General features: G+C 44.9%; 1 protein-coding gene across 1 annotated transcript; it reads right to left on the bottom strand.

Moving 5' to 3' along the window:
- Window positions 1-19,451: 19,451 nt before the first annotated feature.
- Window positions 19,452-70,810, bottom strand: PRIMA1 (proline rich membrane anchor 1; the record flags this gene model as incomplete). The annotated part of the gene is made up of 4 exons (XM_081999934.1): window positions 70,629-70,810; window positions 64,261-64,417; window positions 39,647-39,776; window positions 19,452-19,551 (listed from the first exon to the last, which is right to left on the bottom strand). The coding sequence occupies exons 1-4, from the start codon at window positions 70,722-70,724 to the stop codon at window positions 19,452-19,454; spliced, it is 483 nt and encodes a 160-aa protein (XP_081856060.1). The 5' UTR covers window positions 70,725-70,810.
- Window positions 70,811-72,089: the final 1,279 nt, after the last annotated feature.

Below are 72,089 nucleotides of genomic sequence, written 5' to 3'. Positions count from 1 at the left end.
CCAACATTAAGCCATAAGATGCGGTTTTAGTTTTATGCCAGTTGGGACGGTGGAAGCCTACTAAGCCTTGCTGATTTTGCTGGATAAATTCACATTTTGACCTTTCTCTGCTATGAAACTGATAAATATAGCAAAATGGGTTTTCATGTCTTCAGGGTAGATAATTTTCTGTTTGAAATGTTGCTCTGAGGCATGTTCCTTTTGTTTTATGAACATTCTCCCCAGCTAGAGAGAAAAATATAAACCTTCCAGTCCTAACTGGTTTGGACAAGAAAACCATGAGGGTCTGCAAATGTTTAATGTGCTTACAAGAAAATGCCAGCATACATGAGCTCCTTTTTCTCTTTAGGAAAGTTAAGGAAAGATACCCTGCCTTTGAACTGCTTTCTCCATTGATGATAGAAAAATGCATTTCTGCCAAAAAGAAAAATGCCAAGGAAAAAGCAGCATCAAAAGGCAGTAATTTCCACCACAGACAGTGACAGAATATGGGTTGTTGTGGCTCAGAGTGTAGCTGTCACCAGAGGTAGTCACAGGGGCTGTTGGACCGCGCTGACATGGTTAGCCTCTGAACACAGAGGCAGCTTCTGGGCTCTTGCTGAGACCTCCCAAACTCACTGGATGCTACGGGCATCCCAAGAAGTGTGGGCTTTTGGGCTATTCTTTGTGAGCTTTTTTTTTTGTGCAGGTCAGTGTCCCACAGATTTCCCATTTTCAAAGAGGAATAAAATTTCTCAATTTTTCCTGGTTTTTGCTATCTTTTCAGTTCTTTGGAGACAGAATATTTCTTGTTATGTGTACACAGAGTGCCCAGCATAACTGGACCTCTCTCATGATATGGCCATCTGCAATGAGGCAGAGTCTGTGGTTAGATGGAAATTCATACATGGAGCCAGAAGAACATAATTATCCTTCTGCAACGAACAAAACTTCTTTTCCAATAGATGAGTCATGAAATTGAGACTGACTCTTATAGGTCCTTTTTCCTGTCTTTTGCTCAAAAAGAAGCCATTTTCCATCTTACTTCACTATCTATATTAGATTTGTATATCTTGAAGTCCCTATTTGTTTCAAGTGAAACACGGTGACTTGCCGCATTTTTTAAAGACAATGTCCTTTTCTACTTCTTGACAAGGTTTCTAGATAGAATAAAAAGCATATCTTGTCCTAAGTAACACAGCTAGAGCCCCCAGAAGAAGGCATTCAAAATGCTGTTTGCACATTTGACTACTTTTATAGGATTTTGTTTCTGAGAAGACCTCCTACAATTTGTAAAATTATAGGAAGCCAGAGCATAAGGAAAATACACAGCTTTGTCTTTCTCTGATAGTTTTTTATAATCTGGCATTTAAAAGAAATAAGTGATCCTCAAAAAAACATGTAAAACAAGTATGTCACCCAAAAAGCTCTGTATCGCTTGACTGGTTTGCTACAATATAGCTTCATATAATTACCAGGATAAAAAAAATGCTATGGGCTTCCTCTTTCCATGTGATTACATGGCATCATGCTTAGCTCTGGGACATCCTGACCACTGGCAGCACAGAGACAAAGATAACAGTTATCATTACCATGTCACAGCTTCAGGACATCTTGTCTACCCTTTGCCCCTGACAAGCAAGGTAAATGCGTTAAAGCTGAACTTCTGTGAATGTGTGACACAGGTCCCATTAAACAGATCATGAATGTTCTTCAGCCTGGTTATTTAATGGTAACCATTAAGACAGCAAGTGACCAGGTGACATCAGAAGAGCAAAACAAGAAGCAAAGCAGTGAAACACAGCTGAGCAGGATCAGACGAGGAGGGCAGTACATCTAGTACTGTAGCGTGGAGAACCCCCTATTTACAGAACATTAATCAGGCAGTCATTGGTTTTTAAGGAGAGGCTGGATACTGTGGATAAAGGCTCATTATTATATTAATGCAGATAAACTGGCGCCCTGCAACCTGTCTGGAGAAGTGTTCTGCATTTGTCTAAATAATGGAGATAAGGTAATGAAAAGCTCTGGGAGGCTGGGAGCCATCCTTGAGCTTCAGGCGGAGGGGATAGCACTGCGCAGGGGCAACCACAATCAACATAGATGGGGAGATATCAGCTCACAACAGAACTGCTTTTTTTTCCTGGCATCTTGGTGAAGGGAGCAAAGGGGGTGGTTCTTTGATTTCAAGTTCCTTGTCAAGTTCCTCCAAGTTCCTTGACTCCAGTGGGACTACATGACTATTTACCAGGTGAAGACCTTAACCCACTTCTATAAATGCTCTATTTTGCATGAAATAGTGTAATTCTATGGGAGGGACAGATTACAGCATGCAATTATTAGTGCGGTAAGACTGTGCATTATTTCTGTTCTTGGGTGACTCTTTTTTATCAGAAATTGAGAAGTTACCCGTAAGATAGTTATTTCTTTCAGTACCTTGGTTTTTGTGAAGAAAAAAAATGCTGTAAATCATGGTACTGTCCAGGAGGTTAGGGAAAAAAATGTAATGGGGGGAAAAAAAACCACTCATGAAAACAGAATCAACCTGTAAATAGTTAAAATATTGAACAAAAGAGAGAATAGAGAAAAAAAAGGAGGACAAAATTTTGAAGACTGGTGTCAGTTCTGATACCTCCGTCATTTGAACTTAGTGACTGGGAAATGGGATCTGAGAAAGGACATTTATACCTAGTTTATGTTTTTTCTACAGCACCCACTGCTGGTAAACATAGGTTATAGGTCCCTACTGGGGAGTTGAAAGGAATCACATTTGCCCTCAGGGAGGTGATGGGTGCATATGGAAATGATTACTTCTCGTTCCCCAGGGCATTGGAAAAAAATTCTCCTGACTCCAGCAAATGCTTTTTGCAAGGCCTGCATTGATGTCTCCAAATTGGTTGCCTCAGTTTACCTCAACTTTAAGACTATATTCACTGCTGCTGGCTAAGAGAGAGACCAGTCGCACTCTCTGTGAAACACGAAGGCTGATGAAAACTCAGTGTGAGTTTGCTTGTTGCCTCCTTCATCCACATGGTCCAGGGAGAAAACGAGGCATTGGTTTTTCCCTTGTTCAAAGCTTTAAAGTACAAGCTAAATCCAGAAAGCAGAAAGCATTTATGCTTAAAAAACCCCCGCAAAAAAAACAAAAACCTGCAGCTGTCTACAGCAAAGAAGAGGCAAATGCTTGAACGAGCTGCAGTGCTGTATCTGGAGATGAGCATCTGGGTGCCTGCATCCCATCAGAGGCTGACATGGTCCACAGGCTCTTGTGCCGCCGGGCGGGTACGGGAGAGCGCATCCCCACAGGCTCACACAGGTCCCCCCAGCCTGCCAGCGGCCACGGGGAAAAGCTCCTGCCACAGTCCCGAATTTTGTAAATTCCCTTTCCATACAGCTGGTGATGCTCCCTCAGCCACTGGGCAATCTCCACAGCTGGATTGTGGATGCAAGTGGGGTCCATCAGGGTACAGTTACATTTGTCAAGGTAAACGGGGGAGCTTTCAGTTTGGCCTGAAAATGTGGCTTTTAGCTAAAAATCCATCTTTCTGATGAATTATTTTGAATCAAGAGGATGAAGAACCAGAAAAAACTACTGTCCTTTTCCAGAATAGTTTCAGAGGGTGTTTATAATACCTGTTTCATTTATCATACCGATAAGATTGATTCTCTAAAAGATATCTAAAAAGCGCACAGGCTGATTATCATTTAACATCAATGCAGAGAGGAGGTTGCGATCTGCACCGTGGGTCTCGGCGAAAGGTGACGGCTTTTCCCTTCAGTGCACTTCCAGAGCTGTGACCTTCCCCGAGGATGGCTGCACGCGGCGCGTGGGGCTGCAAGACAGAGCCGGAGCGCTAACTCGGCGAGCGGGGTGGGATGCCCGTTGCTCGGCTCTGCTGAGTCAAATATTCAAATAAAAAAATAAAGGCATCTGCTGAGAAAATCACATTTAATTAGGAGGGAATAAAATTAACATGCTGAATAAAAGAAGACCAGAGCTGTTGCAAAATGGAAGTCGAATTAATCCATTTGGGAATTCTCTGAATAGTGATTATTATTAATAACACTAAGCACTTATGTAGCATTTTTGGGGGTCAAGTTCATTGCTGTGAATCATCACAACAAATGTGAAATGTAGGTTATTCTTTATCATCCAAATGTCACATCAAATTTATATTAGTTTAGTTTGGTTATCACTATCATATGATACATGGGTGAATTCTGTCTTCGTTACTGAAGGTTTTTTTCCCCTCTCCTGCAAATAAGAATCTCATCACTTGTGCATCTCCTTAGTCTGTCTCCTGGCATATTAAGCATCGGATGAAATGTGCAGAACATAGTATGGAATGTGTGTTTTTTTCTCCAGTGTAGTTTTAAAATGTGTTCCTTTATGAAAAAGGGAATTTCAGACAAACTTTTTATACTTTGCTTTCAACAAACATCCTCTTATCTACTTCAAACCCCAGAACGCTGCATGAAATATAACAGCACTCGCTTTGGTCTTGAAAGCCTGGACATGAACCCACCAGCAGCCAGATCCTACACCAGCCAAGTCTATAGGAGTCCAGCACTGAAATCAGCACACGTAGTCTTACTGCCCCGTAAAAAGCATTAACCACACAACTCTGCTTCCCCTCCTCAGTTCTTCAGATCTGGCAACATCATTAGGGAAGTGTTTGTACCCCTGTCCTGGGCACTGGTGAGGCCGCACCTCGAATACTGTGTTCAGTTTTGGGCCCCTCACTACAAGAAGGATGCTGAGGTGCTGGAGCGTGTCCAGAGAAGGGCAAGGAAGCTGGTGAGGGGTCTGGAGCACAAGTCTTATGAGGAGTGGCTGAGGGAACTGGGGTTGTTCAGTCTGGAGAAGAGGAGGCTGAGGGGAGACCTTATCACTCTCTACAACTACCTGAAAGGGGGTTGTGGTGAGGTGGGTGTTGGTCTCTTCTCTCAAGTAACTAGCGATAGGACAAGAGGAAATGGCCTCAAGTTGCACCAGGGGAGGTTTAGATTGGATATTAGGAAAAATTTCTTCACCGAGAGGGTGGTCAGGCATTGGAACAGGCTGCCCAGGGAGGCGGTGGAGTCGCCATCTCTGGAAGTGTTCAAAAAACGTGTGGGTGTGGCACTTCGGGACATGGTTTAGTGGACATGGTGGTGTTGGGTTGATGGTTGGACATGATGATCTTAAAGGTCTTTTCCAACCTTAATGATTCTGTGATCAGCAGATCCTTTATCATTAGCAGCCAGGATCATCCACTGGGTGTCGTACTTTCTGCAACACCTTTGATAGTTGGGATCCCCTTCTCCAATCTAGCATCAAGGCTTTGCAGCCTCAGCTGACGATCTGTCATAATGTTCATACACATTATTTAGAGGTCACCGTCTTAATTCAACTACTGTTGAAAGTTAATACAGATAGAAGAAAAATTTTAAATTATCATAGCTTTCCAGGCATACTCTAGAAGTACTGATGCTTAATGTGACCAAGAGAAATTGATCCCTTTGTGTAGGCAAGTTGTTTGTGTAAACAGGAGAGCAGTGAGCAGGTTTGAAAAACAATTGTGAAACAATTTTAAAAAATTCTCTTCATAATACAACATACATCAGCAGGAACATTCCTGGAATAAAGATGTATGTTCCTGGAGTAAATGGGGCTTGAGACCTTGAAGTATTTGGGAAAGGTGGATTGGTAGCTGGTATATTTTAGATTAGATTTTTTTTTTCTTATTTCTACTGATTGAATGTAAGTCAAGGCAGATGAAAACCCATTTACACAAACTCAGTGCTGATTGTTTTTAAGCTTGCTCAAGCTGATGGAGTGTCATGTTGCTTTCAGCTGCTCGGTTCCCTTGGAGAAAGGGCACGTGCAATGCGTGCTGAATTCAGGCGATGGTGACAGACTGCAGGCATCAGAAGGAATGAGTTGGCTTTTTGGGCACCTCCGGTCGTTCTTGTTGACGGCATGTGACCAGCCAGCTTGGACAGATGATGCAGCCCCTTGCCCTGGAGCTGAGTCAGTTCAAAGGGCATTCGCTTCCTCACTTACGTGTCCGAGTAGTTTTCCCCGATAGGAGAAACTGCTCAAAAATAGGAGGAAAAACAGATTTGAAGGTGTCCTATATCCACTGCATATTTTCTTAACCTAAAAAGAAAATGGGTTGTTGGAGTGGGATGTTTTATATGTTTGTAAACTGCATATCCACATTTACTTCAACACTGTAGAGATGGCCTTGCCAGAAAGCTGTGCTGGGGCCCTGGGCTCCTCTTCCATGTGCTCTCCCGACCCCTGTAAGGTCCCAGTCAAGGTTTCTGTCTCCAGAGAGGGCAGCTGAGCCCCCGAGCAGCCGCGACCCTGCCGTCGCTGTGGCAGCTTGTGCCGCGCGTGCTGCTGCCAACCGGGAGCGAGGACGATGCGCCGCAGGCTTTCCAGTTGTCCTCTTCAGTGGACACCTGACCACATTGCTCATGTGACCTCAAAGGTATTGTCTGCCCAAGAATTATTATTTTCAGAATAACATTCTTCTACGCAGGCTGAACTAAATTGCACACATATGCATACATACACGCACACACACATGCACATATGGTGTTTTTCTTCAAATTTTCTGAAGTCTTGTTTTGTATTAATTATCCACTGTGTTTTCCGGAATGAGGTTGGATTTTCTGCTCAAGTTTGGATGAATATGTCCAGTTTTGGAAGGGCTGTTCCTACTCTGATTATTGGTTATTACTTCATTTTGCATTATTTCCCACTAGGATGGGCATGTCTGACATCATTGGACTGGATGATAACCCCCTGCTGAAATGCCTGCATGCAGCAGCATCTGCCCTCTCACCATCAATAAATCCAGACCCTGGGAGCCACGTCCCATGTTGCAGCAGTTGTCCCTGTGCAACCAAACAGGCTGGGGCTGTTCAGCCCCCCAGGCGTAGGTACTTATTTCAGGGTAAGATGGGTTGCCATCTGGAGGTGCTGTCTTTCTCCTCTGATGGCAAGATTCTAGACAATTTAGATATATTAAACACCAAATTTTTAGTTTGCTTAAAATTAGGTGCAAAGAATCCTGCCTCAGGTATTCAGTGGCTTTGCAAGTCAGGCTTCATAATCATAAGTGTTGAGAACAAACTTATTCCATTTGACAAATGAAACTGCAATAATATTGATATCCCTCAGGGTCCTGACAGCAAAAGTTGAGCCTGTTCAGATTACACGGTACGGTGCAGACAACATCTCTCGTTGTGTTTGTACAGCAGTCAGCACAGTATAAATTTCATCACAAGACTCATTTTCTTAAGTTAAAACTCTTTTAAAGAGAATGTTGAATTTAGATCATCCCTCAAACTTATGATGGATCAGTTTCCTGTTGGTAGAGTAAATAGCATTTCAGAGAAGACTTCTTGTTTTTGCTCAGAAATAAACTCTATGAAGTGCTTGGCCCCATCTCCTGTGGTATTTTAACAACACAATTCCTACATGAAATTACAATTACTAAAATAAACTTCTGGTGCTTTTTTCCCCATACCTATTGCTATGGACTAGTTCTACTGCTTTTAGCAGGGCCTGTGAAGCTGGCAGGTGACCTTTTGGGTACCATACAGTCTGATGCCTCAGCTAGGGAGCTGCTTGCTAAATTTGCCTTTTTTTTTCTTCCTGGACAACCTCCCTGAATACAGCTGTGGGTCAGAAAGATCATAATCTGAAAGTGACGAGTTGCTCAAATGCAGTTGAAAACCCAATCTGGAGACCTGCATTCATATTGCAGGTGATGAGGCATGAGAAAAAAACCCAACAACATAGCTGCTGAATCTGTAATGTCTTCATTCAGGTACATTCCTCCATCCCCATAAAGCCTCAGTAATTCAGATGTGCACCATCAGTACTTTAAAAAGTTAGGAAAAGGATAAACCCAGAGACATCTCCCGCTCCATTTACCCACTGTCATTTTTCAAAGGAGAATCAGATTATAACAATTTTTGTCATAGTGACCGGGGCAGGGAGAAAACCTGGCTTCAGAAGATGCTCTGAAACAGTTTATGCCTCATTGCTATGGGAAATTGCAAACAGTTGATGCCCACTTCTAGACAGGCACCGTGTGTATACATACATATGTGTGCATCTCTGCATGTGTGTGCCGGTGTGCCTGCACCCAGGAGGCATGTTTGAACAGCTGTTAAATTGTAGCCTTGTCTAAGCACAGCCCAAGGTACCAGGAAAGAGGAAGGTGGAGTAAATTCATGTGGTCATTCGTCTGAGGGATTTCTCATGCTGCACATATGATCCGTGTCACCCGTTTCAATGGGGAGATGTTGAAAATATCCTTCATTCCCACTAACACAGTGAATAGGAAGATTCTCCTTTGGTGAGACTCTGCTTATCTCTGCTAAATGGTTTCTCTATTCTACTAACGCCCCTTTCTACCAAAATATCTGAATATGAGAGCATCCTCCTCTAAAAGTTGGGTATTCACTCATTGCTTTAGGCAGAGAGGAGAGGATGAGGAGAACAAATCCAGCCTCTGCTTTGGTAATGAGATAAATATCCAATGTTCAGGGCTCCCTGGTAGAGCTGGGTAAGTACTGAGTTTTTAGCTTGTTGGTAGAATTAGCGGGGGGAAAACATAGAAGGAAATATGTTCAGGTAGGACCAAAACAAAATGTGTGGGTTTTTTTGGCAAAATAAAAAAAAATGTATTTTGGAGCAATCCCAAACATTTTGGAGTCGGAATATTCAACCTTTCTGCTGTGTCTGAATATATGACATATTTTAATGCCCAAAATAAATGTTTTGCCATTTCAGGGTACCCTCTTCTCCATTCCATTTCTAACTGTTGCAAGTATTTTATAAGTAAAATTCACTGCTGATTTTGAACTGAGTTTCCAAATAGTTTTGATCGTCCAAAACTATGGTTTTTAAAACAAATGAGTTGAATTGCTTTTATTCATCTCTACCCTTGACTTTATTCACAGATATTGAGTTGGTTAATTCTTGGACAAGAATTGACTGAAATTCAATGTCTTAATTTTAGTAGGAGTGTCAGAGACGGAGCAACCTCACTGCAGACAGACTTTTCAGAGGATTTACTTGTCCAATTCAAGTGGCCTGGAAAGAAGGGAAACCATGAGTTTCCAGAGGCTTGTAGCTGGCAATAAAAGCTTGTCAAATTTAATCCCTTCTCTAAGGACTGGAGGAATTATTCTCAATAAAACAGTCAGAAGTTACTGTTGGGTTTTGTTTTAATATCTTTTCTCCAAATATCATTCTTGGAAGGAACAGGATTGTTCTTCCACAACTCCTAGACAAATACAAAGGTCAGCTTGCAGCAGACAGTCAATATGGAAAATTTCAGCACAAACTGTTCACACTTGAATAGGTTATAAGCACACTGGGCACTGGGTCTTCAAATAAAAAGGCTCAAGGATAATTACCACTGTATCTGGCATCCACATGTACTTTATGTACCTTCTGGGTTTTCACCATCCAAACTTGATCCTGCATAATGCTTAAAGTGAAGAGAGGATAGGTGTGATACATTCCTGAAAACTTTTGCAGGTGACTTTTCTGCTCTGAAGATTCTCTGAGGAAGTGTTGAAAGGACACCGAAAGCACGTAGCCAGTCAGAAAAGTTTTACTTGACGATTCATGATGCTTTCATCTTCTGCCTCTAAATGTTGTTACCAAAAGAATGACTTTGAGCAGTCCAAATCTGCGTCCATCAAAGCGGTCTTGCCTGCCAGCCAGCCAGTCGATAGGTTAGTGTGACCTTCTGCTTCCAGAGCAGCTCATTGGGGAAAAGACATGTAGCTTTCCTTCCCCTGGGTTCAGACGTCACAAGGGAAAATGCATTTAAAGCAAACAAGGCTCCGAAACACCCTTGTCTGATGCCTTCCGAAGTGTCTCTGTCAAGCTCTGCTGGGAGGGATCCAGCTTTCACAAGCAGTTGCAGGTGCCGTCCATTTTGTTCCTGAACGCCTGGCTTCCAGCTACTGCTGGAGGGGTGCATCAGGCAGGTGATCACAGAATCACAGAATCACTAAGGTTGGAAAGGACCTTCAAGATCATCAAGTCCAACCATTAATCCAGCGCCACCATGTCCACTAAACCATGTCCTGAAGTGCCACATCCACACGTTTTTCGAACACTACCAGAGATGCCGACTCCACCACCTCCCTGGGCAGCCTGTTCCAATGCTTGACCACTCTCTCAGTGAAGAAATTTTTCCTAATATCCAATCTAAACCTCCCCTGGCACAACTTGAGGCCATTTCCTCTTGTCCTATCGCTAGTTACTTGGGAGAATAGACCAACACCCATCTCATCACAACCCGCTTTCAAGTGGTTGTAGGGAGTGATAAGGTCTTCCCTCAGCCTCCTCTTCTCCAGACTAAACAACCCCAGTTCCCTCAGCCGCTCCTCATCAGGCTTGTGCTCCAGACCCCTCACCAGCTTCCTTGCCCTTCTCTGGATACGCTCCAGCACCTCAGCATCCTTCTTGTAGTGAGGGGCCCAAAACTGAACACAGTACTCAAAGTGCGGCCTCACCAGTGCTGAGTACAGGAGCACGATCACTTCCCTACTCCTGATGGCCACACTATTTCTGATACAGGCCAGGATGCTGTTGGCCTTCTTGGCCACCTGGGCACACTGCCGGCTCATGTTCAGCCGGCTGTCAACCTGCACCCCCAGGTCACTTTCTGCCGGGCAGCTCTCCAGCCACTCCTCCCCAAGCCTGTAGCGTTGCATGGGGTTGTTGCAGATCCACACTCCCACCCAACTTGGTGTCATCTGCAAACTTACTGAGGGAGCACTAAATTCCCTCATCCAGATCATCAATAAAGATATTGAGCAAGACTGGCCCCAGAACTGAGCCCTGGGGAACACCGCTTGTGACCGGCCGCCAGCCGGATTTAACGCCATTCACCACAACTCTCTGGGCTCGGCCATCCAGCCAGTTCCTCACTCAGAGAAGACTAAACCTGTCTAAGCCACGAGCCGCCAGTTTCTCCAGGAGAATGCTGTGGGAGATGCTGTCAAAGGCTTTACTAAAGTCCAGGTAGACAACGTCCACAGCCTTTCCCTCATCCACTAGGTGGGTCACCTGGTCATAGAAGGAGATCAGGTTGGTCAAGCAGGACCTGCCTTTCATGAACCCATGCTGGCTGGGCCTGATCCTTTGGTTGTCCTTCACATGCCCTGTGAGCACTCTCAAGACGAACCACTCCATGATCTTCCCCGGTATGGAGGTCAGGCTGACAGGCCTGTAGTTCCCAGGATCCTCCTTCTGGCCTTTCTTGTAGATGGGTGTCACATTGGCAAGCCTCCAGTCTTCTGGGCATTTGTATTTTAATCTCCCTCTAAAAGGAACATACAGTTATTGAATATTGAAATATTCCGTTAAGCAAATGGCTGCAAATGAGGCGTGAAGCCCCCAGCCAGGGTATACACCTCATTCTGCCATTTGTCGTTCTCTCGCTCCCCTTGTCCCCCTTGCATCCCCCCCCTTTTTTTTTTTAATTTTCCGGTAGGCATCAATTAGGTGAGGGCTTTTCATTTTAAACATTGGGATTTTTACTCGGCCTGCTAAGGCTGTCAGGTCTAGTTTGCTGCTGAATAGTTCATGCTTTGGTGCTGGACAATGCATGAAGGTTTAAATTGCTTGAAATGTCTAATTGAATTATCCTCAAATTACAAATCAAAATAGGAACGGCTGTCTCTGGCTCACAGGCTCGTTCACTGGGATGTGTCTGCCATACCACTGCTTTTCTTTATATTTTCTTTTCTGCTTCCGACTACGACTGTGTTAAATGAAACCTTAAATACTGAAAGCATTTCTGTTTGCATGTGCAGGGGGAAGCGATGCCAAACGTAAAGGGAAATTTATTCACGTTCTGCCTCCAAGTTTTTTTTTGCTGCACAAAACGAGTTCATGAAATTTATATCAATGCATAGGAAAATAAAACAGCCAGCTGCTATTTACAAAGAAACTTCCTTTCTCTTTCAACCACAGTGATATATAACATGAAATACTTTCAGGCAGATATAAATAAATGCCATTTGACTGTTTTTTTTTTTTTTATGAGAGCTCACAGATTAAGGAAACCAACAAGCCAGAAAGAAGATTTGATGTATCTAGCCAGCACTCATGATAAAATCAGCTTCTTAAAGCCTTGCCATTTACACAGTGAGGTAGAAATTAAAGCCCGTAGGATTTTCTTTTATAAGTTGTTACGGGAGGCAGAGCTGGGTCTCCATGCACTACAAGCGCCCTGTCCTGCCATCTCCCCAGCAGGACCGGAGGTCGATCAGAAACTCTGGTCAGTGCAACAATGCTTCTTTCACAGGTATAATATTTTTTGTGGCATTTTATAATATATGGCAAAGGGGGTTTGATGGCATACCCTCAGCCTCAACCGTTTTGCTGCTATACCTTAACGTGTTCAGCGACTGTCTGCAGCGGGGGCAGAGAGCGGGTGCCCCCCGTACAGACACCCAAAGCTGCCCCATCCCTTCCTCTCTCTCTCCACCAAATACCCCTTCAGGGGCCGCACACTTCATCCAGGCGTCGGTGCCTCCCTCCGTGGCTGCCAGGACCCCTGGGCGCTGTACGTCAGCCGCTCGGGTGAGGAGCCCCGGCCAGGGCTCGAGCACTGCGTGGGCGCTCATGGTGGGACGGGCTGGGGCTGCAGGACACCGGGATGGCACGGGCGTTGCTCAGACGCTCAGTCTCATCAGGAGAATTGTTAATCCCCATGGGTCTACCAAACCATGCCACGGAGCGAGACAGGAGCAGCAGGACAAGTGTTTAAATGGGGCAGCGAGTGTTTTTGTTTTAACTAGAACCAAAAATAAAACAAGTTCAGAAAATGCCAGGAATCTTGGTATTAATATTCCCAGTATTTTTTCCTGAACCCTAAAAAACCTAATTAGATTCAGGCCACTTTCAAGGGCAACTTTTCTGTTAGCTTGCAATTAGACAGTTTGTTTCTGTGCTATAAAAACAGTTGAAGACATAATAGTTATGAAAGAACCTTAAGGAAATGGCTTAGATAAAATCTTTATTAAATGGAAGTCAGTTCTGAAGGGATATTTTTGATAGAAAAGAAATATCCATTAATATTAAGAATGTTAGCACTTTAGTAACTGAAGACCAATACACATTAAAGCATCAGTTGTGGGGTTTTTTTAAACATCTGATTGTTCTGGGGGCAAAGATTACACCTGCGTGAATCAAGCATGCCCAAATCAGAGCATCTTTCAGAAATGGAGAAAGCTGTAATTTGAAACTAATTGCACTGGACATCTATTATAATGATGTAGACCTTGGCAATGCACGTGTCCAGATGAAACCAGTGAAATGCACTTGATAATGATTGTGTACTACCAAAATCACATAATACACTGCATCTCTCTCATTACAAATCTCTTGCTCCCTCTCCAAATAACATTAAAACCCAGTAATCTAATTTCTCTCTTGGTATCATAACACTGGTTCTCAGTGATGGGGCAGTGGAGGAAGAGTGCACCAGGCAACACCAGGCTCTTCAGCATGGCAAATTGCTGTGTCTCATATTATTTAGCAATGCTCAGTAATTTCAGCTATGCTCAAGACATAACCCTGGTTTTAGGTTTGGAGCTCTTCTGCTGTGCTCTAGTTTAGTCAGATCTGCACCCAGGACTCCTGCTGCTCACTGAAGAGCACCGGTACTTGGATCATTTTTTAAGACACATGTGCATGACCATCTCACCATGACTAAAGCATGACGAAAGCTCAGCCAAGTGGCCGTGAATTCTGGGCTGATATTTTTACTGTCAGTAGGACTTGAGTGGCCTCACCTGAATTTCACCAGGGCTCTGCCCTACCTTTGTCTGCTGACTGGTTTCCCAGCGGTCTCTTCCCAGTCGTGGCAGTTTCCTCTTCAAAGTGATGTCCTTCTGCCCTGTGCTGCAGACTGGAGGGAGGGATGTTGACCTGGCAGCTTTGAGCAGGGGGCCAATGCCTTCCAGAGGCATTTTCTTTCTCAGTGGACACAGGGGAGATTTCAAAGTGGAAGTTTTCTTTTTCAAACTGTGTCTGATATTTAAGTCTGCTGGATATCATAGTATGTGGCATAACGGTTATTGCTGTAATTCATGAAACTGCTGCCTGATCACTTTGCATTAGTGTTGGTCTCTCCCATTTAAGGGATCCTTAATTCCTTCATATCCAGTATGGATATGAAATGTGATATGACCTCATTCCCATGGGACCAACAGAAACTGTTAGGGAATACTGTTTGGGAATTAAAGGCAACCACGATGTCTCCCCATTTAAAAGAAAATCCTCCCACCCCGTGGTTGGCATCCAGCTGGCCCCACTTAGGCACTTGGTGGTCCTTGGGGAGTTACTTTAGCCTCCTTCTGTGGCTGGGGAAGCAAGAGTCCCCCTGTGAAGGAGGATTCAGGTTGTGATGGTCCCTCGGCTTCAGAGGAGCCCACACAGACTTTGCTCTTCACCCCCATCTGGTAAAGGCATGAAACTGTGAGGGGTGAAACCTGGCCAAAGGATCCGAGTTTAGCTGCTCTATGTCAATGTTGGTTGGCTGAAGAACTGGTCCATAACTTGCTTTTGTTCTTTCGTGGAAAAAGGAGGGTGAAGTCCACACAAGGATTTAGAATATAAACTGGTGCACATTATCTCTTGCACCAAAATAAACGAAGTACAGAGTATTATGTGAAAGGCAAAGAAATTGCTCTAAAACTAGAGTATGGTGTTAGGGAAACTTGCAGCACCTTCGGCATAAAGAGACGGGGTTTCTTGGGCTTTGCGGGGCTGCAGGAATGTATGAGTGTAATTAATTCCTTCAGTTATGAAGCATCAGCAGTGCACATGTCTGGGACTAAAACTGCAGGGTTAGGCGAGGCAGAACTGGAACCCAGCTGGACACAGGTTTGAGCAACAGCCACAAGCTTCTCCAAAACCAGAACAGAAAGTGTCCAAGCAAGCAGGGTTAATTTGGGCAGTACGAGCAGTGCCGGAAGAGGCACTGCAGCTGTTCCTCCCTGCAGAATTTCTCTTCAACGAGGAGACTCTGGTCTCAGCTACATAACTGACAGGACACAGGAAACTTTTTACAAGTACATTTTTATTTAAAATAAAAATTAATTATGGTGCCTTTTTAAAATAGGGTACTGCACAATCTGTATATGCAACACAGTTTTTGGTACGGAACATACTTATTGAGCAATATCCTTAAATACTAAATATACATTAATGGCTTGTTTGAGAAACATGACAACATTAATTCTGATATTTTTTCCTCTTTAGTCATTTAACCACTGATACAGATTTCCTATAAACAATATTCATTTTCATCTGTACATGTGGTACACAGTCAAGAAGGCAGATCTTAGAATATTTACATTCATGCATTGATTTAAACACACTATTTTGCAGTTTAAAATAATATATTTTTTTTGTACAGGTGCAGGGAGTATTGTAAATACATATCTACCATAGGCCTGATTCTCCATTGCTTGGCAGCATCTATGGTCATGACCTGGTTGGAGCAGGAGGCCCACACTCGCTTCACATGCTGTGACCATATGGCATGCAAGACTGGACAATTAGGTCTCTGTATAGATACATATCAATATATTTATATCTTATACTTAGTAGAACTCTCCTCTTTCCTTCCATGTCCATTTTTGCAGCATCTATCCAAGGTAGAGATACCTTCCTGGTCACACCGCTGCGTCGGGTCTGAGCCAGGAAGGGCAGCAGGGCTAGGGCTTCAGCTCCACCATCCCGGTGCTGCTGAGGACTGAGGAAACTCAACGCTTTGCAGCTCAGGCCCTTAAAGTGCATTCCCTGCTTGCGTCTGCTAGTGGTGATCCTTGAGAAGAAATTCTGGGTTGATTCTCTCCCTCAGCCTGAACACAGCCGTTTTCTCAGTCTGTCTGGTGGTGGTCAGTGGACTCAGAGCAGAGCAGTTAACTTCTGCATAGAAATCGGCCACGTTTTCATCTGCTGGGGATCTGGCTATTTTGTGAGCGGAGCTATGCAGGACCTTTCTACACCTGACATTTTGGTGGCTAAAAATAAACTCAAAATGCTTGTAAATCTGTGTTTTGGATTTCCAGTTCCCCAGATCCAGGGTCACTGCTTAGTGAAGCCTTTATCCATCAAGCCTATTCCTTTCCCTTTCTATTTAATTCTAGCACAATAAGGAAGCACAGAATCCTCTTTTATAAAAGCTTTGCAAGTACTCTGTAGAGTGTTAAACGCAACCTTAAACCACATCAGCAACCTTCAGGAATCATTCCTCAGTGACACCCCCTTTCCAGCCTCTCTTTTCTGAAGACTTACCTCTGCTTCCAGTACACTTTTCCAAGCACCTTTCTGAAAATCAGCTTAAATTTTGGTGCAACGTAGTCAACTGTACTTGGGCAGGCATCTAAAGGCATGATTTCTACCCCGTGCAGGATTTCCCACCTCTCCCTGCTGTGGAGCTGTGTGCGTGCTGAGAGCGAAGGCTCTGGACAAGCAGAGGAGCATCTCTCAGCCTGTCTGCTGCTGCTCTTCTGTGGCCAACGGATTAAAAAAGCACACCGGGGAATGTTTCCTTATGAAATATTATGGCGATGATGTGCCCAAATACGTTTATTTGATATCAGCATGTTGAATATAATGGTAGTGTAAATCTGCCTACGCAAATAGGATGCATCTATGTCTCTCAAAATACTGCCGCAGCGCTGGTAGGTATTTTAATCTTGATTATACAGATGGGTAAATTGAGGCACAGAGAGGCAAAATTACTTGCTTGGTAAACAGCAGATCAGTGGCAGAGTTGAAAGTAGATCCCACATGCTGTTCCTTAAAATGTCCTGCCCCCCCTGACCCCCCCGTGAGGTTTTTAATGCTTACGTTCCACCGAGGAGACCTCCGGGGGCCAGGGCTGGGCTTGCTTGTGGCTTATGTCATGCACCAGAGATTTCTCTCAGTGAGGACCTTTTACCATTGACATTGCTGAAAATTGCACAGGGCCTGGTGACTATCTCTTTAGACTTTTTCTTGCAAAAACAAACACATTTGGATAAACGTAATGAGCTACAAATCCCTTTTGTGATCTTGGCCTTACAGAACATGCCTTTAAAGCTCTATTAGGAAATAAATAAAATCAACAACCTTTAGGGGAAAGTGCGAATCCTGAGCCCATATCATGCTAAACTCACCTGCATTCATACTTTATACTCTCAGCTAAACATGCAACCGGTCTCAAACTATGCCACATTTAGGCAGAAACAACTGGAGTAAAAAAAGAAAGGCAAACATAGGTAACTACACCAAAATAAATGTTATAGCTTAAAAAAATATTCTAGAAATATACTTGCAATATTTTTATTATAGTATTTAGGGCTAAGTGCTTCAGGCAATCAACATTTGGGATACTAGACTCAAAAGTGTAAATTCTGTCATTTTAATACCACTTTGGATCTAAGAACATATCACTGTCTTGTGCAAGCACACAACATGAATATGTCGGGGAATGATCGTACTCTTAGGCAAAGGGTTAGTTACTCCCTTTCGCTTTTGTAATTGCATTAATTTCTCAAGAAAGCCTAGCCTTTAAAAAATAATTTTATGTAGCTAAACTTCTACATAGTGATGACAGGCTAAAAAGCTAAATGAATAACTCCGTAAATTCCTCAACAGCAGTATATAGCAGCATTTCATTTTATCGTTGAAAAGATACTTATATTTACATACACCCTATTCTTCAATAGGTAATAGAAAACTAGAGATGGGCCTGAGCTGAAACTGCTGATTTGAACATCTCGGAGCTTTTTTGAGGAAGGTCTGTGGAACGTTGTCTCCCTCTACCATCAGCACAAACTCCTCATCCCAGCAATAGACCAACCGCAGACAGAAATGCGTTCAAAACCAAGGTCTGATTTCTGCAGTTCAGGCACATCCTTATATAAAACCAAAAGCATCGGTGTGCTGCAGTACCGAGGGACGTGACGGCCGGGGCACAGCCACCTCCTGGAGCAAGACTGGGTCGGCGCCTGGGAGTTACTCACAGTCGCGGAGACCGAGTGGTATAGAAGCTTGACATCCAGACAAGAAGCCAGGGTGGAAATTTGTCTTTCACTGCATCACTACTTTCAGCACAGAGGTAAGTGGAGATGTACACGTGGAGGTGTGACACAAAGGAAAGTTTTTAGGAGGTGGGGAAAGACCAGCATCTCGGCTAGTCTCATCGCCTTTATCCTAAGGGTTGCTTACTGCGTCTAACCTGAGATCCTACGTGAAATGAATTTGGGTGAATTTGGCTTTGCTTTAAGTAGTCTGCAATCCACGTCACGGAAGTACAACACTAAGCTAGTACGCTGAATTTGGCACAATTGGCAGTCTCTGTCGAGGCAGAGACTGAGTTAACGTGGGCACAACCAGCTTACCAGACCCTCAAAAGCGGTCCTCCAAGCCAGAGCTACAATGTCCTTGGTGGGTTAGTTCAGGAGACTTGACACTTTCAGGAAACAACACTAATCAGTGAATGAAGAGGACTTCAAAGGGCTGCTAGTCTTTTCAACGTGAGCCCACCCAAATACTCATGCCAAGATGTAAACAGCATCTTTCCTGTAGGGTTTTCCCTGGGGAACCAGCATGATGCAAACAGAGAGAAATGTGTAGGATTTCACAAAGGAAGAACTTTTTAAGGATTAAAAAATAAAGTGTGATGAAAAAAGGAGGCTGATTATGAAGTAATAATGTTCAAAGCACCTCTTAATAATATCTCTCTTTCAATAGCAACACTAATTGCTAAAAACTGGTATTTTGATTTCTTCTGCCTGAAAAGTCTTCAGCCATGGAAATTGCATAGTCACCAGACCGCAGATGGATTTTCTGGGTTAAGTCACAAGTTCATGCAATTTTTGGTTGCTTGATGGCTTGACAGAAACCTTTTTTCCTTTTAAAATAATGAAATAAGAATGATAAGAGTGAAGTATATGCATACAAAATAGCACAGGCTGGAGAAGCACGTGAATGACAGCTCCCACCTGTGACCCTCAGACCCACTTCTAATAAGGTGCTGCCACTCTGGAAGATCACCTTCTCCTCGAAAGATGCTATTTAAGCAGCTTTTTGTGGACACTCAATTGCAACTGAAAAGTGGAGGGGAAGAGAGGAAGAAGAAGAAGCAGCAGGAGGCTTCGTGACATCGCGTTCGTGCGATGCAGCATGCAATGCTTATGTCTTTGTGAGGACTTTTCTCCGTGCAGCCGGGGTGGGCGAGTTCATCCTCCTTTGGGGAAGCAGCAATCCTGAAGAGCAGCCTGCTTTTCTCTCCTGAATCACTGATGCGTGCGCGATTTCTGAAATCAAGTCCTTGGCCACAGAGCTCCTTTCGTTGCCTTATTTCACCCACCTTGCTTACTCCCTGTGTGTGCTTTGAAAGTTTACCACCTCCTGCGCCTCGTCGGGGTTTTGGGGATTATACGACCGCATTGTTATCCACTGTTTTGTTGTTTTGGGAGGAGGTCATTGCATATTCAGCCCGACTGGTTCCATTCTCTTCTTTTCTCATTGGTTTCCTTGGGTGATCCCAGGTTCGGTGATGTACAGGCAGGGTGGGGGGAGAAGAAAGGACAGATAAACACCTTCTTTGTCAATACAGATTGAAAGCAAGGACAAGTAAGGTGTGTCATAACACTGAACTTTTCCTCTCTACTTTCCCTTTCTGGACACAGGTCAAACCAGCAGCTAAATTTTGTCAAGCCCCATGATCCACCTGGAAGATGAGAGGTCTGGTCCTAAGCCCTGTTGATGGGCTGTTGGTCTTCCCATGCTAGCCGGTGTATAGATATGGGTGTGTTTTGCATGAGACAATGGCTGCTGGAAGGAGAGTCCTCCACCACCACCTTCATCCCTGGAATGGAGGGTTGGGTGCTGGGTCAGGCTCTGCCTTGCAGCAGTCCTGGGCCTTTCTCCTCAAAGTGCAACACCATTTAAAGTGGGATGATGACCAGTTGTGTCCACTGAGGACCCAACTCACTCATCATAAAATCACCATGTTTGGTCACTAAGAGAGGACACCTGACCAGTGTAGATATGTACATCTGTGGCGACTACCCTGGACTACCTTCACAGTCAAAGGAGAGAAACAGGTACTTTTAAAACACAGTTCAGAACAACTTAAAGTGGATACCCAGAATAAGTCAGGTGCCTTGTGCTTGGGCATTAGTGTTTCTCTGCGTGGTCTGTGAAGGAAGGCTAGTTAAACAAAGTCTAGGCCCAGACACAGATGTTCTAGGTGTCCATGTTCTAGGTGTCTGAGTTAGTGGCCGAAACATGGTGCCTGCTGTGATCTACCAGTCCCTCGGTACCAACCACAGAAACACCCCCTTTTTATTTTGTTTGGTGGCCACTGGCACCGTTTGGTAACACAAGCCAGGACCACCAATGCTAATTGTGAGGCAATTCAGGAAATGCCCAGCAAGTGCAGAAATCTAACAAGCATCTGCACATCAGGGAAACAAAATCGTCTTATTTGGGATTTTAAAGTGACTCTGAAAAGGGAGACCTGAGCATAAGTCCTGTAACAGACCGTGTTACATCATGTAAGTGTTTCCCCCACAACTTCTCTCCTCAGAAGTGGTGTGACCTTTATTTAAAGCTGAAGCTGTACACAGAGTAGGAGGAAAAAGCTTTGTGCTTCCCATACAGATATTCCCATACAGATATTTCGGACTTTTCGCTTTGATGTTTAAGGTGCTTCTAAGGGCAAAAAGAGGACCAGATTAACATATGTAATACAACAGTCAGTCTGTGCTATTGTTCTTGACACTGTTTAACAAAACAAACAAAAATTAATTAAAAAATAGTTAATGACATTGAATTTCATCAAAGTATTAGTGAAGGATTTATGGAGAATGATTACAGGAAGATAAATTTGTTTGCTCGTAAACTCAGAGAAAATACTTCTGATGATTCTGATATCTTACACCGCTCCTAACAAGAGTTAAGGCTTGTTAATATTAGGTGTGATTCCAGCTGTTAGACGTGGAAAGGAAGGGGAGACGAAGAGCTTTGTTGAACCCTTTTTCAGCCATTAACATGCCATGTCTGCCTGTATCTGACACAAGCTTCCGTGACTCTGTCTTTCAAGACATTGTAAAGCACCCATCCACCCCACCACATCCCTGACAAGAGGAATGAAGAATCTGATGGCAATACTGCTCTTATTTTTTCCTGGGCAGGAAAAATGGTGTGGCTGCCTTTAAACTTCTCTGCCGCTTCCAAAAATTCCTTTTTTTTTCCTTCCCCCCACCTCCAGTTCCAACCCTGAAAATAGCTCTATGAATGGTCAAAAAATGAAGACATTTTGGGCACTTTTACTTGCTGTTTGTCTCCTGTTTATCCGTTCCTTCTTTATTTTGGTCTCTATGTGTTTCTGCACCTCTCCCGTTCCATTTTCTTTCCCTGTCTAGCCTTTCTGTTCTTTCCTCATGTTAAAAAATGTCATCTTCTCATTTTTACCTACATTTTTCTTTTTTCTAGAAGTGATTTCAAGACCAACTTCTTCAGGCCTCCTGAAACTATTTTTTTTCCTTCCCCCCATTTTTTTTTTGCTTCAGTTTCTCTTCCCGAGAGCAGCCTTGTACTCTTGCCCCTGCCCAGGCTGGTCTCCCAGCACAGACCTGGGAGGTTCGGAGACTCTCCCCTGAAGACGAGACCTCTCTGGAGGCACTGCTGGACAGGTTGCTGGTGGTACGACACCACCGGCACTAGCGTGCATTGGAAGTGTATTATTTCAGAACCTGCAAAGAGTGGAATGGAGATTTTATCAGGGTTCTGCTTCTGCCTTATCAACTGCCCAGGGTTAGTGCTAGCAAAACGGAGCAACTGCTTTCTTGGGCCTCAGTGACATGGCTATTTAAGGCATTTACTTATTTATATACTTATTTATTTTATTTTTAGCAGACACAAAAGTTTGGGCTTAGAGAATGCTCTGTTTAACTCCTTAATTTGATTTGTTTGCAAATGCATGCCAGGCATGGATTTGGGGTCAAACTTGCCTCCGTTCCACCATTTAAATGACTGTCTTGACAGACTTGTCTGCACTTGTCGCAGTGATTAAAATTGACCTGCGTATTTAGATATGCAAAGTCATTTTGGCCTGTTGCAATTTTTCAGCTGCCCTTTTGCATTAGGGCACTAGCTCTTTTTGTGCCACTAGCTCTGTGTGTCACTAGCTCTTTTTTACCTCAAATTTCATCCACTGCTGAGATCCAAGCATGCAAGTTTTCCTCTTACACACCGAGGGGAGCCCTTTTATCCTATTTTCTGCCTGATAAGCCAGGTTATGCATGATCTTCCTACATATAATACTCCAAGCCCCCTTTCAGCCGAAGTGCTGTGGCCTTATATTTATGCATTTCCATTCCAGGGATGCTCTTCGTTGGTGAAAGCGATGTTTCAAATTAGTGGGGGAATGAGCAGGGAACTGTTCGTATCTGTGACATACTCACTTGGTGGCAGGTGCAACAGGCTGTTCGCTAACAAGTGGTTTGCATTGCTTTATGGTATGGTTTGCTACACATTGTGCTTTGATGTTTAGCAAACAAATTGGTGCACTCTTCATGCCAAACATCTGCGAATGAAAGGTACATGCAACTCTGTACAGCTTAGTACACGCCTGAAATGATGCATCAGGGTCCGTAATGACCGCTCCACCATGTATGCATTAATTTGCATGAGTCCTAAAATCAAGAAAGCATCAAACAGCCGTTTAATAGTGTATTTCACACGTCAAGCTTCAATTTCAGATGACGTTCTGATCACAGTATAAATCTTATTTATCAAAGGTACTCATGTTGGCTTGGCATATTGGCTTGTAGCACTTCTCTGCAGAGTCCTGTGTAAAGGTCAATGTAAAGATGCACAGTCAAACATAATTTGCGTGTTCTGTCTTTGGAAAATTTCTTAGAGGAGACACAGTTTTTGGCCCTTGATCATGTCTAGTCGCAAAAATCGGCAGGCATATTTGACAAAACCACTTCCTGCCAGCTTTGGCTACTGGTGTAAATTTGGCATAGACCTACTGCCTGTAAGGCAACTGTGTGGTGCAGTACTACGGTAGGGTTTCACCTCATGTCTCATTTGTACACACTTAAGAAAATCTCTATATATGACTTTTCAGACAAAATCAGGAAAAAGCTGAGCAGACTATTCATTTCATCAGGACTTTATCATGCCTTGTTACTTACAGGCTTATTGAAGCTTTGAGGAGAATAAGATCACCTAGAAATGGGAATAGAAGTTTTATCCAGAAGAGTAAACTGCAACAGAGTTTAAAAGACACAACGCTCCACATACTTATACTCTTCCACGTGGAGGAGTGCTTGGAAGGGATGAGAGTTAAGAATACAACCTGATTTCATAAGACAAACCTGAGTGTTGCAAACCTGTTTCCTACTGCCTACCTCCACAGCAAAGTTCCTGTTGAGTGCCAGTGCACCATGGCCAGCGTTTGGGAAAGCTGGGCTCCGGGGAAACCCAGCCAAGCTAGGAGGGGGTGACCTTGGGCTGGCAGCAGTGAAATGAAGGGATCTTAAATGTCCCTCCTTCTGGGGTTCCCAACTCAGCACCGACAGCAAATGCCTGCCTCCACGTGGGATTTGCTGCCTCGGATTATCCTGCGAGGGAAACACCTACCCTGTTGTGTAGAAAAGAGGAATAGTGTGTCACTCTTCTTTCTTTTAAAATGCAGGTAGAGGAGGAAAGGCCACTTTGCCCTCCCTGCTGTGTGGTGTTGGAGGAGACGCCCAGTGCTCGGAAGACCACAGTGCAACTCCACGTTTTCCTGAGCATTAGTACAAAATTGTAAATTGTAGTCAAAAGGCAGCAGCAAAAAAGATTTCATTGTATGGGCATCAGTATGAACTGATAAAAGATTTTACCAACAGTGAAAGCTGTGAGGCGTCTCTGTACTGCCTTTGCACAGCTGTACCTGTGCCAGCGTGCAAGGTACCTGTGCCAAAAATCGTTTTGTGTTTTCAGTTCCTCTCGTGAAGGTAAAGAACTTGTCTCTCCTCTCCAAGCAGTTTCACCTCGAGGTGGCTCCTACCATGAACAAAGCTGCTACCAAGCTCTGTGGGCAGCCCCACTTACGCACGTCGCAGCACAGGGCTATGGGGAAAGATTAGCAGAGGGGAGCTGCTCCGCCGGCGAGCCCATGGCGGCTCGCCCGCCCCTCCTGCGTTGGCGGCGGCAGGCACCGGGTCGCACGTGCGCCTGCCGATCCCCGGGGCAAAGCGGCAGAAGGGAAGAGGCAAAGCGGAGCGCTGAAGATGTATCGCTTATATGTGCAATGACTTCAAAGCTCTTCTCCACACCGATGAATATTTCATTAGCTATCAACACAGAAAAATTAATGATGTTCAATAAAACTGGGTCTCATACGACACACCCATTTGCTTCATAGGGTTGGCCTATTCTGGTGTGTCCCCAGTGCACAGCAGAAATATCAAAGCTACCTACATACCAGTAGAGATCCAACAGCAGTAGCATCTTCCTGGGTTACAAAAGTTGTCCAAGAAACAGGGTGAATACGTGGTAGGTATATTTTCACTCAGCGTCATCTCCTGGGCTAGAATGCTAGCAGTACCAGTGGCAGCTACGTTTTAGAGCTCTTGGCTAGACTTCACTGCTGGAAGCCCAGACAAGATGATGTGTGGGCTTACAGTCACACTGCAAAACCATCCTTATTTAGCAGATGCAGCATAGGAATGGAAGAATAAGTTTTGTAACCTGAATGTTTATAAGAGCATAAAGAATGTGAATGGAGGCTGTTTACATCTCAGTACTGAGGGCATTCATCAAACAGCCGTTTGATTCACGCTGGCCGTCAGAGGTGAATCGTTTCCCATGATAGCAACTGGTGGGAGAAGCGAAGTTGTTTTCTAAGACTGGTTTGTGAACAGGACCCCTGCTAGTGGGGCTCAGTGCACTGACAACAGTTGCTTTCTGGGACATAGCTGCCGAATTTGTGTGCAGCCGCCCACCACAAGCCTTGCCTAATGACTAACCTGGGCTGGCCAGCCTGGCGCTATGGCCCAGACATATGGGACTCATGTTAAGAAGGACACTTCTCTGAAGATAGTTTTCAGAGTCATGGAAAGAGCACCACATTCTGACTTCTCCCTTTGACTCTGTCTCAGAGGGACCAGAAAAATGCAATCTGGATATTTTTTATTTGGCAATGTAAAGATAGAAATCAAAGAAGAAACCCGAATGATGAAAATTCTCTGAAACCTTAGTAGTTTTTCTCTATTAAATTAGTTAACAGCCATTTGTGGGCCATCTATCTGTCCAGAAAACAAGCAGCATACTATTCATTCCTCGTAAGAAGAAGTTACTGGCTCAACTACCTCCCACGTACAAAGCAAATGTTTTACAGTTATAATAAAAAGCAGTTCCATCTGGACAACTTTCAGCAACGCACTCACTACTGCTCAATGTTTGTCGAGGACCAACATTCAATACTCTCAACCTCTCAAAGCTTTTACATGTATTCCCTGTATTTCCATCTTCAGTCTGGTAAGTTAGGTAGTCCAGCATTTAAAAGACAAACAAACTGTCTTGCCCCGGTGTTTAGTACTTATTATTCCAGTATGTGATGTTTTTGGTTTACTCCTCCAAATTAGAAAGTCTTATAGGTAACCTGGATGATACTACCTGCACTGTTTGGATGGACTATGTATATTGGGTTACTTTCAGTTTTTGACATTTGATGGAAGTCTCCTTCCTCAAGCTGCACTGCCCCTTTGCTCCTTATGGAAAAAAAAGAGGTGTCTTTTGTGAATCAGAAAAGGTCATTCTTTCCCTAGAGACCTTTGAGTACTTCAGTCTTAACCAAACAAAACTAGTGGTCAGCTGATAAATAAGATTTACGGGAGAAAGTAAGCATACAATTCTGAACATCTTCAGACCTTTTCTGTCTCTCTTACAGAAGGAGACAGAGAGGAGAGAAGATCTGCACAAGTGCTAGGACCATTATGTAAAATGGAAAAGTCTTTTACAGGACTGCAAGTCACATTGCATCAATAGGCTTTGATCTAGCCGCAAGATACCATCTCCTAAGGAGAGTTTCTTCTTCTCTAGCTGTTCATTTTCAAGCCTGCAATTTACAGCTAATTCAGCTCTCCCTCAGAGCCATTTTTAGCTGACCAGTTTCTGGAGTATATTTAAGCAAGCCCTGCAGGCATATGGGCGATTTCTGTCTTCGGGTGTTTCACACTCCCCTGTGATAGTCAAGTCCCTCTTGCTGTGCATGGATTGAAGATCTAGCCTTTGCTGACTGCTTCTCTCAGGGAAAAAAATAAATCCATATGGAGCTGCTCTGCAGCCGTTCGTCAGCACTTAGAGGGTCCCTAAGCTGGTACGCTCGGGCTGCAAAACATGGTGGGCAGATCCCTTTCTGCGGAAGTGCACTTATCCCAACCTGCTGACGTCACTCTGCGTATATCTAAAGGAAGGATTTGGCCTGTTCAGATTGCAAGTAATTGCAATAGGTTGCTGAGCCACACGTGAAACATAAGAAGTGGAGTTTAGTCTTTATTTATTTTCAGCAGTGCAAAGTCAGAGTAATTCCACAGACTTCGGTGAACTTGATGAGGGTTTGTTCTGATGTTATAGAGGAAGATCTGCCCCGGGAGACTAAGGTGATGCAATCACATTTACTACTAGGTCTTCAATTAAGCTACCTTCAGAATTATGCTCCTACACAAAATCAATCTTAAGGAAGAGAAGCAGCTCTATCATTAGGATACTGGACTATTAACTGACATAATTGATAAAAGTACTTTCAGTGACCCCTCACGTTACAACCCATTCTTTGCATTCCCTATAATGATCTTTAAAAGGTTTTATTGACTGGAGGAATATTACAGCTGACGTTATCCATCGGGTGTTCTCAGTGCAGAATACATTGTCTATATGTTTTGATGACAAAAGGAAAAAAAAAGAATGGGCTTAATGTAAAAAAATGAGCTCATGTTGCCAGCCTTTCAGTCTAGCAAGAAGCCACTAGATGAAAGAACGGAAAAAAAAAAAAGAAAAAAGATATTAAATGCATGGAATGAAGGCACCTTGCTTCAAACAAAGCCAAACCATGTCTGATGTCCGGAGGATGACCACGGCCATGGCCATGACTGGTAGTGTGCTACACACTAGCAGTGCCCTTTGGGGATGAGCTGGGCACAGTCCTGCTCCTCCAAGGCCTGTCCTGCCGCAGAGCAGTGTAGGCAGCTAAGGAACGCTCATGGAGCTCAGTTCATGGCGCACCACGCTCTGCCAAGCAGTGCAGAAACAGCCTGGGATTGTCGCATGTATGTAGCTCCCAGATAACCGGGGTCATAGGTAACGCTATTGCATTAGGCTGGATCGGCCCTAACAAGTCTATAATTTAAAGAGAGAAGACAGCTCAAATTTCTGCCCTAATTTCTTATGGAAGACAATAAAAAAGCTTGAACAATCTGTCTAATGAATAGGGAGAGGGGATGGGATTGGTCTGAGGGAACACCAGGAAAGAAAAAGGGCATTTGAATGGAAGAAATGGGAAGTAGACCTGGGTAAATTTAAGCTGGAGATGCAAACAAGGTTCTTTTACTCTCAGAAGAATAACGGTTTGAACTGGGGCTGCCGGAGGACCTAGAAGGGAGGGAGGGAAAACTAATCAAAATCATGGAGCTCATGTAATGACAGAGAAAAATTTAAGGCTGCCCCCAAAATGGACTGTACACACTCTCTGGGCTTTTGTGCCCACAAGCTGAAAGCACATGCAGGTTTGGTCCTTCATTTCTGCACACATCTGTGACAGCTCTCCATGACCCACACAAAACTGAGACATGCACGTTCTCACAGGTGCTGGCATGAAGGTGACAAGCACTCTGCTGCTTATCTGCCACTCAGTAACACAAAAACACCAGTGGAAACCCAAACTGAGATCTTTCTCTTAGTCCTTTAAAATTCTCTTTCTGGAACAGATTGAACAACACTTATCGTGATTCAATGCTTTCTATCTTCAAAGTGCTTAACAAACGTTAATTAGGAAATCTGGAGAGACATGCTTTTCGAGTGCCCAGCTGTTCCAATCCTGATCAATACCTTGCTTTTTTGATGACAACACATCTAAACATATACATTGAACAAGGCATGATGACTACCTAACTGCTTCTGCTCAGCTACAGTGAGGCCAGTAAAAGATATTTATAAACTATTATTTAGCTGAACTCCCAATTAGAAGTTGCCCTTACAAGAAGATATCTATATTGGAGGGGAAGTGAAGGAGGGAAAGGTGCAGAAATCCCCTACCATGTCTGCCGGCTGGCTGGCTGTTGGTGCCCTGTGCTCCAGGTCAGAGCAGGCATCAGTGCTGGAAAAACATGGGGCTGGAATAAGAAGGTAGCGGAGAGAGGAGATGAGCAAGGCCTGCTCTTCACTGTTCTCTCGACCTATCTGAAGGACAGTACGTCTCTCACCAGCCAAGGACTGTAGTTGTTGCCATCTTAGGCACTGGACTTTTCCATCCCCAAACCAAAGTTGATCATCTGTGCTGCTTTGTGCCCAGATTTTTTGCTGAATGTAGATAACTACCTTGCTATTTGATCCCTTGCAAACATAAGCAACAACGTGAACCATGGACTTGATTCCTACAGAAGAACAAGGCTACTGCTATTTCACAGAATCATTTTCACAAAACTATTTAAATAGTAACTATGCAGATGAACCAAAATTCTCTGCAGATTTTCCATTATAGAAATGTCTTTAATAGAAGAATGTCTGCAACACAAATAAATGCGAGGAGAGGAGAAGAAAATTAAAACTTGTATAATGAACCGACCTTTGCAACTATCTAGATCACTTTGCATTTGAGGCAATGTCTCTGCACCAACTAAAGTTAGACCAGTGATTTCCAAGCAGCTGCTTCTGACTTTCTCCACCCACAAGGAAGAGCCTGCAGAGCCAGACCCCATTCTTTGTAGGATAAATGCAAACCCACTGTAAGTGGACTGCACAGGGTGGTCCCAGTCTTCCCATACTCCATGTGTGTAATGGGGCAAGTCCATACAGAGCCAGAGCAACCAGTAAGTCCTGCACACACCTTGATGTCTACACAAAGATTTGATTTTGTGCAGTTTGGGAGCTAAGTGGCTTTAGACAATTGGAACCGGGGACAATTTCTGAGGAAGAATTTGAGCTCAGCCAGTCTCCACACTGGCTTCCCAGGTCTCAGAGTGACTGAAGGGAAGATCCAGGTTAGCCCGTGCTTCCTGCTGCTTGGGAGTATTAACATCTTTCATCAGGTTTCATGCTACTGCCTCAAAAGCAGACACCAAAGGTGGCACCATTTCTGCATCTGGGACCTCTTTTCCCAGGGGCCAGAATGAGGAATGACCTGATTTTCCCACTCTTGCCTTGCACACAGCTGGGATCAGACCCCTGCCATCAGACCCCTGCTAGTACTTCACTCTATCACCTGGCATGAGCTTGGGGAATGGATGCTGCGACGCTCATCTCCACAAATGCCCTCTGACGTGGCTATTTAGCCAACTCGCGCAGACGGGCAAACCAGTCGCATCATTTTCCAGCCCAGACATACCGGAGGTGGTGGCCACGTAACTGCCGACGGAGGGGACACTGGAGTCAGAGCGAGGCACGCGTGTGGCAGAGCAGGACCACTCCAGCAGATGCCATCTTCTCCGACCCCCAGCTCTGCCCACGCTGACCTACTGTGTGTCTCGCCTTCACAGCAAGGCTCTCCTGAGCAGGGAGCTGTGTGCTGCTTAGCAACCCCGGAGCATCATATATATTTAGCAGTAAGTAGGGGGGTGCAGAGGAGGAAGGACGGCAGTAGCAGAAATCAGACCGTGCAGCCACACGAGTGGTGGCAGCACAGCTGCAAGGGGCTCGAGGGTGGCTGCAAACCACCCACGTGCACCCGAGGAGCGTCGCAGCTGCGCGCAAGGGGACTCCGTCCGCACCCTTTGTGCCTCGGGCAGCGCGGCTGCACGGCCGCAAACAGCACCGCAAGGCGGGGGGGGGTGTGTGACGTGACCTTCCTTCAGAGCAGTGGGACCCCCCCGAAACCAGCTGGTGAGGACAAGCACCCCTGAACCTTCCTTTATCAACACCTGCTGTCAGCTAGGACATGGAAAAGCTGAGATCTGGTTTGGATGCCAAATTGTGGCTAATTAGACAAAGGTGTGAAACTAATGCACATAAATTACAGTGTGAAATAATGCTGCTGTGGTCAGATGCCTCGTTGCCTCTGGCTGAGATTCCCTGCATAGGAGAAACGCGTCCCCTGCCGTTCCCTGAGCTCTACCTTTCCCCAGGGTCTCTACACACATAAGTCCAAGTTAGAGGCAGCAGAAGCCATGACTTAAAGGAGCCAAGGGTGGCCCCAAAACAAGGTTGCTGGCCAGAAGCATGATGAAAGGTCAGTCAGGAAGGGGGTATCTTCTGCGTGGTCAAACCTGGGGCAACACGGGGGTGGTGCAGGAACCAAGGCTCTGTGGAAAACAAGAAAGGGCAGAGACATGGGGCATGCACACAGGACTGAGGTGTGCTGAAGAGTTCCAAACATCCTGAAGGTTGGATGCGTGTGATGGGTAGGGGACCAACTGGTGCTTATCTTCTCCGTAGTCAGGTGTGGCTTCTTGCCACCCCGAGGCAGAGCAGAGTGAGTCCGGGCAGAGCCTGCCTGGGGCAGCATGAGGCACGTGTGGGAACTGTTGGGGCATTGCCACACTTTTCTGGCTTTCTTGTTCTAACTTTTGGGGTTTTAGAGCTCCTGCAAATCCACCATGTCTGCTGAAAGCTACCAGGAGCTGCAGTTGTTGAGCCCCTGGAGAAATCAGGCTTTATTGCTTTTACTCCAGATGCACTGCAAATCCTTCATGGAAAGGAAAAAGGGGCAATAAAGGCACCCAGCAGGTTCTTGTGGGATTCTCATTGTGTAGAGGGCATTTCTGGGTGATACAGAGGTAGAGTAATGACTCTACACCCCTACCCCACTGCCATGGGTACAATTTCCTCTGAGTATAAAAAAGATTGTCCCAGGCACCCCAGGGTGCTGCTGCTGGGTTCTTGCAAGCTGTAACAAACACAGTCCTAAGCTCAGATATCCCCAGTAATCAAGCCAAAAACTTTCTTCAAGTATCCCTGCACACTGTGCCAGGTACATCTCAGCCACAGCTGTGGCTTTTCGCCAGCAGGGGCAGCCAAAAGTGCCCTCATGTCAGCCTGTAAAAACTATGATTGGCTTAAAAATCAAATTAATTTCTAAGAAAACTTTATTTCTTTGCCTTGTAGGATATTGAATATGTAAGACTCTTGAATTTAAAGTCAGTTTTCAGACTAGTAGGGGAAGAGAACCCTGATCTCATATTTATTCAGATTACTTCAGAAGTTATGGCTTCAGGAAAAAATGCAATTAAAAACCTCATGGTAAACTGGCAACTCTCTTACATGTTTCAAAGGTCTAGTATCCACTTCTATCTTCTAATTGCTCTGAGGTAAATCAGGAATATTTCAACTAATACAATTAAACCAGCATGAGCATTATATTCTGGCACGAGCCTGTAAAATCCACCTGTGGCTATTACAGAGTTCCACTGAGGCAGTAACTGTACAATACTTGAATCTATTGCCAGACTTCTACCCGTTTGATGTGGAACCCTCATCTGCAGTAGAAAACAGAAAAAAGGCAGGTTTGTTTCTGGTGACAGAGAAAAGTTGATTGATCACAGGATAGACCATAATGCTCTACAGACTTCTGTTGGCATCTTTGTCAATACATCACAAATGAGGAGTCAACAAGTGAAAAATAATCCATAGGAGAGTATTCTGTGAAACACTTGGACCACATGTTTTATGCTAAAGACTAAAGCCTCCTGAAGGCTTCTAGTATTCCCTGTTATGAGAAACAGTGTGGCATTTTATCCATTTATGACAGGACACTTTCTCCCTAGCGGAATGTTACTTTGCTATAACTTAAAAGAGGCAGAGAAATCCTGCCCTATAATAGTTATGCAAACATGTAGTGCTTATAAAAACCCCAGACGGACAGCAATGAAGAGCAGATCCTCCTGCTTATCCGACCCACACATACCGCACAGGCAACAGCAAAGCAAACTTTCCTGCACAGCGCTGCCCACGCGGCTTGGCTCAGCCACCTCTCTGAATGAAAAGCCATTTTATCCACTTTACTCATCGGCCCTTGATCTGTCAAATGAACCTACTAACAAGTAGTAGCAATACTTTTGCTATTCTACTTAAAAAATAAAGCCAACTCTTTTTTGTCCTGATGCACTCAAAAAACATTGGGCAGTGCCAGCTGTTAGTCTCCTGTCCAAAATCCCCAATGATGCCTCTGAATCAGCAGAATGAATAGAGCAGAGCTTCTGGTGTCTCCAGTGGGCTTGGGTTAAATGTAAAACTGTTCAACAGCTTGTCTCATATATACTACCCTGGAAACTGCTGCATAACCAACACCCAGACTTCAATACTGTTTGGAAGAACAACAGATTTTCCTTGTACTAGCACTCAGTTTTCATCAAGCAGAGCTACATTTAGTTTAATAAATAGTGATAGCTTTGGAAGAACACAAGAAAACCAACAAGAACTCAGAAAGGCTGTGGACTCTCCATTTGGGGAGATATTCAAAACACAGCTGGGCAACCTGCTCTAGCTGACTTTGTTAGAGCAGGAGTTTGGATTAATTGATCTCAAGCTGTCCCTTCCAACCTCAACCGTTCTATGATTCTGTGAACTCATTTCTTGATGGTTAAAAAATGGGATCTCCTGCAGAAAGATTTGTTGCTCAGGGTATTTAAATTACCATTAGTAGATCATCTGAACCTCATTCCAAGGATGGGAGTAAATTCACCACAGGGAGATGATTAGACTTAGAGGCAAAGCAACACATGGGGATGTTGGGCTTTGGTTAGAGGTGGCAGAAGACCTGGACAGCGGTGCTCAGCAGTAGATGCCAATCCTGTTGTTGATAAGCATCAACATTCAGCCAGTGGAAAAGATAATCAGGCTACAGTGTGACTGTCTTTTCCTTGCTCTTCCAAAATTTTGAAGTTTATCTTTCCTTCAACTGCCCTCAGTGACATTCCCAGGTCCTCCCGATGAAGATGATATTCCCTTTTGAATGGGACTTCTTAGGGGTTGACCCCTTTTGCAGTGCAGAACTGGTTTGGTGTCAGGGAATTGCACCAAAGACACACAGGTCTGCTCTCATAGACCCTCTTTTTCCCTTTGAGTATTCCCCCCTCAAACAGTACTTTTTAACCCAGCTTTTCCACCAACTATCTCACTTCATCTTCAGAGCAATTACTGTCTTTCCAGACATCTGCTGAGAATAAGGCACCATTTCAGTACAAACCCTTCTAATGTGTCAGGGAGAGTAGAAGAGGTTAGTAATCTCCATGCACCTTGACCTGTCTGCCATCAGCCGTGCCATGAATATCCACTTGAAAGCGATTAAGTTTAGTACACTGTTCTGTCTTCCCTCCGCACATGCAAAAGCATTGTTTTGTTGCAGTTAGTTAGTAATTATTTTGGACTCAGTTGTGCTCAGCCTCAGTGCTTCTCATAGGAGATGGCTATGTGGAGGACTATGAGCAAGGACACAGTCCTTGCTCTTTGGGGGAGTAAACGGAACAAAATGGGCTGCGCAAGAGGTGTGGAGCCATGGCCTGTGGAGCAGGACATACACTCCTGCACCATGGGACACACTCTTCCACACAGCAGCTCACCACAACCCCAAATCCTATTTTTTATCCTCCTTAAACAAGCCTCTGTGTTTTCCCCTTGCGAGCACCTGTCTCATTTTGCCAAACAAAACCAACTTTCTGAACCTTGCTCTCGCTACTGAAACTAGACCTTGCAGTATAGAGGGTCCATAAATCATACACTAATGCTGAATACCCTAGAAAATAGCTGAGCAATGAATTTTAAGACAGTTTAAATATGACCTGTCATTTTATTTCAGTACAATGTTTTCTTCCATTTAATTATTATTTGAAGGTGAACTCAGTGCCTATTTAAGGAAGTGCATATGTAGGCATTTATGATACCTTTCTCTCAGGCTATGGCACACATACAAAACAGTGGCTTGACAAAGTTAGAGTAGTGAGTAAAAGGTATATCATGTAAAACTTTGCTATCATCAGCCTACTTTCTCTGCTGACTTAGCAAGAGGGCTCGTTGTCAGCAAACCCTGTGGTACATCTGAGAGCAGAGGTATCCATTCTACCTAAAATCCATCAGAACCAAGGAGTCACACCCCTAGGCACAACGGGCTGCTCATGGGTCATCTCAGATCTTATGGATGTTCTGGAGATACTAAGCACAGATTTTTCACATGTTGGCAAACTGTTTGAAACACCTCCTGCCAGGTTGCACAGCTGGCGCATCAGTTGGCATGGAGACCTGGATGCTCAGCTTTGCTTTGAGGCTTGTATCTTAATTTTATACAGGGAGCCAGGGATTTATTTTTTCCTTTTATTTAAATATCTTACTCCCCTCACAGACACTGACATACCAGTGAGCTGAGAAATAGGATTACATACTGCAAGTCCCTCTTTCCCTGATCTCAGTTGCTTATTTACCAAACAACTCTTGTTAATCCTCTTTACTGTGTTTACTTCCCACTTCCCTCCAGTCTTACTGTCTTACTATTATTCAGGTGCTTGGATGTTAAAAAGAAGCTTAAGAGACAGCCACCTCCAGAGCTGATTAAAATGAATCGAGCTCCGCTGATTGCTTTTGAATCTGCACTGATTTACACTGGCTGAAGATTTGTAGAGCTGCTGGCATTCACAGTGCACGTGCCTGAGTCCAGTCCACAAAGCATGTAATACTGCAATGATCCAGCTTCCTTCAGCCTGTGCTCGTTTATGAATTCTCCTTGGACCTCCTGCTTTTACTTCTTGGTGATGCTCTTCCAGGGGAAGAGAAAGAATGTTTTTTAGAGAGGCATGGTAGAGAAATACCTGGTGGTATTCCAGATTTTGAACGAGTTACTACTCATTTGCTGCTGCTATATGTTACAGAAATGGCTGGTTGTCAGATCGCTTTCTTTATCCACCAAATGAGCAGAAAAGTCCCCCTGCTTACAGTGGGCCAGTGAGTGATTAAGCCTGTCCCAGAAATCCACAAATGTTAGAGACTGTGATTGCTGCTGGTGCTAAGTGCCAAGCCTTACAATTTTTCTAATGTGCCATGGAAAATTTCTTACCAGAAAATTCAAGTTTTTTAAAAGAGCAAATATCCCTCTGTCACCGAGACCAGAGGAAATAGCTGTTCCCCACTGAAGGTGCTGTCACCACGTGTGTAACCATGCTGCAGCACAACACAGTATCACTTGCAATCTCCTCCGGTGCTTGATCCGTGCATCTGTACCTGGTGCGCCGGTCACGCAGCGCCCGATGCTGTAGACGCCAGCATCTCGCATGGGAAGTTTAGAGGCTGCTTCAAGAGCCTTCGAAGAATCGTCCCATATGTATCGTCCCAAGAGTTTAACCTGTCTACTGGTTCTCTGAGGATTAAAGCTGATTGATTGACACATTTTGGTATTAGTACTCTCATGGGCCAGAGAGGTCAAATCCATTCACTGGAACGGATTTCAGCATTTCCTATGACAATTTCATATTGGGAGAACCTGAGAATTTCCAGAGGAGATGCAGGGATGGAGGTGGCAGGGTGCTGGTTTGATTCTGGTAGTTATTTTATACGAAGAAGCACCAATTCACTAGGCTGTACTTTATCACAAAAAGCCTTAGTACCTAAAATGGATGATGTGCTAAAATTTTTGCTTTTACAAGGGAAAACAAGCCACCCCAGAAGAAACAGTTTTTATATAGATTGAATAAAAACACAGTTGAGCTATGATACCTCGAGGACAGTCACTCCCTCTCTTCCTGCTACAGAAAAGCAGACATGAGAGAGTTTGATTGGGTCTGGCCCTTTGAAACCAGTAAATGAGATTTTAACTTAAGCACAATAGGATTTTTCTTTTTCTTTCTACTTCAAATTTGATTCTTATGAAAGTGAGGGATTAATACAACAGATCCAAGCTCTGTGCAAATAAATCTCTGCCTGCACTTTCCTACTAAAACATTTAACTCTTGCTACACCCTATAACCAGATGATTGCTGTTATTTCACTCTTCAGCATCTCTTCAGTGCTTACACTGCTAATTAAGCTGAGCCGTATGCTTTAGGTTAAATAGGATGTAAATAGCATTGATGGTCAGGCTGTAAACCCCACTTCATTGGAAGACTAACAAGCAGAAAAATCAAGATATTCCAGTTAGGCTTTTGCAATACTTCCTTGTAATACTTATGATTTGTCACTGGGAGATATATACCATATATGTCTACTATAGTAGATACATAGGATCTACTACAGATAGGATACCTAGGATCTAGAGAGATGCTATCTAGATAGATAGCATACATCTATCCTTAGGTAGAACTGGTACTAACATCTGACCTGAATTCATATTCACTAGGTACTTGGTATTTTTACTTTCGTTTACCTCTTTGTTAGCTGATGGGTTGGTGAGAATTTTAAATGTTTTTCCTGTTGCACCAAAAAAAAAAAAAAAAAAGTGATCTGCTACTGCTAAGCCAATTTTCATGCTTATTTGCACTTCAAGTTTCTGTCGCACCCCAGACTCTCACCAGAATGAGGGTTGCCAAATGCGAAGACTTGGATCTGCTTTCCCTGCTCCCCCAGGAAGCAGTAAAAACTTCCTGCCTAAAAATGCTGGAGGGTGACAGTCTCACGCAAGGTTTTAGGGAGCGTATGTTTGGATAACAATTCTTGCCACATTCACATTTACGCTGCTCATCAGAAAGTAGGTGATGAATCTCAGTGACACCCCTGTGATGTAGGCAAACGCTCTGATGTCTGTTTCAGAGAGAGGAAGCTGGGCAGGAGAGGGCTCTGAGGGTCGGGTTTTGACGGGCACTGTAACCAGTCCTGTCCTCAGCGTTCTGTGCCACGCTCCCGGTCCCCGCCGCAGTGACCCGACACATGACGGCAGGGAAGCGAGGCGGGGACACCGCTGAAACCCGCAGGCATGCCTGACATGGTGCAAGAAGGACAGGGTGCTGGTCAGTGGTGGGACACAAGGCTATCCTCACCCAGACCTAAGAAAGAGTCAGGGCAGGCCAAGGTGGGGTCTTCAGGCTGGGTTCTGATCTCTACATCAAGGCCATCAGCGTGTGCCTTTCCTTGGACAAAGAGGGCTGTGCCATATCAGGGTTACAGCCCAACCTGGATGCAGCTGGAGGATGCGTGGGTGGCATTTACATCTGAAGAGGGTGGGTACATTGTGACAACAAGCTGCCTTGGAGGTGGGACACAGGTTTGTTGGAGTTGCAATGACAGAGGTCCCAATTCCAGGAGATGCGCAGGAAGGAGGGCCCAGGAGGAGGTCTGCAGAGGAGAGCTGGTGGGATGGAGGTGTAAGAAAGGACGTGCAGAGCGTGGTTATGGAGCCAGAGGCTGGGAACACACTGGCTTCAGCATCAGACAGATTAATCCCCTCACTCTTTCTCTATCTACCTCTACTTCCCAGCAAAAAATAATGTGAAGGGTTTCTCACACTAGCTAAAGCCAATTCAGCTGAGCAATACAGGATAATGCTCTGTGTCAAAAGCAGAGATGCTTCCCTTGTGAAGCGTCTTATTTCCCAGAGTTTATCAATAGATATCTTTTACAGTGGATCAAGGAACCTGAACTACTGAGGATGCTGCCAGGCACTTTAGGGCATCCTTTTAACAGAGCTGTTTTAGGAAGGACTCATTGATGAAAAGAAATGCTCTAGTTACTCCATGAAAATATAATTAATAAGATTTTCTTTTATAGCTGTCCGTCCCACAACTGCGCAGTTTTCAGCTTAGCATTTGTCAGCAGTGTGAATGTCAACAATAAGAAGATTTAAGAGGAATTTTCACTTTTCTCTGAGCCTAATGCTTGTCCAAGCAGATGACTGGATGTTCACACTGTTGACAAATAATGGGTGTCTTCATTAATTATCTGTATTATTCTTCACTGACATGAAGAATAAGACTTTGTTATGTGAATTCCCACAGCCTTTTCAAGGCAGCTCTAAATTTGTCTGTTTAAATTTCTCTTCTGTACCTGCTATCTACCAGCATCAGAGCAGATTTGAAGATCAATTCCTTGCCAGGCACAAGTTGCCCTGGAGAGTTACTGCTCCCATGGGTACATTTTGCAGCCTTGGCAGAAATGGTTCACAACTGGGCTCTAGCCAAACACAATAGCTGTTTTTGAAACAAATACAACTTTCCACATGGAATTGGACCAATCCCCTATGAACAGCCAATGGTAGATTAGCAACCACAAGTAAGAAATTTTGCACTGTGTTACCAATCCAATTTGATTCCAATTTCAGTCCATATAGACAATTTTTAAGAAGTTCTGTAGATAGAGTGAAAGCCTTCCAACTCCTCAAAACTAATAAGCGTTCATTTTAGTTAAACTAGAATAGCAAAGATACTTATGTAAATTTAATAGGAAATTAGATACAGACTTCTGTCTGCTTGTTTGAATTCTCCCTTTTTGATGCTCGTGGATATACTACCCTTCAAAGTCTGCATAAATTTTTCAGACAACCACAAAGCATGCGCCATGCTCCACCATTGTGATACCCCTGCTGAGGCTCATCAAAAATCTGGCAGTTTCTTTGCATGCAGATAAAATTTTTCATTAAAGGTATTTTCTTTTCTTCCCCCACCCCCCAAAAAAAATCCCAAAGCTGTATAAACATAGTTTAATCCAGACCGTGATTCAGGTGTCACTGCATCATCTCATGAGAGTTATGGATTTTGGCTTTGTCCACTTGAAATATGAAATACTATTTAGGTGAAGAAATAATTCCCACTCCCATTTTCCCATGTAACTGAAGTCAAAAATTTCTCACTACTGGAGGCTTACGCAAGCATGTTGCAAAGACGGTGGTAGGGGAGCTGAAATGGTTACTGCACACCATGTTGTACATATGCTTCACGTAGGCTTTTAAATTAAGAGAGGTAGGTTTTGAAATGGATTCTGTAGGTGATAATTTTGAAGCAAGAATAAATTAGAAGCAGAGTCTCCAAATGAAAAACTACACAAATTACCCTGCAGTTTGGGTTACAAGATCTTGCATCAATCTGGAATGCTACAGTTAGTGATGGGCCTGGACCAAAAATCTCACAACCCACATGTAAATTTTGAATATTACCAGAACTGGATAGGATGGTGTTTACTGCCTCTCCACTTGGCCAAGCCAAAGCTATCGACATTCCCCAGCAACCAGCAGCGATTTGACTTTGGGGAGTTCATATTAATCTGAACACCGTGGCCCTGTCCCATTTCTAGTTTTTCTCCTCCTCATGTCCATGACTGTGCATTAAACTTTACCCTTTACACAGGCAGGATATGGTACAGTGACTTTCCAATGAAAACACACATTGGCTATAGGATGCATTTTGCCTTTAGGATGCCTTTAAACAAAACAAGGTGTCAAGCAAGTCTTGGGCCATCCTTTGTGGGGTTGCATTGCCCTAAGCACAGTAAAAGAATCTGGAGTCTTACCTTTTTATGGCTTTGTAGCAAATGATGACAACTACGAAGAGGAACACTAGTGTGGCGCAGCATACTGCAATGATAATAACCAGGCCTGGCCACCAGGTCTCTTCAGTGGGACAAAAGGTAGACTTGGGAGCTGCAAAACGAGCGTGGAAAAATACATGAGTTCTCCCAAATAAGCAGCGTATAATCAGGTACACTTCAGTCACCCATGCAATAGCACTATGCCAGGGCCACAGATACGTGCAAAGAGAGGATTTCACATTTAAGACCCATTCTTTTTCCCAAGCAATTAGCTAGTTTGGTACTAGATATTTCTTATCATGGACCTAGATGACCAAGACCTCTGTGTCAGTGCTGTCCACACGCTCAGCATGAAGGAGAAAGGCTCAGCTTTACTACCCGTGGGAAACCTCTCCTCCCTCTGCGTTTGCCATCTCCTGCTGCATCAGATTTAGCTTCAGAGGGAGATGTTACGCTGATAAGGGTAGTCTTTCCCATGAGGGGGGGTTTACTGGGGAGCCGTAGCAGTGCCTACCAATCAGTATTGCAGCTGCTATCGTTGTAACCTCGAAGCGAGGAAGGCGGATTTGTTTTAAAAGAACAGGAATTACATTACGTTTATTAACTGCTTTTAGAGAACTATAGTTGACAAGCTTCTTTCCCGTTACATTGTCTTTGAATCGTATATCCAACAGTTAAGAAATGTTGACATTAAGAAATGTTAACCTGTGAAAATATAAGCAATGATTCTTACATTTTTCTTATTCAATTTAGGGCTAGAATTGTCTATGTAAGTACCACTCAAAACAAGCAATATTTTGCATCAAGAGTAATTTAGTTCAAATCTTTTCCTTCAAGGCCATATTCTTTTTCCCATGCTTTGAGGGGACACATTTCCTGAAGGATGGTGAGCAACAATGGCAAGAGAACCTTAACTCAGTGTATGCAACCACATAAACTCCATGAGAATTTGGGTCAACCTAAATGAAGTTTAATAAGGAATCAGTCAACGGGACTCTCTAAATCTACATTTTCAGTTAAGTAGGGGAGAGAATTAAACATAACAAAAGACTTTTTTTTGAACCTAATTATTTGATCTGATATATCCTAAATTCTGAAGTTCCTATTACAGACATCACACCTAGGTGCACGAGTTAAAATATGTTATTACAGCTGCATCATTCATGGTTAGCTGACATCTCCTGTGCCTCCTGTGTTTGATTAAGAAAAGACATACACATACTCTTAGGTTTAACACTCCTTAGGTAAAATCCTGAAGTACACAATTCCTGAGAAAAGATTTTTTTTTTTCCAGTTGCATGATCTATAGAAGAATTGGCAATATTGACCCAGAGAAATCTGCAGAAGCACCTTAGAAAAAGGCTTAGAAAAAGATAAGAAGTAATCAAAATAATAAAGCCAACAGCTTGATAATTTATAGGCAGTTCAGCATTTGGTGCCACATAAGAGGTCCTATCTTTCTCACACGCATCAGCATTCAATACATGCTATCACTCTGACCACACTCGTCTAGAAAATATTGCCTTCAATCTATTGGACGTACATTGACTGTGAGGCTGGGGGGGTGTGTGTTTGGTTTTTTGGTTTTTTTTTTTTCCCTACGGGAGAGAAAAATAAAGCTGAAAAATTAAGTGACTTGAAAAACTAATGGTTCCTGGCTTGTCTTTTGACAATGTGTCCACTTCCAGACTGTCTCAGCAACTGAATTTCTGCTTCATTACTAAGTCTGCTGTAGAAGTCAGTTTTCAGTTTGTTGTGATAAAGCTAATGTTTTAAACGTTTTTAATATTCTCTGAAAGTTTTCAATATTGTTATTTTCTAAGATTCCAGAACAGAGGGCATTTCAAAGTGTTTGCATGAAGGAGCAGGCAGTCTCAAGGCCAACTCCACCCTCCTGGTGTTGCTCTGACAAACACAAAAGGTTTCAGTGAAATCAGAAGAAACATATGATCAGCAGATGCCACGTAAAATTAGATAAGATCATAAAAATTGGGGCAAGTAGGGCCATCCTTATCTTGTCCTTGTTCTTCCTCCAAGGCAGGATCAACCAAACGATTTGTAAAGCAAACCAAGATGGTGAGACGGGGTTGCTCCTTGGCACAACACACGAGACTGACAAATGGCAGAGACGGGGTATAAAGCAAGGCTTGTCACATGCCCGTGCACCACATGCTCCTTGATGGTTTATCACAGTATTTTTACATGAAGAATCAACAGTTATATGTGGGGCTGAGTAGTGAATATGATTTCTGACAGCCTATATGTAGTTATTAATGACAGGAAAATAAGAATTGCTGATGTGGAGGTGACCCGTAATCCACCTGGCTCAGTTCCCTTTCCCACTGGTCCGCACAGAGCAGTCACTCAGAAAGAAGCATGAGAAATCTCATTGGAAGTTATGAAAGACTGCTTCTTAGTGTCTGGTGGGTTTATACAGCTTTAAAAAGTATTTTCTACTTCTACCCCTTATTATTGCAGTACTAGGCAATCTTGTTTTCCTTAGGAATGTCCACTCTTTTTCCAATAAGCTCCTGGTTGCATGCTATTTTCTGCCTTTCTCAGTATGCATTCACATAGCCTTCATTACCATGGTATTTCTCCACCCTTAACTCATTTCTCCTCACAATTACCCTCTGAGGAAGAGCAGAACTGCTTTTAATCCCCTTGTGCTGATGGGAAGCCCAAGCCTGGCATGCATGGATGCCTCCGTGTGCCTGCGTGCCTATGAGCAGCAGCTGGGAAAGTCAGAGGAGAGGGGAACTTCCCAAAGAGCCAACAAGTGCCTCGGAAGTGCCATGTCCTCAGATCGGTACCTCTTGGTGAGTCCCACACTGAGCTCCTGATGTCAGGGAGGTGTTGATGTCTCCATCCCCTGGGATGGGGCTCACGGCTCTGCTCCCTGGGGCAGCCCAGTGCTGGTGAGGCTCTCCATCCTCCGGTGCCTGGGTCCCAGCCTCCAGCTCACCACCCGTAGTGTAGAGAAACCAGATTGCACCAGCGAGGGGCTGAGCCTGCATGCGTCGTGCCCTTAATGACCAGAAATGATCCTGGGGTGAGGACACCCACAGCACCCTCTTTTAACTGTGCCACTTTGCATGGAATAGCAATGCATTTCTTCGGCACTCTGTGGAAGAGAGAAGACATGGGTCCCAAACCCTGCTCTAATACTGAAATTATTACAGTAAACAAAGAGCAGAAGATGTCCCACACTACCTATGACAATGGCAATGTCCAGTTGTTTCATTGTCTTGCAAAAGCTTTGATGAAATGCAGAAAAACACTTCAGTTCTCATAGTTGCCTCCTTCTTTGTACCACCTCTTTCAATTCCATTATAAAGCCCTGAAAGGTGAATGCTTTCAGAACCGAATCCAAATCCTTTTTTCAGAATCCTTTCCCTTCTCATGTAAAGAAACAACAAGCCACGTGCTGCTGTCATTCGCAGCGGTGTATTTGGGGAGTGGAGGACATCTCTGGGCACAGGCAGTCCCTTCGTCATCACCGCGGGGCTACTGGGAACTGGCTAGCCCGGCCATGGTGTTTTCTCCCTCAGCACCTATCACCAGTCTCACACGAGTGGTTGCAGCTGCTCAAAGCATGACTTCCTCCTGGATTGACTCATTCCTGGCTGCTCTTTACTTGTCTCAAAATCAGCTGAATGGAGAAAATGATTTTCACAGTGCAAAACAACTCAACAAAAGTGTGCTCTTTCTCCTAAGCCCCAAAGTGTTGTTCTACACATTGAACATACCATTGGGTGGAAAGTGGTAGGAAAGTGATGACATCTTAAAGAAGAAAAGCAGAGTGAGCTAAGCAATCACAGCCTGTCATCCTGACAGAAATCCTGTCAAAATAATGAAAATCTCATTCAATTAATAAAATAGTAAAATAAATAATTGATGCTAAACAGCATAGGTTTAGGAAAAAACATCTTGTCAAACTAACTAGGTATTTTCTGAAGAGATTACTGGTTTGGTAAATAGATGTATTAGTGCTGGTGTGATACCTTTAGACTTGGGTATGACATTCAACTTAATTCCACATGATGTTGGGCTTATGAAACTAATAAGGTACACGGTAAGTGCTGCACACATAAATTGAATTAAAACCCAGATAACTGGTATACCTCAAAATCTAACTATAAATGGAAAGTCACTGCTGACAGGATGTTTTTAAACAGTGACTCGCCCTTTTTCCCTAAAATAGGGTGATGGACACTGGTAGAGTTTGTAAATGACTCAGGAATGTACTCCACTACAAGTGGAGACCAAGCATATTTAGATGAAAAATAGGGTAATTACAATTAAGGGCAATTATCCATTACAATAGTCTATCAGGTCTGGTGGAGTATTTAACCGAAAAATTTAGTTTAAAGTAGATTTTTATTTTTTCTTAAAAGAAGTCTAAATTCAGCCATAGAGATTGTACTCAGCATAAGAATTAGGTAAAGAAAATGCTCTGTCTCTGGAAAGGCAACATGAGCACAGTGCCTTTTTTTTTTTTTTCTTGGCTTTAAAATTTATGAAATATAAATGTTGGTTAGGTTTACACTTAGAGGGCCAACACCTTCAACTATTCCCAACAGCACCAGGCCTGAATAAATACAATGAATAAACAGACCGACTTCAGACCTACAGTGGGTGGCTGGATCCAACTTATTGAAAACAAATGAAGAAGTACTTTCAGAGCAAAGGCATCCTCAAACTATTTAAGCACCACAAGAATCTCACACACTTGCTTTCTTGGACTAAATTTGTTTCGAAGGCTCGGCATAAAGACACAGCTCCAGCTCTAATGTCAGTAGGTATCTGTATACACATGGGTCCAGCCAGAAATGTACATACCAGGAAAGATTAGCTCAGCTACAGAGTGTTTCCCTCAATGTCCAGGCACAAAAAATAGAGGTTGTGTGACTGGAAAGGAAGTTTCCATAAAATCACAAAGTTGTCTCTGTCTTCTTTTTAACAAATCTCTGAGGGGATCACTCTCAAAATTGCCCTGAGCTACTAAACCCAAAAACTAGTGATGAAGCTGTTTTAATCTTCTGGATTAAGCATTAAACGCTTTTGTGTATGTTATAAAAGCGAGACATACTTGTACTGCCTGTGACAGAATATAGAAACTGGACTTGGAATCCTTGGGTACACCCACAGGTTATCTTTAGTGGTCATGTCTGTATAAAGCTAAGATTTTGGAAATCTAGTACGCCTGCTATTGATTTTGATTAGGGTTATTACTTTCCATCGCGGTATGGGTTGTAGGCCAATTGCTCTTCACATGGGAATGCCGGGACATTGGAAAGTAACACCAACAGGTCTGTCAGGAGAGGGTAAGTGCTCCATCATGGGGTTGCTCTGGATGAGCCGGTGCCCCTGCGCAGCTCTCAGCAGCGATGCTGAGGCAGGGAGCCTGCGTCAGGGCTTCCCTTTCCACAGGCTCTCGCCCTCAGCCATCCCAGCAAAGCAAAGCAAAGCAAACCAAAATAAATCAAACCAAAACACGGGGCTGAGCTGGAAAAGAGCTAAGGGAGGCAGCGACCCGTGCTCCCATGTGCGAACCCAGGGCGGGCGTCTCTGGCCGAGGTCTGAGTGTGTCAATCCGCTCACAGGCTCGGTCCCAGGCAGCTGGTGAGTGTGTGCTGAAGTGACGTGGAAGGGTGACAGTGACCTCCCCCCCAACAACAGTAACTTCATGCCTAAAAAAGGAAAGGCACTTTCAAGATAAATCAAAACTGATTATTGTTTTTTTTCCTGCTCTTGCAGAAAGGTCAAGAGTGCTGGCGTAATCATCTTTATGAGACATCTGCCCGTTTTTAATATTGTATACTCACAACAGGCTAAACCCTGCCATCTCTATGCCTGCAGCACTCCTCTTGCTATTGTAGGGCTGCCTGAATCAGCCATGCACTTTTAATTAGCATGCTAGGAAGCGAGACTGGATTTTATTTTGAAGGCAGGCTCATATTCTAAGGGCCTCAAGTGTTTTATCAGTCTTGCTTGGAACTTAAAAGGAATTGAAGATGCAGGCAATGTGTTTCTAGCAATCTCTATGCATGTCACATATTTTAGAGACCTGTTGATCTCCTGGCTAAGGCAGGGTTTGGGGTTCTAGTCTCATCTTCACTCTTATTTGCCTTATTATTTTGATATAGTCGCATAATTTGCACATTGGCATTTCTGTTTGCAAGACAGAGGGAAGCCACTAGTTCCTACAGCCATTATCACACTGGGATGCAGGAATAAGCCCAGAAAATGTGCGGAGGTTTACATGTGATTTCAGATGTCAAGGTATATGAAAAGACTCCCAGGACACTCCATGCCCAGTTAAATATGGAGGGGGATTTAAAATCTGTTGCAGCTTGGGTTTCTTGACATCAGGGTGTCTCATCCAATCCCCTGTGGAATAGAGTTCAACGAATCCCCTGATTAATGTGAAATAACTAGTGTTCTGGGAGGAGAAACCCAACAGAGGAACAGTTAGACATGCAGACACCAAAGCTTGGACATTTACTCTATAATCATTGTGTTGTGTAAAAGCTGAAAGTCAAGGAGAGCCTCCAGCACATGCCCACTTCTTTTTTGAGAAAGCGGATTTCAGTGCTGAGCCAGAGGTCTCTTACCTACTTTCATGTAAGGCCCTTCACTCCCTCAGCAGTGTAAATTCACCCCAAAGTGAGTGCTGATTAAATAAATGCTGATTAAGTTAATTGTACATCAGAACGATGCCTTGGGCAGCTAATAAAAAGGGACAAGAAGCTAGAAGCTGTCACCACTCATTGCAGGGGGGTTGGACTAGATGACCTTTAAAGGTCCCTTCCAACCCAAATTATTCCATGATTCTACGAAACCAGCAGAAGTCCACCCAGCTGTGAGACTGGTGCCAGCTGAGGACCTTGTCCCAGCATCTGCATGATGACTCTCATTAGCGCTGCTCCGCATTTTGACAAAGGCCAGGAGCTCAGTCCCCAGAGCCCTGGAGGCTGTGGGCTCTCCAGGTGCAGGTTTTGTACCTAACTGGGGGCGATGGGGAGGGATCTGTGAGTCGGTGTCAGCTCAAGTGTCTCCTATTTGTTTGCTGTATTTCGTCACGTAGGAACCGCTACGGATGTGTTTGGATAACATAGGAAGGTACTAACAGTGAGAGGCAGCCAGCATGGGAAAAAGAAACCCTTCAAAAGAGCCTTCTAATGAAGTTTGTGGTACTGCTAGACCTTGACAAAAATACTTCAGCTGTTATCCTAAAAGGCATTTCAGGAACAGGCGAAGCCTTTGAACCCTATCCATTGACACTCTTGGATTAGAGGGGAAAATCTGCCCGGAAGATGGGGGAGAGGAGGCTGACCAGGAGATGGGGGGCCTTGGTGCCTCCTGCCAGGGCAGAAGCCGTGCACGCATGCGGGCCAGGCAGCGGCTCCTCCGCTCACCCCGGCCTCACGCCTGCGCCGACGCACAAGCCATGGGGCTTGCGCGTGGCCAGAGGGAAATCTGCGCTCACGGGCACGTTGCAACCACAGCTGCCCGCAGAAGGCGACGTTCAGGCTGGTGATCACGTACAAAGATAGGCTTATAGAAGGAAGGATTGCCATTTTCCACTGACAGATGAAGAACAGGCTTGTCTAACCGAGTCAGGTTTCTGTGTGCTTTGAGAGGAACTCCCTGGTGTTTGTGCATACACACACACACTATATATAGGCATACATATATGTATATACACATATGCATACACATACATATATATGTATGTGTATAAACACGTATATACGTGGAAAGGATATATATGTGTTATATATATTTAATGTATATACATGAAGGGGTATACATATGCACCCATAAAAATGAAACTGCTGCCAATAGTTTTGTTAAATGTGTTTGCATTCTGAGTGACCCCTCAGGAGTGATTAGTAAGCGTTGGTGACAGAATATGTGAGAAACCCCACCAACTCCTTTATTTCTTCTCCCTCTTCCCTGCACTTGAGATTTCTTACATTTGCTGAACACGTAAAGGCAAACATTCACATTTGGGGCACCTCTGTATGCATTTGAAATGATTTACTTTGAAGATATAGGAGCTATAATATATGAATGGATGCACTTCGCTGTCTCTCTGGCAGGTCCAAAAATCACCTCATCAACCTGCCTTCACAGTTGTTGCCTGCAGACAACACAGCCAGCCACGCTTGAACTGTTGAAGGGGAGCGTTGAAGATGAGCAGGAGCACATCACACCAAACGCGAAAAGCAGTGCTGGTACCAACAGGAGCCCCGGGGGCTGGGTCAGCCCCCCTCCCTGCCTGGCCAGCCATGGCCTCCGAGACAGCCTGCAAGAGGCCATAACGCCCCTCTGCACTGCCTCCAGACCGCACAGCAGACACAGAGCAAAGACTGTGAGCAGACTCAGGGAGGAGAGGGTAGAGGCATTCCCAGATTTCAGCTATGGTGGAGCCAAGACAGTAGAGTCGGAGCAGGTCCAGCCTCAACCACATGAGCTGGTGGCGGCAGCAGGCACCGTTGCCAGTGGTGTGTACACACAATTAAACCTTGAAGAAAGATAAACTGGATTTGGGCCACAACTGCAATGGGGCAAATTCTTTGCCCCATGATAAACCATGGTGATAACCAAACCCATCTGGCCACTGGCTGAAGGGCTTTGGGCACAGACTGCCCCCCTCCTGGCACCCCAATGGCAGCTACAGTCTCAGGCCCCTGGAGATATGAAATGACGTAGAGGAGATACTGGGAGCAGACCACCTTAGAGGAGCAAGACGGTGTCACACACATTGCCATATGCTTGCACATATTTGTCCCGAGAAGTTGTGGATACGCCATCCTCAGAAGTGTTCAAGGCCAGGTTGGATGGGGCTTTGAGCAACCTGGTCTAGTGAGAGATGTCCCTGCCCATGGCAGGGGCGTTGGACTAGATGAGCTTTAAATGACCCTTCTGACCCAAACTGTTCTGCGATTCTATGATGTTTAAATGTCTGGCACAGAGGTGCTTTGGCATTGCAGCTGCTGGGCACAATGGTTGGGATGTGGCCCCCAAGGATGCTTTGCCCTTGCTTCCCCTGAGAAGCAGAAGCAAAGCAAACTCCAAAGGAGAGCTCCAAACACTTAAAGCAGTGTCGAGTGGATTAAATCCAGCAAATAGAATAAAATATGAGATTTCCACAGCAGGGAAACAGGGAAACAGAGAACAGGGCTGTTCTCCTCGAAGTGGTGGACACATTATTACCTGTTCAGAGTTGGGGAAAAAAGGGTGCAGGATGGGCAGCAGAGAAAGCCAGATCTATTAACAGCCACCATTAACTTGAGGGACCAGGCCAATGCAGCAGGAATGTAAAGCGGGAATGGATGACAGCTTCAATAACAGATGAAGTCCACTTGGGGCAAGTCCATCACCAGTAAATCCGAACATGACAGAAAGGATTTGGATTATCACAGTCCCCAAAGAGCAGTGACCCAGAAAGCTGCTCTGCTGTACCCATTCCCTGAGATTCTGCCACAGAGAAAAGGCACAGGAGGAAGACACTACCCAGCGAGGAAAGACGAAAGAACTGCTTTAGACAGCAATATCCTGTCCCACCACCCTCATCTCTGGAGCATGGCTGTAACTGTACAGCATGTGCAATAGAATGGCTTAAAGAAAATAAATATCACCTAATTTTGGAGGAAATTTTGATCCAGAAGAAAATCTATGTTAGTTTTCTTTTTTTTTTTTTTACTTCCTTATAGATCTGTGCCCTTCCTGTTGCTGGTAAACTTAGGGCTATTTCCAGAATGCCATGAGCCAGTTGGGTAAACAACTCGTACAGGCAATAGTGGTGTGCTCAGCAGAAAGCCTGTCCTGATTTACTGCCTCCCTGGAGTAGCTAGGTTAAATAATACTGGTGGAAATCAGCTATTCCTGTAGCAGATGACACTTCTGTTTACCACATTATGTTGCAGACAAGATTATATCATGCAGCTGCTCCTTGCATATGTTCCTACTACACTTTTAAAGGGGGTACTGCAATCACTACACAGCAGGAACTTCTGCTATAACAAAAACATGTGTGGGATGATGCTGGAGAAATTCCCTCCCCTGCAGCTTTTACACTGTAGAAGGTGTTATTCTACACCCTCGGTTTCCCCCATCCCCTTAGTTTTCTCCCCTTTTCTAAAAATGCTTCCCTTCTGAAACAAGAAACATGCTCAGTTTTGTGCCTAGTTTTGGAGACTGGAGTTTGCAGGAGGTGGAGGAAAGGGGCAGTTCTGCAGTTTTCTGAAGGTCATGGGCAATAGAGGAGTGCATTGCAAGAAACAGGACTGGAACAGCCAGTGGAAAAGAGAGGAGCTGGGCAGGGGATTTTTAAGTGTGGTGCTTAAGATCTTGATTATTGAACCTGCACATATTTTTGTTTGAGTTTTGCAGGGGATTTCACTAAAGCCCCATGTTCCTGTGCTTTCTTGGTAGGTCTCATGCAGCTGCTTTTCCCTGGCAGATTTGAGAGTCCTTTAGAAAATGAACATATCATTAGGACCAAAATAAAAATAATACCAGATGAATGTATTGGTCGCCCAGGCATAAGTGAAGCACATATTGTGAGGAATCAGGTTGCGCAAAGTCGCCGCAGCTCAGTGAAAAAGCCAGGAAACAAAATGTCTTTTGACTCCCAGCCAGACCTACCCTCTGGATCATGTTGCCTCCTCCTTGGGAGTCAGACGCCAACATCAGGTTTGGCCATAACTGTGTGACAGGGGTGGCAGCAGCAAACCGCCTTGTTGACTTCCCGGGCAGGCGCCAGATCTCTGCCCCAAGCCGGCACACTGACGCCGTGCCCAGGCGCAATGTGCGGCCGAGACCTGCGGACAGAAACGAGGTGGGATCCCACAGGGTGCCCAGGAAGGGCTGAGCTTGTAGGATAACTTGTGTTGGTTTTGGCACGGCCGCAGAGGAAGACTAGTATTTCGGTTCAGAGTCCTACATGCTTATGGAAGGATGATGTTGATGCAGACAGCAGAGCAGTCAACAGACTATCAAAAACAAGTAGGGAGGGAAAGTCCGTGCTCCAAACAATCGGCAGGCTGAGGGCCAGATCTGCCAGCCTTAATCCTATTAGGTTGTCGGTGAAGCTGATGGGACCCGCCAGAACTGAGGTACGGCCCCGCAAATAGGAGAAAAACATGGTTTCAGCTGCCAAGGTCTTTTGGAGGAGAGCGGAGTTAGTGAGCACAGAGGGAGAGTCTGTTCTCTAAAGCATGATCTGGAGAAGCAGTAGCATTTAAAGGCCGTGTGGAAAAAAGGCTTTTAAGGAGATTACATCATAGCTAGCTTCTGTGTTAACACTCAGCTCCGGCATTTATCTTTACAATGGATATTCACATCAGCCACCGCCCTCTGATCTGACTTTGTCACATTTTTTTCTAACCATCAGTCTCCCAGTGAGATGCCGTTTCTCCCTCGCCATCTGATTCTCCCTCAGCAAAAAGGATGGAATTGTTTTTACCCCGATTAAATCACACACTATGGGCTCCTGTCCCGAGCAAAGGAGAAAGCCTGTGCTTTGCAAGGCAGCCTCCTCCTCAGAGCAACACGGTCATGCTGAAGAGCCTCATGGGCACCATCACATTTCCCCACTCTCCGCAACCTGGATCAGCACCAAGATAGTCCTAGTGACACCCCCAGATGGTCCTGAGCGCTGCCTCCCCGTGAGAGCCGTCGCCCAGGTGAGCCCGGCTGTTCTTGGTGGCTTGCCCCCTGAAATGCAGGAGCTGTCGATCAGATTAGTGGGTTATTTGGTGCCTCTGAGAAACAGGTCACAACTGCCTGAAAATTTGGTGTTAAATCAGTATTCTTGAATTTATTTCAGAAGGTGACCTGATTTCTAGAGGTCCCGAGCACTCAGAGAGCTGGGATGCTTTAACTTGTGTGCTTGAATGTAGATACACGAGATTAAATGTAATCTTCTAAGTTTTATGATATAGGCTTTAACTTCTTTTTAGGCAGAGTGTCATGGTGGGTAGAGGACAGAAATTCCTCTCAGGACATGGGTTCCAGCCTCAGCTCTCCCCCTTGCTTGTTGGGTGATTTTGGAAAGACCTTCACCCCCAGCCTCTGACTCCTTCTCCAGGATGGGGACAGTAGTCCCAGATTTCCAAACTGTTGCAAAATGTAGGGATTAAATGTGCAACATACGGCTGCGTGTCAGCACTGTTGTTACTCCTTTCCCAATTCTCTAATATAGTAAATAGGTAAATTTACAAGTACTTCATCTATATTTCTACAAGAACCACCTGTTTTTCCCTGACCTTCCTGTCAACTGCCTATTCAAGCAAACACAGCAGCAAGGCCACGGTCTACAGCAAAACAGCGCACGGCACTGACCTGGGGACAGTGACTCTCAGTTGTTTTGAACAGAGGCACCACTGAGAGGCACAGAGATGCGCCAGCACAGTGCCATCCACTTCATTGCACAAACACACAGTCTGGCTCTCCAGCAGCAAGCGACGCGTGCAGAAAGCACGGGCTATTCTTCAGCAGGGAAAATCAGTGCTGAGCAACGTCTGCTAGCTCCAGCAGACTGTGGGACCCCATCACGTTACGGCAGCGAACAGAGCATCCTGGGGAAAAGAGGCCTGAAAACACTGAACATTCACGCTAAGTCTGCCTTTGCCATTTCTGTGCTCTGATACCTGAAAGCATAGCAGCATATTTCCATCAGGATTCAACACACACACACATGCACACATACATACATACAGCTATCCATATGTGTCCCTCCCCCGTTCTGCTTTGGCTGGCACAGACTTCCTAGAGAGGATCTAAAAACGAGTATGATACGCAGGGGCGCGTGAACTCTCAACACTTTTTAAGGGTGAACTTAACACCTGTAATAGGTGGCAAACCATCAGCCTTGCAGTCCAGGCAGGTACTGCAGCCCGTCCCCTGCCAGCGTGCCCAGGCACACCTGCCCTGCGGCCGCTTCTGCAAGGAGCCGCTCGGCCGCCGCGCTGTTGGAGCCTCCGGTCGCCTCGCCGTGTGTCTTGGCAAGGTTGAAAAAAAGCAGAAGATTCTGTTTTGGTGTTTGCCGCAGCGGGCCCCCCGCCCGCAGAGACCCATAGAGCTCAGTACACACGTGAGCAGCTTCAACATGGGCAAGAGGTTTGCTGCTAGGACTCGAATGTAGTGACTTTTTCGGGCTTCTTGGGAAAAGGGCTACCTGTCTTTGCAGGCTTACGGCACTATGCCCTGGGGGTACAGTCGTAAGCATCAGTGGAAGCAGTAAAGGGTCACATCCAAACTGAAACTTGTTAGGGACAGGAGATGCATTTTCCCACAGAGCTTTCTTCCTCCATCACATAGCCAACATCACCTCCCACATCCAACATAGTAAATTAGGTATGAAGAGAAATGAGTTTTCTGGACAGTTGTCTCCCCGAGTCAAGCTGGCTTTCTTTCAGGCTGTTTCAGAGGTTGTTTTGGGTCAGCAGATGGGCTCCTCACCAGCTACCGGGTATTCCAGGGAGAGACAGGCTCCTGCGTGGGGTGGTGCAGCTGCAGAGGGCATCTAATGACAAAGTGACTGCTGAGGAGCAAAGCCATGAACAGAAAATTGGCCTCATCCTCCCTGCATCCTCTCTTGCAACCTGCTGGCCACCACCCACCTCAGGTGGGCAGCGAGGAAATGCTTAGTAAACAGCACATAGAAAGCACCAGTGCTCTCCAAAGTAAGGTGGAGTGGGCCACAGCTTAGGACACTTGCTGGGAGTTAAGAGGTTTGGAGAGCTCATTTAGCATCTACCTGCATTTTTAGGTGATAAAAGCCCTTAAAAATCTAGCCCTTGATTTTACTGAGCCTCTGTAAACGGATGAAATCTGTGCTCCAAGCAGGTGCTGTGACACAGGTACAGCTGAGCCTGTCAAGGTGCTACGGTGGTGGCACCCATATGGACACTTTACCCACATACAGTGATATCCCTTTCAGGCTGTTAATTCCCATATCTGCTGGCACACGCTCCGTTGCCGGGGGTTTGTTGAAGCTATATTGTTATTGAGAGAGGAGAAATAAGACATGACACGGTGATGTTTTGCACTGCGGGCTCGTGTCCGGTCCCTCAGGCTGCCTCCTTTCCTTCTTTACCGTGCGGTGACGGCGTGGCCGTAGGCTCTGCCTCTTGCTCCCAGCACAGTGAATGCCTTGTCCTCCTTGCTGTGGGGTGGTGCAGCCTCCTCTTCGATGAGTGGTAGGACAGGACATAGCTGATCAATTCTGTAGCAATTATGGTTCACTTCTGAGCTTAAAATTAATAAAAATCTTCGGTGCTTGACATCCACTCGTCTCAAATCCAAAGTTTACAGAGGTGAAAAAATGTCTCCGTTTCAGATATGATAACTTTGAGTGGCTGATAAGGTAATTGACGCTCTTGGGATCTCGCAGCAGGTCGGTGGTAAAGGGTGAAGCAGCATCCTGGACTTCCTTTTCTCCGCTCCCCACAGGGTGGACAAGACACCTCCTTTGCAGGAGTCACAGTCCGTCACCATCAAGTCATATACATTCTTATCCACCCCTCAGCTCTTGCAGTGAACGGGCCTTCAAAGGAGGGATGACACAGACTAAAATTCAAACAGCTGAAATATCATTTTGGAAGTCTAAGCTCCTACACTGATGACCGGTCTTTTGCCAGAGAATAATTAATAAGATACCTCAGAGTTGGCAGATGTAATCCCACAGAAAGATGACAGATTTTCTTGGTATAACGTTCTATATATAGATCAAATTAAGGTCCAGGTCTGCACAACTTCTTCAGGCTGCGCACTATTCACATGAGTGGTCCTATCAAAGTCATGGGCTATGAAATGTAAGTAAAATTCAGTGCTACTGGTGTGATTAAGATATTATCTCCTAGATCCTTTAGTGGGTTTTTAAAGGGCTCAGGAACCTCAGATAAAAGCAAAGCTTGGAGCTGAAACTTTCTCAAAATTAGTTCCCCCTGGGGGAAGGCAGATACAAAACCAGCTTCAGCCAACTGCAGACTGAATTTCCTGATACAGATTGTGGAAGACTTGGAAATACCTGGAATATTTTCCTAATGTGTTAGTAGCAGCAGTTTCTAAGGCACTCGTTTGTGTCCATCTCTGAAAAATTAATGCTGTGCCTGTTGGACATTCAGACACTATTTGGAGAGAGTGACTATAATAGACATATACTTTAGATTGGTAAGTACAGATGGCTTTGAAGAGTTCACTTTACAAGGAAAGCCATATTGCAAGTCATATGTCTGAGTTTTAGGGAACAGCTGTCTATGTAGCAGATACTTCTGTTAGTGCACAGCATCTATATAAACATAATCCTACTGTTTGATATTACAGAGTTTATTCCTGTATCACTTCAATGGCCTGGTTATTGATGGAAGTAAAGGCTAGAGCTATCACTTAAAAATGTCCCTGAGGAGGCCAATTAATAATTCCCATACCTAGTGCATTCAAGTTCCTTTTCCAAATTGTACTCAGGTTCAACCTAAGGGAAATAAAATTGATGACCCACCCAGAGTAGAATGGAACTGAAATGTGAAATGCCTTTCAAATCAGGGGTAAATTTAATTCTAATAAAAATAAAATTACATTTATCAACTGATAATTTTTCATTCAGTGTCTATAAAATATATAATACGTAAAATGGCAATTCTATCACATCAACAGATCGTTTCACCATGCCAAATGCCCAACATGAAGTCCTCACTCACCACTCAGAGTACATTTGTAACTCTCTGAAAGCTAAAAGACAAGGCACAGGCTACCTTACAGTCAAAAAATCAAGCAAATTGGTTACTGGTTGCACTTTCCTCAAGCTTTACAACAGAAGTCTGGACCTGCACAGGTAGGCGAGCTTTTGCAGAGATGCTGGTCACAGGCACTCCCTAGTGAAGCCTACAGCAGTAGGCAGTCAGTGCTGCAGAATGATGCCCCGTAAAGCTGAGGTAGAGCCCCTACAGCTTGCCAAATCAAACCGAGGGTTAAACCAAGCCTTCCCTTTGCTCCACAGATAGTCATTCCCTTTGATAGCGGCTATGAAGTAAGATTATGCACGGCTTCCAAAAGGAAAGGAAAATGTCCAGGGGTGATTCAATAGAATCTGCTCCGTTGGTAAAAGTCCAGTTTAATAGCAGCGTTTGTCAAGGAACAGAATTTTGTGTAAAATATTTCTAACCAATGAACTGATGAAATATCAGCTTCATTTAAAAGACACTCTTCAAAATTATGAAATTATTCATTTTAATAACAATTAGGATTCACAGTTTGCTACTATATTTGTGGTTACAGTATGATATGACTTACTAGTGGAAGTGTTAAATTAACTCACATAATTATTAATGAAAGTTTTTGGCAGTCGCATCAGTTATTAATCTATGTTTGTACTATATTAATGGACACTGTGTACTCACTTTGGGATAATATGCCAAATGTATCCTGGACTTCATCCAAAGCAGCGTGGCCAGCAGGTCGAGGGAGGGGATTCTGCCCCTCTGCTCTGCTCTGGTGAGACCCCACCTGCAGTACTGCCTCCAGCCCTGGAGCCCTCAGCACAGGAAGGACATGGACCTGTTGGAGCGGGGCCGGAGGAGGCCTCAAAAATGATCAGAGGGATGGAACACCTCTCCTGTGAGGACAGGCTGGGAGATTGGGGTTGTTCAGCTTGGAGAAGAGAAGGCTGTGGGGAGACCTTATTGCAGCCTTCCAGTACTTAAAGGGGGCTCTGAGAAAGATGGGGACAGACTTTTTAGCAGGGACTTGCAATATGACAAGGGGTAATGGTTTTAAACTAGAAGAGGGCAGATTTCGACTAGATGGAGGCAATTTTTTACTGTGAGGGTGGTGGAACCCTGGCCCAGGTTGCCCAGAGCAACCTGCTCTAGTTGAAGATGTCCCTGCTCATTGCAGGTGGGGTTGGACTAGATGGTCCTTAAAGGTCCCTTCCAACCCAAAGATTCTATGATTCTCTGATTCCATGTTGAGAATGCTGCTTCCTTGATTTGTTACATCAACTTAAAAATTACCTATGTCGCAATTACACAGGCTGCACCTTTATATCATGTTTACAATAAAGACAATGCACAAAACCATTACAAGAATATACATTTCTGCAGGTCTGCTTTACCAAGGCCGGCTGCTTAGCCCTTCCTGCTCAAAGAGCTTGTGCCAGTTAAGACTTTACTTCTGGCTTGTTGAGATGAGGCATGACTCCTTCTGCCACAGGCAGGGGAACCTACAATTACTTGTAAATCAGCAACCTCTGACTCATCGGTAACTTCACTGAAGATTTGTTATCTTCTTAATCAGTGAAATGGTAGGCATGTACAAATGGACTGCCATCCAAACAGGGAATTAATGTCTTCAGCTTAGCCAACTCCTTTTGCTTAAAAAATAAATAAATCAGGCTGTTGGAGTATGCATGTCAGAGCAGAAAGGAGTGTTCTACTGCAGAATCAGTTGAATATCTAATGCTTCCTTTTTCAACATTAGACAATACTTTTAATCTATAGATAACAGAACTCCCACTGATTCCTGCACTGCAAAATCTGGCCTGAGGCTCTTCCTTTTAAATACTTCAAATTGTATGAACGAGTGCATTTTCAAGAGAGTGGATTTTTCCATAATATGGATTTATTACTGCATGAAAAATTCAAAACAAATCTGCAAGGTCCCAGAACAGGGTGAAGATTCATCACTTGCCTAAATAAAAATTAGACTTGACAAAACATTTCAGAATTTATTGTGGTGAAAAACTCTGAACTGAGAAAGTAATGGAAGCTGTGATTGACAGCCTGATCTAACCAGTGTTTTACAACGGAAGAGAGTTTACAAGAGCGCAATACGAGGAGATGTTAGGTGCACGAGTGACAGCAGAATCCTATCAGGAAAATATTAGCACGAACATTCCCAGTCTTACCTGCTTTCTAGTCACTATCCAGCTCTTCAGACTTAATATAACATCCCCGATGTCCAAATTATTTCAAACTTCATATCTGATTGCTGCTTAAGAAATCTCCTCACTTTAAATAATTTTTTCATTTTAACTGGGAGGTGAGGACTTGTAATTTTTATTCCTACATCAGAAATAACTGCGCTAAATGCAAAAAATATCAGGATTTTGAAGTCTTTAAGTCTTTAGTGATAAAATCACAGGTGCCTGCAGTTTGAGGCAGGAAATCTAATAATTGCATTTCTGATTTAGGTGGGTGAATTCTGCGTAAATCCCATCTCGGATGCTTAATGATTTGGTTCCCTGTGCTAACAGAGAAGGTAGTGTCTGTGATGTGAAAACAACATGATGGGGACCTGGCCTAGACTCTGATGTGCCATCATCCATGACTCCAGGCTGTGGGGCTGGATTCCAATTTAGATTTAAAAGCTTCAAAATCCTGCTGCCAGTTCTTAGAGTCACAATCCTCCAGTAAAATGAAACTGTAGCTGGGAGAAGACAAGAATTGAATTTTGGTTTTGCTTTGTAAATTATAAACAATGCTCTCGCACAAAACTGTAATTCACAGTACGACAGCTGTGTTACAAAAACTGAAAGGGCTTCCCTGTTTCATCATTCTGCTTGCATTTAAATAAAAAATAAAAATCACTGTCTAGACCAGACTTGTGGTGAAATAATATTCCCTGACAGGAGCCGTTACCATATTTATTTATTACCATAAATGTCTTGATGTAAGAGTCGATGTGCCCCCCTCCCCTTTTGGTGCTACCGTAGTTCTCTTCCATCACTGTTCAGTTCCGGTAGTCGCTATGCTGTATGAAGTAGGGATGAAAACATTTTCCCCATATTGTAAAACAAAACCACCCCCATCTGTTTGCTAGTAAGCCCTTTGGGCATCAGCACTTGGGCTAAGTTAATCCCAGACTCCTGCCCTAATATCTCAAAACTACTGAGAACCAGTCCTTCTGGCAGAAGGGCAGTAGGTGACGGCTGGCCCCACCAGCTGAGCCCTTAGGGTCAGAAATGCATTTGCGGCAGCTCTTTGGAAAGGTGCAAAGCACTCACAAGACAAAAGGTCTACCCAAAGGGAAACAAAGTCGCAACTCCGGGATGCTCAGCGCATATTGCAGGAGCTACACCAGACTGCCTGCAGCAAATTCTTTGGCACCTCATGTTGTAAAACATGTGATGGCCTCCAGGAGGATTTAAATTCAGTTTTGCAATCACAGCCTCCCCTCAACTCTTCGAGGACAATCATAGACCTCTGCCCAGGACAAAGACCTTTTGGCATTGTGTAGGCAAGCAGGTCAACATCTGTACCCATGAGTACAAGAAGCGAAGTGGTGAGCATCGGGACCATGCTCACTCTCCTGCTTGAACGGCCTTGGGAAGACAGTGCTCAGCATCAGGCTCAAACTCATTCTCTGGATCCACACTGGGTTGCCCTGTCCATTCTACCACCAGGATTCAGGTTGTAGAAAAGCCTAAGGAAAAAAACGTTTCTTATTCTTATATGCCCCAGAGCCATGTATCTTTTATTTCTATAACAAGTTCCTGCTGTGAAAGGCTATGTTGGGAACAGTCAGCAAGCCAAACCTGCAAATTTTAGTTGCTGAAAACCTCAAAATTTAAGAAGTTCCAGACTGGTCCTGTACTTCAGATTCCTGCCTATACACAATTGTGATCATCTGCCCTGAAAGATCCGAATGTCCTTAGCTTTCCTACTTGCTCTGAAGGGACGCTGCACACTTTCTGAAATTAAACTATACATCTGTGCTCATATAGTTGCCAAAAAGTTGCACCCTTCCTGCAGTTGGTCATTTTTATTTTGGCATTTTCACTGGACCAAATAATTAGTTAATTAGATGCACTATCTCCAAAGATAAAGATTTCACCTTGAAAAACAAAATCATACAATTACAGCCTAGAGATTAGAGTCCTCTGCAGTGATGTCATTCACTTTGGCTTTGCACAGACTTGATTGTGCTTTATCTCAACTGATAGCTCAGGGCAAACGTCCGTTGAGATCAGGAGCCATAAAGACCTCACTGTGTACCTATGTGCAAGCATCCAACGAGTCAGAGGTTGGTTCACTTATCCTGACTCAGCTGTACTAGTACAGCTTGTAATGATCTCAGACAAAAAAATGTATTTACATTTCCTCCTCTAAATTTTGACTGAAGCAATGTTTGACCGGACACTTCCATCATCTAGAGAGGCTACGGCAGTACCATGGACTCCTCACCCAATGCGGGAGATGGGTGGAGCAGAGACAGCCAATGTTGCTAACCAGCAAATGAGGAGTTTGTGCTGAACATCCTTTCTCTTCCGTGTACCATTTTGAAGAAGTCACTTCTGAAATGTTTTTTTTTCCTTCAAACCTTACACAGGTTAAAACTGATACTGTCTAGCTTTAACCCTTTCCTGTTTTGAAAGCCTAGTTTCTACTTCCAAACAAAGTCCTTTCTTCTTTGCAATGCCCCTGGAAAAAACTGCATGCTCACAAAGTATTGAAGGGCTGACAACAGCAGTATTTTAGATTTTGAAGGGTCAACATCATTTGAACTAGCTTAATCTCACGGGTCTGTGAAGCTGGGTTAGAAATGCTGCCTAAACAAGTACTCCATTCACCTTGTGTTAGTCCTGGCTGAAATCCAGAGACAAGGAGGAAAGCAGATGGGAGGAAAAAAAGAAACAGTTAATTAAAGGCCAGGTTCTGAGCATCTGTGTCTCTGTCAGGTCATTACAGCCACATCTAGGGAACACACTCAATTTCACTGAAAGTTCCTTTTTTCTTTGCTGTCGGCATCTAAGCTTTGTTGGCCTTAGGCCTCTCAGAGCCTCATGAGCTTTCCTTTCACTTCATCAATGAGCAGTTTTCTAGGCACAGGTTAAAGAGAAGGCTGCTGCTTGCTTCAGGAGAGTTACTGCGGAAACATCAATATGCCAAAATGTCTGGAGGAACCACAATTGGCTCAGCGACCATGTCTCCTGACAGTCCCCACCATTGTAGTTATTTCTAAGACAGGCTGGAGCACCTCTCATTGAAGATCCTCAGTAAGGTACACATCTATACCAAACAAGATATCAGTGTCTCAGTGGGATGCCAATAAATTGTATCTAGAATGAAGCTCAGGAAACTCAAAACTGAAATGCTCCATGTGTCCCACTTTACAGAAAGAGACAAGGCTGAACTGGCAATAAGGAGAGAACTGGCATCCACAGGGACCAGTGTGGATGATGTTAGCTTTCACTTGGATACCATAAAGCGGACGGATTCACTGTGGAAGACCAGGAGTACTCCTTAGCGAGGAGGAGATCCATGGATATGCTGCTGCAGGGGAATGGCCCATGACAGCTGCAGAGCGGATGCAGTGAAGGCAGGAACAGGGATTGGAAGTGACATGGGAAACACCAGTCGTCTGTATGAAGGAATTAAGAAACGTGGGAAAAGGAGGTCTGGAGTCATGGCTGAAGGACAAAAACAGTTTGTGTTTTCTTCCCTGGAGCCTGGAGTTCAGACAGCAGAGGCATTCCTTGGATTCACCAGTTTATAATTTTGTTATCCATATTTGGAAATATATGGGCCAAATGATCTAATTTAATCTCCCATATTCATATTGTTGAGCAAATTATATTTGTTCACCTTCCTGGGCTGCACTGAGACACACCCCACACCTTCCTGTTGAAAATACATGACTATAATAGTGAGGTGCCTCCTAATGCCTGGAAAGTTGGTGTTTCTGCCACCACTCTTGTATCTAGACTGACTGCTACGTTGTGTGTGATTCTACTCATTTTCCGTGGAGGGAATTACCTTATTGTCCCTCAGAGCAAACACAACATTTACCAGTTATTATACATGAATTCTGGAATTCACAACATTTAACAGATTTTGTATAAATCTATCTGCAGGAAACGGAGCTAAAGATTTGTTGCTGGATCAACCCGTCAGTATCGAAATGTCTAAAAGAGACACTAAATGCACTGTAATTGTTCCTGAAAGTCCTCAGCTGCCCTGAAGCACAATAAAACCTTTCAGGGAGTGATTCAGCTGCTCAGAAACAGTTACCCAGTTCCATCCCGTACATCCGAGTAGGGTTTGGAAAACATTCAGGTGGGACCGATAGAGACGACAGAAAGAGGGTGCCCTGCTTTTCCATAGCGGCAGCTGGAGACCAGACAGGACGCATCAAAGAGCACTAAATGGCTTCACTTAGCAGATAACCGAGCTGTCAGTGTCTGTAGCAACAGGATGGGCAGGAATTTTTTATCTATTGGCTTTAATCATCAGGCCCAAACCACAGTAGCTGTTTTAGAAGGATGTAGAGATGACCTAAACCTCCAACAACATTCAGTTTGATTGCAAAAAGAGCTTTTAAGGACAGTGCCTAGCAGGCTGCAGCCTTTTGTGGCTCACAAAGCTCTGAGAGCGGTGCCAGCATCTTTACGAAGTGCCTCATGATGCAGACGCTATACCTTGTAAAGGTAAAAAACTTGCAGCTCCTGGGCTGCTGCTTTTTGCGGAGGTCTTTCCAGTACTTAACTTTAATCACTTAAAAAGTGCAAAGTGCAAGTCTAGCATCAACGACTTAATAATAGCATGTCTTGCCCCTTTACTGCCTTCTCCTCTGAATGCTGTTTAAAAGCGATGTCTGTACCATCAATATTTAACCACGAGGCTTGCTCATTCTCACAAGGATGGGGATTGCTGTACACGTGGGCTAAATCACAGTGCCTAGACAGCTGATAATAATGAAAGCTACTCTAAAGCTTACTGGTGAAAGGAACGTGTAATCTATTTTTTTATTGCATTTAAAATGAATTGGCTTGTTTAAATATTAGTCATCTGGTTTTATATAGCTCATTTTTAGAAGTGGGTTAACACCTGGCAATCCAGCCTGAGTAAGCATCAGGCTATCCCAGTCGCAGGCCCATTTGATTTCTCTTTCCCCTTTTTGCAATAAGTGCCAGACTTTTTTTTTTTCCCCCCTCCGATATGATTTCCTTCCCACTTCACAGGAGACAAATCCACGCACTCAGACCTGGCGGCAGAAGCAGCCTGGCAGCTGGTCCCTGTGCCGACAGCCGGCGCTGGCACTGCTCTGCCACGGCCAGTGTGGGTAACAGCTGCTCCCTCGGGGCAACGGGGTACCCCAGGTACAAGGAAACAGAGGGGTAAAGTACTTTATTTTCTGACTGTGAGGCAAAGATCAAGGGAATTTTCAATATTACTGTCCACGACATCTTCCTGAACATCGAAAGAGATTTTTGCTGCTATCAAAAACCTTCATCTCTGCTTTCCAAGTTGTCTTTGTACTTCCTTTCCCAAGTGCTTCACTGTTGGGTTTTTTTCTGCCTTTGCCTTAAATTTCTGCAGCGTGGCACAAATATGAAGCATGGTCCTGGCAGAAGACGTACTGCAAAATTCTGCCTGATCTCTGCCCGGCTAAAAGCTGTGCAGAAGCCTTCTTAGTGTCTTCTGCACATCTGGGGATGGCGCTGATAAAGACAAACAGCCAAATGATGCTACCTCATGATTTCTTTTCCCTTGGGGGAAGCACTGAGAAGGATAATAGATATACTTTGCAACACTGTTCCTGGGGGAGTTTATCTAAGCAAGGCGTGGAATTAATAGGCAGCCTTTTAGGGAAGGACAAATTTGCAAATATATAGGAGCATTAAGGAGATACCAAACCGGTATTTGCTGGAATACCAAACACCTGGGACCTAAAAGTGTCTGCGCAGGGTCCAGCCCGTGTCCCTGCGCCCGGCCAGCGCAGGTAGCACCGGCGAGATCCGTCCCACTGCAGAGGGACTGGCCCTCCGGGGACCACCGGCACAGCCATCGCGCTCCAGAAAGGATCTGTGCGTCAGGGATCACAGGAACACCGACGCAGGAGGGAGCTGGCAGAGCAACCCAGCAGGAACCACAGGCACAAGGTGTGCTGGACATGGGGATGCACGGCTGGAAATTAAGAGGAGGTTGGGTGGGCTGGATAAGGCTCGGGAGCACAGATTTGTATGAAGATAAATAGATGAGTCTTAGCCTGTATGTGCATTAGTGTGAAAAGTGCTCACTTGCCATTGACTCCTGACATGCCTCTGGCTTTTGTTACAGTTGTAATCAATTTAAAACCAGTGAACATGACTCAATGTTATGGTAAACCAGTAGAGCTCCAGTGTCTTGAAGACAGCCAAAGCTGCAGGATGGTCTAGGCAGAGCGTTTGAATTGTTGCTTGCTTATAAATAAGTTTGTCTTGGAGCACCCAGACCTCCAAGGTGCACACGTGGTGAAACAGGAGGTCATGTAACTCAAGGGGAAGCACAGTGCTATGTCTCCGTGGGAAAGCATTTCCCAGGGCCAGGACATTAGGGAACCATTTAAAGCTAGGGAATCATACATAATGCAATGAAAGCGGGGAATTTCTCTGGCTTTCCTCCAAAAGCCAAGCATTATTCATTGATCAGAAAACAGATCTCCATCTCTAGTGAGAACATTTTTTCCTCCATTTGCTAAGTGGAATATGACAAACGAGCTAGCTGTGCCCTCTCCTACATCCTTTCTCCTTACGTCTGTCCAGGCATCTCCGTTGCTTTGCCCTCCCTCAGCACACTACAACCGTACCAGCAGCTACTTACTTGGCACCACTAGCAACCTTGGGGGTGGTGGAGGCGGAGGCGGAGGCGGTGGTGGTAGCGGTGGAGGTGGCCTGCACTGGCAAATTTGCTGGCAGCTCTCTGTGACTTTCTCTGCTACAGGCTTGGAGCATGACTTCTGGGGCTCACCCTGAGTGATCTGTGAAGAAAAAAGTCATTGCATGAGCAGCAAAAACAGTGAAAACTCATTTTCCATTAATGTGTTTCTTGGACTTGAGTACCTGAGTGGCACCTCAGACCTGTAGTTAGAACTGAGCTCACGTTCCTCACTAAGGCCTCTACAAGAAGGGCTCTTCCCTACATAGTCCCCATTTTTAATTTTTTTAATTTTTTACTTAGCACAATATCTTCAAGACCTCTTTCCCTCTGTCAGATTTGGTTGAAATTGTCTGGCTGGTTTCTGAGTTATTATGGGTAAGAAGAAAGCGGGTAATGGCAGACAATATGATTGCGTAAGCCTTCTTTCCTTAGGAAAGCCATCTAGCAGCATGCATTATTCACAGGGTTGTTGCTGCAAGCCAAAGAGAGCTAATAAAAACCACAAGACAGTTAGTTAGGGTCAGGATTATGTTCATTTGCCTTATGGCAGAACTGAAAGCCAGAGGAGATCTCTCCTCTGCTTTGCCAGCCTCCCTTTGATGTTCAGAGAACATTTCACGGAGTGTTTCACTTCCCACGAAGAGGGGAGGGAGCCCACATTTTACCCATCTGCGGACCACAACAATGACACGGTCAAAATGCAAATGCCTCAAACTGGAACTGGTAGCCTCCACGTCGTGCAGTGTTGGCTAGTAATAAAGCTGAAGATGAGGCATTGCAGAACCAAAGCGTAGGCATCACCCGGCCACGGACAATGACTTAGCCAGTATTGGTATACAATATGTTCAATAGCTTGATCTAGTCATGACAAGGACCATTTATTAACAGCGTGTTTTTCTTATCATCGGTAATATCTACATGACTAGGGATTTAAGGAATATTCAGTAAAATTCCTAATCTAACTCTACGAAATGAAGAGGAGTAAGTCTCTAATGAAAAGGAAATTTGATGAACGTTGCAGGAACTTCTGAGAGGTGTTAACTTCACAGGTCTCTAAGTCAGCTCTTTTTGAATGGACTGATACTCAGATGGAAAATACTGGATACAATTTTAAGGAGACGAAGCCTAAAAGATGAGTAAGTGTGTTATTTAACAAGCACTTTGAATACAGGATTAGGAGACCGAGTCTGGGACAGACTTGTGTCTTGCTGAAGTAAGGATAGTTATACTAGCATTCAACTGTTGCCTTGTGGCCTAACATTAGCTCTTTTCTGTGACATGTTGGTCATTCCAAAGAGGATGTTTCATGCCATGCTTTCTGACATCTTTTAGGCAGGTCTCTTCTGCCTCCCTGCCTATCCCCATGGTCACCTAGGGTTGCCTTCTCCACCCTCCTCTCTCCTGCCCAAGCTTTGCTTCCCTTCCTCTGCCAGCTCCATGCACACAATCTGCCTCATCTCCCCTTTTCAACCCTTGCCCCCAGCCCGCAGCACGGCCAGAGGGCCTCTCCCACCACCCATAGCTGGGCACCGAGGGTGCTGTGCTGCCTTTTGGCTGCAGGAAAGCTGCACACAGTCATTTAATGTGCTTCTGGCCAAAAAGAGAGACATGGCTAATTAAAACAACATCACTGCACAAAGGACATGTTCACAAGCGTAGGAGGTTTCTAAATGCAGAAAGATGCATTACTCTGGCCTCGGGGAAATGGAGGCAGGGCTTTGTTGATTAAATATTATAGAGAGGGAGGAAAGAATAGAAGAGGTTATGTGTAGCTGACTTGGAAGGGTGGCTCGGTACAGCACAAGTCAGAAAGCTCAGTTCTTTAAACAGCTTGTCAAAATCTATTACCAAACACAGGGAAAAACAAATTCAGCACACGTGCTTTCCAACTTTCCCCTTCACCATCAGGTAACAGCTACAGGGTGGTTAAAGACCATCCCAGACAGCTTCCAGGAACTTACACAAACTCCCTGAACGCTCTAATGAATCAAGTGACTCGGCTTCGTAATCCCTCATGGCTAGTAATAAATCTGTCTGCTAAGCAGGCTTATTTATTTTTAAAGTAAGTGATCACAGGCAGCAGCATATCCTCCATACTGCTTCAGCTCTTCCACTGCTCTTCACAGGCTGGCTTGGGGTGTTAGGGACGCTCCCAAGAGGACCCTCAAAGGAAGAGCACCCACTCCATGCGGTGGCAGTGGCACTCCTGGTGTGACAACATTTGCTGTGCTAACAGAGGAGGTAGGGCAACATCTCTCCACTGGCCCCGGCAGATGATTAGGAAGCAACCATAAACTCCTGGCTACAATTACCATCCCCTGCCTAGTTCCCCGGTCGCTGAGCCCTCCAGCTCGCTAGTCTCGCAGGAGCCTGAGCCATGGGAGAGGAGAGAGGCAGGGCAGAGTAACACTGAGCAGACTTGGAGCCAGCTTCATTTGCAGACCAGAAGCAGCTTTGTGTATATGTCTGAAGATGATTTTCTGGTATGGAAAAGCTACATTGACTTATTGCTCTAACTTAATATCAACCAGAACCAAAGGCTTGCTCTGTCTTTTTTTAGAACTATTAACTGATTTTAAATCCCTAGACGCTCTCCTACCTTAGGCTGGTAACAGAGTGCTCTCAGAAACCAGTAGACATTTTTTCTCAATTACTTTGCAGACAAGATTAACCTTATACATGTCCAGCCACTCCCTACTCCTGTGTACTTTTAAAATATTATATCTGGGGGGGAAAAAAAAAAAGTTGCTTTGTCTCTCAATGCCTTAGTTTGAACCTTTATCAAAGCTCACCACGATCATTTTTAAATGATTGGGAAAGAAATGACATTTAAAAGTATGAGCTTGATCACCTTCTCTTGTCACTCAGTAAAATGTCTGGTTATTAGAAGATACTTGTACGAACACAGATATTACCTTGCCAGGGGTTTGTCTTAGAAGATTAGTTTAAAATAACAAACATATTGCACATTGGCTGAAATCTGGCAGGAAAAGGAAAGACACAAATCAAGGTTGAGGGCCTTGAGGAAGAGAGAAATAGTCAAGGACTGCTGCAGGAAGATTAACTAACAGTAGCAAGATAGAATTAAGAAAAAAAAAGATGAGACATTTGGCTCCTTTTCAAGAAAATAAATGCCACTCGATGTCTATTAGTCTTCTTACGAAAGGAATGAAGGCTATTACTTGTGTCTTCTAAAGGTAAGCAGAACAAATCACTAGAAAATATGCTTTAGGAAACAATCTTGCTCTGGCAGAGAATGATGAAATAAAATACTCCATGTTTCTTTCTTACTGTCTGCAATTCAAGGTGAGTTGCCTTTACGGGGAATGGCAGGAGAGAAAAGGCATGTTGAAAGAGCCTAATCTTTCTCTGGACAGGTTTGCTAATTCGAGTCCGGCCTCAAAGTTTACTGTTTGTTTGTTCTGCTGGACACTACTACAGTGCTTTGGAATCACTTTGCAGATAATGACTAACCGGACATCCACCAGGCTGCCAGGCAGGTCGTAACACATAGTTTGCCTTGGCAAGGGGTCATCTCCAGAGATGGACCACCCAGGGCTTGCTCCCTAGTTGTTACTTCTGCACCTTCCAGCCATTCCTCCAGATGCTGTAGGTGCCATGAACATGTGTCTCCTTGGCCTGTCTAAAACTTGGTTGCTTGATTGGCATGAGGCTTTCTTAACATGCTCAACAGTTGGCCAGTTTGGACATACATGTTGCCCGAACTTCAAGCTGAAGCTACCTTTTCTGAGAAGACATAAAGAGTTGACTTTATGGATTTGTGCATTTGATATGAACATGCTTTGCAAAAAAGGAAAAATGCTTTTAAATATTAATGGAAATTAAAATCTGATCCACAAATGTCCAGGGAAAAGCAAACAGAAAGTGGTAACTAGTGGTTTTCTTTTGCAGTCTCTCTGTTGATGTTCATGCCTGTGATATATTTCTTCTTAATCTGAGATTTCCTTCAGAAACAGTGTTCCTAGTCCTGCTTTGCATAGAGTGGAAGAATAATGCTGCATGTTGTCAGAGCTGTTTAGTATTTAATATTTCAGTAGAGTCCCATGGGGTTGCAGCAGTCCACGAGCATGCTCTACAGAGTGGGGTGGGAAAAGAGGATTAATACAGTTCCCGGAGGGTGGCCCTCTTGTGACTTTTTGAATCAGGTAAGAGGAGGAAAGCCTGAAAAGAAAAGTGCAGTTGACTGAAAAGGCACAGAGACCTCTAAAAGCCTGCTGATGTGGCAAGAGCTTTGTCTCTTGGAAGCAGTCTACAGAGATGAGATCTCAACACTGCTGCGTAAATCCCAGGACAGCTCTGCATAATTCACCTCAGAATTAATCCAGATCCATGTTTATGAAACCAGAAAAAACGTGACCCTGCTATTTATCATGACACTTACTGCTCTTTTTTTAATTATGTCAAAAGCGTCAGACAGAATCATCCCTTCCTTCTTGTCACAGCGCTGGCTAAGATGCTAATAAGAAAAGATTGTGGGTTTTGGTTTGCTTTTTTATTTTTTTATTTTGTTTGGTTTTTTGTGTTTGGTTTTTTTTTTAATAATATAATTGCATCTCCTCTGATTATCATCTGACTGATTCTCTTCAGTGCCTCAAAGCAGGGCCTGAGGAGAGAATGCAAAGATGTGGGAGGGAAGGCCATGCCACACAATAGTCATCGCATGGACAAACGAGTGTAGAGGGGCTGGGGGAAGAGTTGTGAGAAAAAATGATGGCCTCTATAGACGGAGCAGGGGCAGGGGAGCGATATATGGGACACATTACTGGGTAAGTTGAGGAAAGTATGGCTTGTGAGACTTTGAAGATAAGAGCAAGGGTTATGACTCAACATGGGGAAGGGAGTCAAGGAACGATTCAAAGATGAGGGAGTTTCAGTCACAAGGAAGGCTGGCATGCCGATGAGCACTCCACACCTGCCCTTTCCAGTGGTGCGTGCCAATGGGTTCCTTAGGATACAACCTAGTTTGGAGAGGGCTGGAAAGAAGCTTGAGTATGAGCAGATTTATTGATTGCCCTTCCACAGAATAGCAGGCAATACCACAAGTATAGATGAAGAAAGTAAATCTTATTGTCCCAAATTATTGCGAGAAAAGACTTCGTCCCTTGGCTTTTGCATTTCTCAGAGCTTGTTTCAATTCTTATAAATGTAATTATTTTTGAAAGATCAGCTTAGATCACCTGAGTAGTTTGCCAGAAAGACATTTATGCAAGTTTTTCTTTTTTTTTTTATCTGCTTGATTGACTGACTGATTACAGGAGAGAGTTTTCAGAAGGCATCTCTTTTTACACAGCTGTGTTTCCCTTAAAAATGCAGTTACAGTTTTAACTTATGCTTAGCTACCTGAATACTTGAGCAGGACAGCAGGAAGGTAGTGCTGGCAGAGATTTTTATGACGGGGGCATTGGTTTAAAGGAGGTTGTTTTTGTTGTATTTCTGTTCATTTTAATCTGTAAGGAGCACAAATCCTCTTTGTCATTCACGGCAAGAGACAAGATGCTAAAACAAACAACATCTCTGTTTAATCTCTTGGGATTCACTAAGTTTAGAACAGGGAGTAAAAGACGTGGAGTCTCCACTGTGTTTTCTCCAAGAAAGAAACTGCAGTTGTTCTGTTCTTGAACAGCACTTGGCTGGCTCATCAGTCACTCCTCTGAAGATATATATTATAAATAAACTTTAAGTGATGCATTTGAGTTGAGCCTTGGTGCCGTTCTGATTCTCTGAACCGGATGGGTGCTCTCCCTCACCGTATGCTAATTTCTCCCCGTCCACCTTGCTGGTCACCCCACATTTCAATCAAGGTCACACAACACCACGACGTCGGAGTTAGCAAAAGCTGATCCAGCCCTTTAGCCAGAGAAGCCTCAAGTCGCAATCAACGTGGAAAACCCACGGCAAAACATTACCAAAATCAGGCCACCGGAGCTCCGCTCCAGGCACTGCTTCTTGCGGTGCATCTTGCCACCGACAGCAAAACGCGCTTACGAGCCCTCCGGCGTCGGCGCGCCGAAGAAAGTCAGCCGCACCTCGCCGGGGCAGACCACGCCGCCGCCAGCCCCGCTCCCGGAGCTCAGAGCCGCCCGCCCGGCCCTCACGCGCTCCGTCCCGCAGCAGCCGGCAAGGAGGGGGACGGCGCCGCGAAGGAGCCGCGGCTCCCCCCGCTCCGGGGGCCGCCGCCCCGCCGCCGCCAGCCTGCTGCGGCCCCCTCCCGCTCGGCCGGCCGGGGGGCTCGGTCTGCCGCCCCCGCCGCCCCCCGCATGCGGGCGCGGCGCAGCTCCGGGCAGCCCTACCTGAACGCAGCCCCAGAGCGGGTGGAGGGCACAGTGCAGCAGCAGGGAGGGCCAGCAGCAGCAGCGGAGCAGCCCCAGCAGCTCCCGGAGCAGCATCCCTCCTGGGCGGGCGGGGGCGCGGGCTCCGGGCGACCTGGGGAGGGAGCAGAGCGAGCCGGCGGCAGAGGCGTGGGCTCGCACCCATCCCCGGAGCGCGACTGTCCCAACTTTAATTCTGGAGGGGAGGGAGGGAAGGAGGGAGGAAGGGAAGGGGAGGGGGGGCAGGGAGGCAGGGAGATGGGCGGGTGGGGAGAGGAAGGGGTGGTCGGGAAAACCCAGCGCCCTGCGAGTCCCGGCTCCCTCAGCGGGGAGACATGCCTCCGCCCCGCCCGCCCGCCTCCCTCTCTGCCCGCCCCGCCGGCTCCCCCCGGGATGCTCCGCCGGCAGCCTGGCCGCGCCGGGGGCTCCCCGGCCGGCGCTCGCCGCTCAGCCCGGGGCTCCCGCACACCCCGGGAGGGCAGCGGAAAAAGTTTGGAGCCGGGCGGGGGACAGAGGGGCCGGCCGCTGCCGGGGCCGCTGCCGGGGCCAGCGGGGAGAGCGGCGTGGCAGCGCAGCCCGGGATCGCATCTCGCCCCTGCCCGCCGCCGCTGCTGCAGTGATTTTTCAAGCCCATCGAGGCAGTCCCCTGCGCGCTCGGCCCCCTCGGTTCTCCCTCCTCGCCCTGGCTCCTCCCGCCGGCGGCTTCCCCTCCGCTCGGCCCGGCCGGGCTGCCCCGGGGCGCGGGGCCGAGCCGAGGGGGAGGCGAGGGAGCAACCGGCACCCCCGCGTCCTGAGGAGCCTCATCCCAAATTGCAGAAAGCTGGTTTTGCTGTTGGTGCTGGATTTTTTTATTTTGGGGTTTTTTTTGGGTTTTTTTTGGTCCCCCGCCCTGAGTGATGCAGGGGCTTGTCCTGTGACAGGCGGGAGTCGTCGGGTCTGCGTCCCCAAGGTCTGTTCCCCCCAAGGAAGACGCTTCGTGGCATTCGTGTTTCTAGGTAATAACAAAGCAGACAGGAATGTCTAATATTGTGGGGAAGTGGGTAAAGAATCCCCTAACATAAAGGCACCACAGCCTGGCCTCCCTGCAAAGAGCAAACACGAGAAAATCAACGATGAAGAGTAGAAAATTGAAGATGAAGATGGTTTCACTTCAATAGAGCAGTTAATGCTGCTCCATGGATGGTGGCCGCTGCTGCAAGTTGGATTTGGTGTGTGTCAGGATGCTCATAAATGTCTGTTGTTGGGTCAGTGGCACAGGGCTCCTGTTCTCAGTGTTTTGAATGCAAAATGGGTTTGAACAAAATGTTGGGCCCAGAGTTTATATCTCATACCCAGAAGATGAATGAGTATGAGGATACTGACTTTAGTTTTTCTTTATATTTCTGGCACCCACTGAGGCAAGTTTAATAAACAGTTTCATAAAAATCTGCTCAATGAAGCAGG

This window comes from Phaethon aethereus (assembly GCF_964289735.1).
Source record: "Phaethon aethereus genome assembly, chromosome: 5".
Lineage (NCBI taxonomy): Eukaryota > Metazoa > Chordata > Aves > Phaethontiformes > Phaethontidae > Phaethon > Phaethon aethereus.
This window is presented reverse-complemented; position numbering and strand designations above follow the sequence as displayed.